At 39.5% G+C, this 72089-nt stretch overlaps 1 protein-coding gene and 2 long non-coding RNA genes across 4 annotated transcripts; all 3 read right to left on the bottom strand.

Moving 5' to 3' along the window:
* Positions 1–21794: 21794 nt before the first annotated feature.
* LOC135988863 (uncharacterized) lies at positions 21795–24344 on the bottom strand. The gene is made up of 3 exons (XR_010606241.1): positions 24275–24344; positions 22998–23148; positions 21795–21875 (listed from the first exon to the last, which is right to left on the bottom strand). It is a non-coding gene; the product is annotated as an uncharacterized LOC135988863 (long non-coding RNA).
* Positions 24345–30162: 5818 nt separating this feature from the next.
* LOC135988927 (uncharacterized) lies at positions 30163–35404 on the bottom strand. Its single transcript, XR_010606252.1, has 3 exons — positions 35320–35404; positions 33603–33643; positions 30163–30241 (listed from the first exon to the last, which is right to left on the bottom strand). It is a non-coding gene; the product is annotated as an uncharacterized LOC135988927 (long non-coding RNA).
* A 27360-nt stretch (positions 35405–62764) lies between these two features.
* Positions 62765–68824, bottom strand: SMIM38 (small integral membrane protein 38). Of its 2 annotated transcripts, none has more exons than XM_065636603.1 (4): positions 68752–68824; positions 68018–68112; positions 66646–66784; positions 62765–64735 (listed from the first exon to the last, which is right to left on the bottom strand). In XM_065636603.1, exon 4 carries the CDS (start codon positions 64163–64165, stop codon positions 64034–64036), a length of 132 nt encoding a protein of 43 aa, XP_065492675.1. In that variant the 5' UTR covers positions 64166–64735; positions 66646–66784; positions 68018–68112; positions 68752–68824; the 3' UTR covers positions 62765–64033. The 2 variants fall into 2 exon arrangements, with proteins under 2 accessions (XP_065492675.1, XP_065492674.1); XM_065636602.1 differs by having other exon boundaries at positions 64172–64735; positions 68752–68818.
* Positions 68825–72089: the final 3265 nt, after the last annotated feature.

The following is a 72089-nucleotide window of genomic DNA, read 5'->3' as shown; positions in this document are numbered from 1 at the left end:
GTTTCACCGCACAGCTCTTATCTCAGCACCAGATGACCATAAAAACTGAAGGGAAATACGAGCAGGGGAAGCGTTTCTTCGTGTTTTCGTGTGCCGCTTGTTGCTAGGAAAAATATTTCCTTAGTATCTCTATGGGCTCTGCAAGTCAGCATCAGTCGAACTCTGCTGGTTGCCAGAGAGTATAAAACAGCAAATGTCAGGAAAAAAATAGGAAGAAGAAGTAAAGCTTTAAGAATGTGCCCTGTAATGAACGTCTGTCCCCTCAGTACTGTCCCTCACACAGGCAGTCAAGAGACATACAAACCTTTTTTCTTTACTGGAACGAGTCTTGGGAGCTTCTTCCCAAGGCACTTTGTCTAAGCTATATTATTTTTCTGTCTTTTTTTTTTTTTTTTTAGAAGCTTAAAAGCAGTTATTTCTGTCCGGGCAGCACACGGTGGAGGAGAGCCCTTGTTCACCGGCCGCTCAGCGTTGGAAACGGGCAAACGCGAAATGGCGGGAAGGGGCGCGGAATGGCGGAGGGGCCGAGCAGCCTGTCCCCAGGCAGATCTGGACACCCAGTGCAGCTCTGAACCCCGTCTGTCATTTCAATCCTCAAGAGTTTTCGCATATCCACACAACTGAGACTGTGTTCCGACCTTTCCAGAGGCCAGACAATAACTGATTTCCTAGGCCAGCTATTCATTTGTCTTTCCACCAACAGCTGTGGCCAATGTTGATGATGAAGGGTTGGGGTTTAGAGAGTCTGAAAGCTGGTTGTTGCTGAATTTGCTTTATACCATCCCCAGAACAGTTCAGTGTATCTGCTTGAACTGGATATTTAACCCCCATTAAATGGTTTCCAGCCCCACTGATTGCCCCCCAAATTGTCCTGTGGCTGCTCCCATCGCTGACTGCTATTAAAGTTCTCACATGGTGCTCTTTGAATTTTCAGTTTTTCACAATGAAGTGGTCTTCCCTGGTCTCTTTGCATTGTTTTATAAGCCATTTGTTTTTAAGTAAGACTCTTTTTCCCACAAAAAGAAAGAGCAAGACTTTGAATACAAATCCCATGCCCAACAGTGCGCTGACATTTGTGCACAGAGATGTGCTTTCCAGTTTATTCTATTGTGCTTTACTTTTTTTTTTTTAATAGTTCAATGGAAAGTTTGTATGATTCCAGGCGAGTATCCTTTAACAACACCACCACAGAAATAGCCTCAAAAACCGGAAACACATCTCAGTCTTGCCAGAGGAATTATGGGTTGGCGGTTTCTTACTTTTTTTTTTTTTTAATGTAAGTGACCTCAAAAAAAAATATAGAAGACTTTCATGGCTGATAAGCGGAGATTAAACTCAGGTGCGGTGCCAGCTGCTCTGCTTTTCTCCACTTGTGTGTATTAACGCACGTGCGGGATTTCTGCTCTCCGAGGCACCTCTCTTTCTAGAACCCACCATCGGGGTGAGCAAGTGGCTCCTGTTGCAGCAGGTTCTGGTGTCCATCAAGGACCGTGGCCCCATTTGTAGCGGCACAATTCCAGCTACGAGCCTTTGCTGATGTCCAGGAGTGGCTTGGCACCTGGCAGGGTTTATGAAGCTGAATACATCCGTCAATGTACACTTCAGTTCCCACAGACAAACGAATTGCCAAGTTGTTACCTGACCAAACTGGGTTTGCCCCAGAACCTCCTCAGTAACAGGCTGGTGCATTAATCCACGGCGCCATCTGGCTCCTGCAAACAGAATATTTTCAATAGCTCTTTTCCCACATTGCTATGACTCAGGCCTTATCTAATATTTTGCACAGAAATGCAGAAGATGATAACAATGAGGAAAAATGAGTGTTATTGTTCTCACTTCTTGGCCTCCTGGGGGCCAAGAGAACTGGAGCATGGCAAATCATCTGGCAGGCCCTCCTGTACCTCTTGGTAGATCTTCTTTCCTTTCTCTAGGAATGACAAGTGGCTTGACCCAAACATGGGCAATAAAACATTTTAGGTACATAAGCTCTCCCCACCCTTTCTTCCCTCTGTCTCTGCAGCCTGTGGCACAGGTCTGGGCCACCTGGACCACCATTCTGCAAAGGACGATGGCCAGCACCAGGTATTTCAGAGGAACATACAAGAACACCGATGCTATGAAAGTGAAGGCAAACATCATCGCAACAGAGCTTTGATTTCCACTAATTATGTATAACACGTAGAGAATATGTAATATTTTTCTTTTTTTCAGGCTCATTTCATATAAGGAAACAAAATTTGAAGGCTGCCTATTTCTTCTGTCTGAATATCTTTCCCTCACCAGGCGCTGAGCCTGTGAGCCTATTTGCTAAATAGGAAGATCTCCAGGGCTTTCACTAAAAATTATAAGACGTGACGATCTGCTTGTAGACCCAAAGCAGACAGAACACAAGCTGAAAACACACAAGCCAGGAAATGCTTGAAAGCAGCGAGACAAAAACTGTATAATCACAGGTAATATGCAAGCGAAAGATCAAATTTAAAACTCCGACTCAAGCCTGCAGGACATTTGCCAACCTGTAAGTTAGGCTCCAGTGATGTATGGAATATATTTGCTCTGAGTCTACACTGTGCTGTATGCCAGAAGCTTTTAAACCATCTTTACAAATATGTTCCTATCTTTTGCCAAGTGAATATACAGTCTTTTTCCCTCACGTTGGTATCTACAGTTGTTCTTACTAACTTCATGATTTCTGAAGTTGTAATTACTCTTGAATATTCCCAAATATTTTTGTGACATACACCAAACTGAAATGTTTTATTCGCATATTTACTTCGCACATATGCTTTACAAAAAGACCAACAAAGTTGCTTAAAAATGCTTCGGTGATCAGTGGTATATTAGCTCTGCAGTTTGGCAGACTATTCTCTCTCCTGCATTTCCCTGCAATTAGTTGTTTCTCTGCTCTCCTCTGCCTCCACTCCATGGCCGGTGTGATCCCTTCTCCCCCCACATAGCTGCCGAGCTTTGTCTGTGTCTTTAATAGCAGTGACTTTCATAAGCCTGGCCCGTTCTCCCTGCTGCAACCATTTTAATGCTATACATCATTCCTTTACATTTTCCTAGGGCTTCCAAGACTTTTTTTTTTTTTTTTTTTTTTTTAAACCACTCTCCTGCAGACACAGACTTTCCCAGCTGTGGTTATTTCTCCATTTTGAGTTCTATACCCAAAATTACCCCGATAACCTGATGACGTGGCCAGGGCATGCGACCAGTATGAATCTGTGAGTCCCTCAACAAAGACAGCAACCCTAATGTTCTTTTGGTTTTCTTCCATGCCCTCAGCTCATTATTCCTCATCCTCTATATTACAAATGACCAGGTAAGGGTGAAATGCAGGCCCTCCTCTCTGGCTTTAATTAATGATGCTTGATGACACAGCTCAAGTCTCAAAGGAGATGAAGCAAGACCAGGTGTTGCTCAATTGCAGAATGGGAAATGACCTCAAGTTGCACCAGGGAAGGTTCAGATTGGATATTAGGAAACATTTCTTCACAGGAAGGGTTGTGAAGCACTGGAACAGGCTGCCCAGGGCAGTGGTGGAGTCACCATCCCTGGAGGGGTTTAAAAGACATATAGATGAGGCTCTTAGGCACAATGGTTTAGTGCTAGATTGAGGTTACGGTTGGACTTGATGATCTTGAGGGTCTCTTCCAACTAAAATGATTCTATGATTCTGTGTTGATTCCATGCAAAATCCCACACCCAAGAGGAACAGATAGGTAGGTCCCTGCAACTACTTCTGTTTATCCTATTTAGTCCAGTCAAGTACTGCCCTGGTGTTTGTTAACATTTAGGCTCAAGTGCTTGTCAAATATGAATAAAGAAGATTCCTCCTTTTCCAGGGTTCACAGCAGTACACAGAGTAAAAAGTAAAATTAAAAACAATGACTTTCACTAAGGAATGCAGGAAATGTTGTGATGTATTTTCACTGTGACCACTTGAAAGCAGGATTGCTGTGGAAATAAAACAACTCCAAACACACTGAACTTGCTGACTCAGTTAATCCAGAAGAAAAATTACAAGTCAGCAATTTCAAGCAACAGCAGTACCAAATGTACTGTATCTGCAGTACTGATGTAATGTGCATTGCGACATCAAACTTCCCTGAATACTGCACTTATGAGCCTGATGAGCCACAGCTTTTAGACAAAGCTTAGGATTTTCTGCAAATTACATAACAGAGTTTTCCTTTATAGCTTAGACTGTTAGATGTTGGACCCACCCAGCTCCTTCAGAAACAAGACATTTAAAGGGAGCAATTTCCTTCAACTTCCATCTGACCTTAATCTGAGGCACATATCAAATTAAAAATGAGTGCAGACCTAGCCAATTCTTCTGATGTATCCAGAATTATCAGCATTACAGCATTTTCTATTTGAAAAAGCTTATGCAAATCATTTTCTATTGCCATATGCAAATGATTGAATCCGTTTTTGCTATTTGGTAGCTTTTCATACAATTTCCTAATTTTTATGAGAAAAGTATTAAGATAAAATCCCAAAACTTCAAGACTTCTTTGTGGACTAATGAAGTTGGCCACTCTTGTAAAGCCTGGCCTTATTTTTTAGTGTCCTTTTCTCAGACAAATATTTCCCCGTAACATCAGAAAACCTCAACACCGCACTGCTACAAGAATAAGGCGAGTAGCAGCAATGTAATTCAACAAAGCAGAGAGCACACAGCATACTACCAGGATTGAAAAATGCTACAAAATATCAGAGTCCACTTCTTAGAAAAGCCGCACTTATGCTGGAATAGTCCCTCTAGCCTTTGTTTTCCAGAAAAATTGCCATGACCCTGTCACCAGCAGAATCCAATAGCTTGGTTACTCATATAGAAAGTTAGTTTCAATACTGGTGCTTATTCTCCCTGAAGAATATTTCTGGATACTAATAATATTTTGCTTTTCTACTGGCAGTCCAGAGCCACTCCAGCAGAGCCATGACTCTAACCAGCAAAATTGCACAGTGAGTTATTGCAATATATCACTCATGTGGGTTATTACAATATATCACTCATGTGGGTTATTGCAATATACCACTCATGAGCAGCTGGTAGACCAAGCGTGATGTGTGGCAGCTACGAGGCCACGCAATTGGATTGGGGACAGCTGCGGTCACTGCGAAGGGAAAGGAACGTTCATCAGAAAAGTAAGATGAAAATCAGCAGCAGAATTACTTGTGGCCGAGGAGTTCTCCAGCTCCAATGATTTACACGTTGTCCTTTATATGGCTTGGCTGGTCACTCCCCCTCACTTTTGCTGAAGAATGCCTCACTAAGCAAGTGGTTTTATGTAAAAATAATGGCTATTAGTATTTATACTGTTATTTTATTTCATTAGCTCAGGAATAACTGCATTCAAACTTGTTTCTTAAAACACTGAAAGCAAACTTGAAACATCCCATGCTTCTAATTCTTTGCATGACTGTGACCTTGTCTTCAAGCCCTGAAATACAAGGTGATTAAAGCTAGAAGTGGCTCCAAGAGAGAAATAAAGACTGAAACAAGAATACATTAATTCAAGTGACATTTAGGTCAGTACAATCTTTGCTTCACTCAGAAGAAGCCAACGTTAAGTCCAAGAAAGCAATAAACTTGAGTGGCAAAAGGCAGCTCCAAGCTAGCACTGTAAAAGGAAAGAGAGAACTCATCACACTCGAATCTTTGTTTCTTGTAATTTCAAGTAATGGAGGACAGAGAAGCTTGTAAAATTATTATTATTTATTTATTTCTCACACAATAGGTACCTTGATCTGGTGTTGCGGCATGGACCCTTAGCACATTTTTTTACCCCTGTTTTTATCCTTAAGTGGCCCAAGTGGAGTTATCTTCTGATACTGAGGGGTTACATTTAATTTACATGGATCACGACCTTGGGTCTGAAGGTTATTTTTACAGGCAAAAATCAGAAACCTGACAACTTGCATTTTTATTTGTTTCTCTGCAGCTTAATTTGCTTAGCTGGAGACACCTCACCCATCCTGATATGATACCTGCATGAATAGAAAGAAAGTAATGAAAGAATTCCTGTGGTTTGGGTCAGTAAATAAAACAGAAAGTCTTTTCTGGTGGTTGTGGTTTCTGCGCGTAACAATGTGCTGCTCATCCTTCCTATTGCAGCTCTTAGTTAAGTCTTATATAAACTAAACGCTGTTTCTCTAAGGTTTACATCAATACTCGCCCTTAGTTAAATGGCTGTGAAGATGGCAGCATTCACAGGACATTTTGGCATGTAACCAATACACATGGGAACGTGTCCACACCAGATCTAGTCAGGTACTGTGACTAGATCATGGATTTCAAGCTGCTACGCACAATTATTTCTGGCTGTGCTTTTGTTTAATATATACACCTGTAACTCTCTCCACTCTTACATGGGTGGAAGCATCCAGAAATTCCTCTGAGCATCAATTGTTCCTGAGAGATCTCCCGCTTCAAGAACAGGAGAATAGCATTAGCGTGAGCATGAAACAGCATTATAAGTACCCGTGTGTTGGATTCCTGGAACTGAACCCATGTTACTGTGAGTTCGAACCATTTCAGAGTTTAATTGTATTCATTTTACTGATTGTTTCCTAAGAATGACAGGTCAGTTTGATTTTCACTCCAGTCAATTATTCCCAGATGCTTTACATTTTATTCAAAATGGTAACTAAGCACACTAATATATACTCCTGTTTTTTCCTTGCAGTATCTGTCAATAGTCAGCCAAACAAGACACTGCGAACCCAATCATAAAGGGTACGTAAAATTCAAGCTTTGAAAAAATTGTCTTACTATAATGAAGAAAATTATCTTCTCAGTTTTCTTTGTGTGAGAATTATAATACAAAGAAGATAAGACCATGTCGAATAAAAAGTCTATGCAGGCTAATTTTGCAAAAGTAGGCATGAGCTATTTGAAAACAAAGGGATTCTCAGGAAAACTTTAAATTTGACGGCTGTGGTTATATATGTGCAATGGAATTTCTTTGAGAATAGATATTTGTACCTGTATGCTCCTCCATGCAAGTAGACTCAAGTGAAGAATGCAGCTATTTGAAGGTCTTCTGTGTCTAGAGGTACAGGAAAAAGAAACATCAGTAATGGAATTTTTATGGACTTTCAGAGTCCAGGAGAGCTTCAGCAAGCTACCAAATATTACGAAACTTCAGTGTTTGAAGAAGAGATATAATAGATCCTAACACCCACACACTTGTGGCATAATAGCAGCAGTAATTCCCACAGCCTCGTTTTATCAGGGAGAATGAAATTACATTTTGGTTCAAAGGAATTAAAACCCACCACTCTCAATCTGGGTGATTAGATTTAGCCTCTTCAATCCATCTTTAAGCACTTAAAAAGCAATAGTTTGCTTTATAAATTGCTGAGCCCCTACATCTACCACTGTCTCGGGCAGAACTGGAAGAAGCAAGACACTTTGAAAGTGAATTTGATGAGGGTGCTCAGATGCTGATCTAATTTTGAAAGTGTTTACCAAATTCCTACTTGTTGATCTCTGGGTAACAGAACGGACATAAAGAGAGGAAATCCAGGTTCCACTGAGACAGGGCTTGTATTTCACTATTGTAGTCACCAAATATCCTTCCAATGAATTAAAAGTTAATATGCTACAGATTATCGTTCAGTGAAAACTTTGTAAAGACAAACATTTTATTCTTTGGAAAACAAGTGATGAAAAAATGAAACTACCTTTGTTTTCAAAGCAAGAAAAATCAACTTGAATTTACATTTTTGAATGGGTCAGTTTGATCCAAGTGAAGGGGCAGTGACAGTCACTTAGAATATGAGACCATGACAATTAGCCAACAGGTTTTAGCCATAGGTAAGATTTGTAACCAAGAGTACATCATAAGTAATAAAATTAAAGTGCAAAATAATAAATCTGCAAAATACTCCTTCCACACTTGCTTTATGTTTTGCAAAAGTGAATCCTTAAGTGTCACTTCCACCTCTTTGCTTCAAATAGAGCACAAATGCCCTAAGCAGCAGTTGCTTGTTGCAATTCTGGAAACATGAAACAGGTTAAAATGTACAGAGCAGAACTGGAGGTGACCAGATAGCGCAAACTCTGAGGCCCAAATTCTGGAAAACATTGAAACCACGGGTGGCTTTATGCATGGGAAGATTAAGCGCATCCAGAAGTGCTTGGCAGGTGTAACTGCAACAATAAAATTCTTATGCACCTCGTGCACTGAAAGCCTGGTGCTGGTACACAGTGCTACCTGATCCAAGTACTTTTCCTTAAGGTATCATTTTGTTTCCCAGTTGTGCTGTTTTATAGCAACACTGGCAAATTTCAGAGAGTCAACCTATTCTGCTTAGAAAAGGAGATTTTTAAATCTCTGTAAGTTTTTGTCATTCCTGGGACTGAAGAAAGGAAAATTATCTACTTGTTCTTAAGCTAGATTTCCTTTCTCTTCTTAGTTGCAGCCACCTTCTGGAAGTTCTGCAGCTCGCCAACAAGAGCTGCAGAGGCGACAGGCTAACAACATTTGTTTACTGTGGATCTCCCTTTGAAGAGTGATTACAGCAACATCATTCTGCATACCCAGAGGCTGGATTTCTTATCTCCCTGAAGGAGAACGATCACATATTTGATAAGTTCAAACAAAAGCGCACACAATTATAGGAAGTGAAATGTTTGCTAAAAGAGGGCAGTTTATACAAAACCCATTTTTATAACCTCGTATATATTTATTTCACGACGGCTTTCAAGAGCAATGTTCTGTAGCTCTGCAGTATCTCTGCGCAGGAAATATTTTCCATTTGAAAATTGCCACCGAAGGGGAAATGCTCTGCAGAAAACGACCATTGCAATAACTTTGCTCAGTGGCTACTTTCATCCCCACCCACCTCGCACTCCAAGGCAATGAGTTGTAGGGAAGTCCACACCGGCTCCTTTTCCACCTGCTCACGTACACAGGGCATTGTATTCTAAATGTTGAGTCCTTTACGAAAGTCATCCACCGCTAAAAAAAATACCAACAGATGTAGATCTGTTTGACATATAAGTGACACTCACAGAATCAGTCGCAACGACTCATATCACACTAAATAAAAATATACAGCAGGAAAATGCTAGGAGTGCATGGGAGTGGTGACCTGAATGTGTTTGGATTATGAGGGAGAGAGGAATTTCTTCATGATGCAAGAAATGAGAAGAGGAGGAAGATTTTGATTCTGTCCGTACCCATTTCTAAAAAACACATAATACCCCGTGTTTCAGAAAGACTTTTTGTCTGTGTGTATTTTCAGCAAAAATGTATGAGCTTGTAACAAGGATTAAGCCGATATGTGGTCTAACACAGAATGCTTCCGATTTTATAGTGTTGAGGGTTTTTGAAGCAATTTTGGAACATCTTACTAGAAATATCACTCTTCTTTTTCTGCAAAAGTCAAAAAAGACCATTAGTGATCCAATCAAATTATATCAGAATATTCTCCGAGAGATCATCATCTGTAAAATTAGACTAATAATTTGTAAAGCTCTGATAACCTTAGAAATAAAGCAACACAACAGCAAAAACTAAGATCAGTCATTCACATACACGTGTCTGTTGTGTACCAGGAAAAAAGCACAGTGAGCCGTTAAAGCGCTACCAGCGAAGAAGGAGAGCTCGTATTTTCCTTGAAAGCTGGACGTAAAGTGCAGGACAACAGCAAAACAGACTGTGAGCAGATGCTTCACCAGTTTGCATCAGCACCCAAACTATCAAACATCAGAAAAAAGATCAAAATGGAGATCTCGGGCCACTGTGTTTTCAGAGGAGGTTGTTGTCATTTGCCATCTCTGGTCAGGTAAGTGAAGAAAAAGAGTCTCTACAAAAACATTTGAAAATGCTAAAGTAAGTTTGGTTTGGACATAGGGTAAAAACAAGCCCGCAAACACATGCAAAAAAAAGCTTCTTTTCTTTCTTCCCACAGTTTTCCCCTTATTCTTCCATCATGAACTATTCTCACTTTTGTTCTGTACTTGTCGCATCAGACGAAATCCTGAAAGAGGCTGCAAACTGTCCTCCCGCTGTCCTGGGTGGGAGGTTGGTGTGCAGGGATCCACGCGAGCCAGCTGGAAATAACAAGGTGAGGTTATTTTTAAGAGCAATTAATCCAGACCAGAACTGGGGCACTTTGATGAGGCTGAATAATGAAGCTTCTGCTGCCGTTCTCCACGTTGTTCCTGCTCTGCACAGCACAGAGCCCCACAATTCACCGATCAGTCCCCAAAGACAGTGTTCAGGTATCAGAATAAGAGGATCAGTATGAGAGATACAAGACAGGATTACAAATTTTACATGAGTGATCTCAGCAGGTATTGGTGAACTATGGTAGCTGAAAGCTAAATCAGTGAAAGACAGAGCCCTGTATTCTCTTCCATAGGCAAAATTAATAGATTACAATAGTTACCAAGTTCACTGGGAAATACAGAATAAAGCTGTAATACACTTTATTGTCCACACCATTCAAGAAATCAGTAAATATCTTAAATAGTTTCTACATAATGCTTCTATTGGAAAACTTCATAAAATACGATATACTCAATGAAATGTCATAGCGAGAGTCTTTAGAGCCTTTAAAATCCATTAAACCTCCTGCAAGTGTCAGCGTTTTATCTGGCATATATGAGCTAAATGAGACTTCTAATTCCATCATCTAAGTGTAAGAAAAACCTGCAAGTGTTCCAAATGAAAGAAAAAAAAAAAAGACACTTCCTACACAGTTTGCTTAAGGAAGACTTTGTTGGTATTATCTGTAGCGCTTTTTTTTTTTTTTTAAAGGCAACTCTCTAGCCTGAAAATCCAGATTCCAGGGGGAGTGAGAAAGGTTTTCAGGATGAGATTGTAGTGTTTATGTACAAAAGAATGCTAGTAAAGTTAAAGAGATAGGCATAATACCGTGCATCTCAGTATATTGTATTTATAACCACAGTTACAGTGGTATTAAGATGCTTTAGGCGTGTATAGATAAATCTAGTCAAAAGGGAAAACATTACACAGGGCTTATTTGGATCTGTATAACTTTAGATCTGCATTAATGCTGGCCCTGTGTTTAGCACTTGGAAAAGAACAAATGTTGATGACAGCAGTTGTTCGGCGCACACAAAAAGAATGTTACACCACAGACGATGTTCAGCCTTCGCTGCCGCTGCTCTTTTATTATTTACGAGAACCGTGGCCCTTTCAGCCCCAACAACAATCCCGCGTCCTGTCCACACGTTGTCACCGAGATCTGATGCTTTTGCACAGGAGATGGGGACGTTAACCTAAGGATCCTGCCCAGATTTTTTATTGGGAAATAGGTCTGCAATGGCGCTTCCAAGGGGTTCCCGACGTCTGACACCTCATTGTGTCATGTGGTGGCTGTCCCAAGAAAAACTGAATTTCTGTTTCAGGTAGTCTCATGTATTCAAGACTTTCGGGTCATTTATTATGAAAGACTATTACAATTGTATAAAAACATACATGTGCCCCACTAACAATATTACACTGCTTTAGAAGAACAGCTCAGAGAAACATTTTGTGGAGAAAAACTCCCATAAAGGCAATGGCAAAATTAGCGTACATTTAGACTAAACCTTCCAATCCTGTAAATGCAACCCTCTTAAAACCATATCTACATGTAGGTTCATCATGGTAAGTATGTGCTTATATTTCTGCGCGCACACAAGTGTTTGGAAGTTTGTAGATTAATGTTTCTGTAAATAGAAATAGGAATTGCCACATTCCTGCTTGGAATATTTAAGGCATTCATCGCAATCAGTGTATACCATTCCCAGTCTTGACCAGTTTATTACCTTAGTAATATTTCTTTAGCTGTAAATCTTCTATTTATCTTTTTGATGTAACACACAAGTGGCTGCTGTGGAAATGTAGTGCTGGCATTCAGTCATGATCCTACTGTGATAAAAGGCAAAATAATCTTTGACCTCCAGACAAGTAAGTTATTTTTCTGAACTCATCAGAAGATTCAAAAAGCGAAGATAAGTGTTGCATTTTAAGGCAAGTATGTTCATTTTCTTTAAAGCCATGTACATCTACCTGAAACAGAGACACCTTTCTTTACTAATTTATGCAGGGTAACTGGGAAAATATCTTCCTTCCTACACACTTACACGGATTCTTGTCCCTTAGCACACATAGATCCAAATAGTATTTTCACTTCCAAGTTTTTGAAGTTAATGATTTACTTTTGGTTTCCTGTGAATCTGAAAGGTGCTGCTGCCTTTCCCAGAAAGGATAAAGAATTCTCCCTTCACTTGCCTTTTGTTCTGCGACATTCTGCAATCCCCCTCTGCAGGAAAATGTAACATCCTCCTCTGCAAGGTATCATTGCATGGAGTGTGGAAGAGAATACAATCCAGTAAACTCACCCAGAGACTATATTTGCTTGTTTTTTCCTTCCTTAGACAAGGTTTCCACCAACAGGAGCCTTGGCATTTGAGAGGCTGTTAGAATAAATTAGGGGACAGAAGTGTCATCTGGTTAACACTCTTAAGTAAAAGCAAAAGCACAGTCATAGACATGAAAGAGATCACAGATCTCCGACTATTTATGATGTGATTGTAAAGTGTAAAGCATGCTACAATCTTACGGCAATACATGTGAATTACCCTCAGCAGATCTCTGATGTTATAAAAGTAATTGCTAAGATCTTTTCTGTATTGCTGATAACTATATCTATCACAGCTCAGTTTGTTTGTTTTAAATTGCATTCTTACAAGCAACAGGAACTCTCGACAATATAATTCAATGGAATTTTTTTTTTAAATTGGAACATATCCAACAAGCCCTTGGCTCTGTTCATCAAAAGAAGGCAGCAATATTGCTGGGGCAAAAGTCCACAAATATGTGCATTAGATTTGACCCTGTGCTACCAGCATGATGGCAAAGTTTCTCGCCTAAGCCTTCAGGAGAGCAAGAACAAGCCTACGGTCTATCATCAAGAGCACTCTAAGCCTAGAAAATATATAGACAAAAATTCAGGAGTATGGTTTCGGTGCTTATAAGCCAGTCGTAGCTGCACATGATTGGCTACGTACCTATAACAGTGAGGATAATCACTTGGGAAAGCCTGTATTCCAGACAGGCAGAAATTCATGCTGGGCTTCAGCTGTGCTTATTTACATGACCCCCAGAATTAGTTAATTACCCCAAAACACACCCTATTCCCCATGTCCTGACGAGTGGGTGAAAACTCCTCCCATCCCTGCAGGAGATCTAGTTTGGGAAAGGTTTGACCCGGTTTGGCTCAGATACAAAAGACTCCACACTTTTTTCCTAATATAACAAACACCTGAACATATGCAAAATAATATACAAACGCAATAATCTTATCATATTTTTCATAAAGCACTAGCAAATCTAGGTCGATAGGCTTCACTATTATGCAAACAAAGAATGGGTCAGGAAGAATGAAAATGGAGGCTTTGGAAAACAAGAGTTATTTAGAAAGTAAAATGAAGTATTCATTTTAAGGAAAAACTTCACTATTCATTGTTATCTATTAGTTAGCAAGTAAACCAGTGACTGCTACCCACCACCTATCAGGTAATCCTATAGCAAAGAAGAATTGCCTTTCTATTATTGCTGGGTCTGGGCAAAGGTATTTTGCGAATAAGCTGAATAACTTCTGAAAGGGACCTTTTTCCAGTAACTGATGGTTGTGACCTCATTAGATCCTACTTCCATGTGATTCAGAAAGGCAGGGGTAATAACAGAAATGGGTTTGTGAAATAGCCCCCCCTCAAAAAAAAATTTTTAAAAAAAGCATGTGTTGACATTGAGCCCATTGTTATATCCCTGTTAGACCAACAAAATGGCACAGAAGAAGGGTTATAATATCTTCAATGTTTCTCATGAAGAGCAAGGGGAAGCACATCAACTTGAATTATGTCACGGACAGGAATGCCACTGACTTATTCTGAGTTTAAACCTGTACAGCAAGGTCTTGCAAAGTATGGAACTATTCATTAGATAAGGAGCAAATATCGAAAGATCTTTGTCAGATGCAGGGCTACATAAATTCAAACCAAATACAAACCAAATATCTGCAATATCTGCTGAACTAAGATGAGTTTGTGGCAGCTCAGACAGTTCTGAAACTACTTAGGTGACCCAGTTTGAAACAAAATTTATGGGAACAAATCAAATGCTACATATTTCCAGTCCTGTCAGACAGAGAACCACATTCAAGAGGCAGGATTCCCCAAACCTTTCTGCACAGTCCTTCCACACAAGCGGTTCAGCTAACCAGAAAAGGACATCGCATTCTTCTTTGCACATGCAATTAAATTGTATGAATCTAAGGAGAGCATATTGCTTTTAAACAATGAAGTCAGCCAATAAATCTCAGCGTTGTCTAATTCTTCTAGGCCCGTAGCCTCAGCACATGCCTCTAAATAAATGAGGATGTTCATCGTGAACTCCTGAGATCAGAGCCAATAACAGTCCTTCTGCAGAGTGATTCCACTGATTTTAGCCATGTTACTCTTAGCTTATTCTGGCATGAGCGGAACACCCACCCCATAGACTATATATAACCATCAATGTGAATAGCAATCTGCTTATGGGCTTTAGAATACTTGCTGGCTGCCGGCCACAACCACAAGAAACAAGAGTTTCAGAAGTAATCACAGCTCCTCCTCTTCTGCCACTCAGCGCAACGGGAAGGAAATTACTTTTAACATATACATTTAAACAAGCTTAGTTGCATTAATTAGTTCTCCTATGATATTCACTTTAGTTCTTATTATTATTCCTTTTTAGAAGAGGATTTGCTGTAAATAACTCTGTGCTTTTCAGTGAATGAACCCATATGAGCACTTGGTTCTGTACTTTTTCTGTTTGTTAATAGCTGAGCCATTCAGTATGGGACTGCAGCACCCTCAGAATTCCTAAGAAAACTATGAGTCATCCCATCATCACTCACAGGAGGGCTGTGCAGCTGGGTATTACTGCCACCTAGTTTTCAAGCTTTATTATTATTATTATTACCTTAACTTTTGCATTCTCCATGCTCAAGTATATACATAAACACAAAAAATTTTTATTCTAGTCGTATATGATACGTATCCTGCGATATATTTAAAAAGGGCAAAATTGTGCAATGAAAAACTGAACAAATCTGCATGCATCTGGACACAATCTCGAAATACTTATTAGGGATACACAATTACCAATCCCAAATACAAACATACTGTGAAAATCCAGCTCGAGTTTGCTATGCAGGGTCAAAACGAGAGCCAAGTAGTTCATGACAATGTAGATCCACAGCTGACCTTTGCCAGCTGACACTGAATCTAAACTTTTACTTTAAATGGAATTTTTCATTGTAATTGACAAATAAAACCTTCCCACTTCTTGTAGGTGCTTTGCCAAAATCTTGCTGAAAGGCCTTGCTGTATAAGATACATAAGATAATAAGACAATATCATCTCAGTGAGATACCAGGCATCTTTCACTTTGAGAAGTATGAAAATAACCTTTATATTGGGATAGTCTTTTTAGACCAAGAGATGAACTAAAAGCTTTGCAATAAAACCTAGAGAAATGCAGAGAACAATTAAAACAATTTTTGAAGCCTCATATAAATTCTGTTTCGGGGTCTGAGAAAGGAACTGTTCAGATTCTCCATGCGGGTGACCTTTTTGCTTTTATGCTGGTTCTGTGGTTTCTGCCTCTGACTGGGAGGGCCTGTGGGAACCTGTGGAAGTTGAAGGTTAAAATCAGAACCAAGCTGAGCAACCTGTCACGAGATGGGAAATAATAGATATATTGCCCCAGGCAGATTCCAGTTTTCAAAAAAATTTTTTAAAATGCCAATAATTTACATTTCTTATAACTGTTAGAACTGGAGCTCCCAAGACAGACTAACATGTTTTATAATTTATTCAGTGCCATTCTATTCAACTAGATGAGGAAAAGTCTGCTCTTGGCTGCACTGAATTTTGTCCTTTATTTCAGCAAATAGCATGGCAAAAATTAGGCCATTTCATTGTGCCTGTGTGTAGTAAGCTCACCCAAAAGCTGCTCAATAAATCTCAGAAAGGAGCCTGAATTCTTCTTCATGGAAGTGAAGGATTTGTGTGCTGATTTTTCATGGCAGCGAGAGCAAGCGCTCATGTTGTTAGTCTTTATTTTTACCAAAAGAGCTGTGATGACTGAAAGTAAAACAAGATGTTTGTGAAAGGCAAATGTGATGCAATCCGAGGAATTTCGCATGCTGGATGGGTTGACAAGGCCTGATCCTGAAGGATGCTTTTTAAGACAAAACTGAGACATCTATATTAATGCAGGTTGAGAGGCCACAGATGTCTCCAAATGCTCTCCCCCCACCTTTTTCTTTTTTTTAAATTGTTATTGAAAGACGAAATTCTATTTGAACTCAGATCCTAGGCCCCTGGGCTTGAAAACCATATTGTGCGCCCCCCACGGTGCTCAGGTTAAGCTCATTCAGACTATTTTATGCAGCTACAGTACGGATCACACTCAGTTTTTCTTTTTTCCCTAACAGGTTTGTTTCTGGTCATAAATTCTCAATCAGTGGGCAAGCCACATTGTACAATTTAGTAAATAGTGTAGTTAAAACATGTTTAAAGTCAAAAGAAAAAGGATCTGACAATGGAGCATTGTCCTCTTTTGCAGAACTGAAGTGTACCTTCTTTGATTCGGTAACCTTGCTGCACTTTGGTATGAAATTGCCCTTTTTTCCATCAAACTTGCATTTAAAGTGCCTCATTAACATGTCTCACTGGATCAGTAGCGATTCTGCTAACCCAACACTCGTTTCAGCCAAGCCACCATGGTTTTTCTATCTGTTTAACATCTAAAACTCCTTGACAAAGTTCCTTTTAAAATTTACTCCTATTGTTTCTCCTTAGGTTTTCTGCAAAGATCTTTAAACTTCGATGTACTCCAAGATGACTCCTGAACAAAAATCATGTCTAGCCCAGCTAGTAAATCTAGCCTCCATTCAATGGGATTAAATAAGTGCTTCACGGCTATTGTAGAAGCCTCTAAAAAGGATCTTGCATCTTTAAGAGTTTCCTACAATAAATTAAACACATCTCACCCATTGTAAAAGGGAAGAAAAAAAGAGACTTGATCCAGCCCAGGGTAGCCACTGCAGACCCACAGGGATGCCATACTTGTAGTATTAAAACACCCACAGATCAGAGAGCTTAAATTAACAGCAACACACATTGCAAACAGAATTTTATTTCTTTAGGAATTCAGCCTCAGACGTCACATCAGTAAAACATGGCCAGCAAAATAAAATAAATATATAATGGACTGAAAAATCTGTAATTGTACGGGTTATTAAAAAGAAACAGGGCAGGATTTTAGGTTGAATTTGCAGGACCTCAGCCAGGAAATTCCTGTTTCTCTTCTAATATGTAAGATCTCAGCCTCAACATTCAAATTGAGTTGTGCTTAAGTACAGGTACAAGAGTAACCTACTGACATGGTTGTGACTGTTGCCCCCCTTAAAGTTAAGCTCAAATTTAAACTCAGAGCCAATACACTCATCCAAACCTCTAGATCTTTCTCCTCATTTCTGAACTAAAATAGAGATACCTTAAGCTCTTTTAACCAGAACACCATCTGTAAGGATAGAAGGAAAAAGAAAAATGAAAACTACTTTCTTGTTTCTTTGCTCCCTTTAAAAATTTGATCATTGCATAATCAAAATGGACACCTGCAGTAAGAATGCTCTTTTCCCCAGTTTATTTCACACATATCAAGTTGTAACAGCAGGCGCCCAAAAGAGATTCACGAATACTTACTGATTGGCAGCTGCATGTCAAGAGAAAGGCAGCCTACATATCAACTTCATTATTTCTAAAGCTAGTAGAAAACCCATTATTCAAGTACTAATTTACTCTAAACACCCAGCAGAAGCCTCAAAATATTTCAAAATTTCAAACACTGTATCAACTAACTGAAAGCAGCACAATATTAAAAGTACTCCATTTTCTGGATTGGTAGTATTTTAATTATTTAGCTCTCATGATTATTAATATTATGAATAGGTTAATACTAACACTGCTGGTACTATTTTTGCAATTATTAGATGTAAGACGGGGTAGGAAATACCAGAGTGGCTGTGGCTCTACCATAACACAGCCCCAACAAGCCAACTCGGTTGTTACTGCCATAGGAGGACACAGAATCATAGAATCATTTTAGTGGAAGAGACCCTCAAGATCACCAAGTCCAACCATAATCTAACTTTGGCGCTAATCCATGTCCCTAAGAACCTCATCTCCACATCTGTTAAACCCCTCCAGGGATGGTGACTCCACCACTGCCCTGGGCAGCCTGTTCCAGTGCTTCACAACCCTTTCCGTGCATAAATGTTTCCTAATATCCAATCTAAACATCCATCAACTTGAGGCCATTTCCTCTCGTCCTATCACTTGCTACTGATGAGTGTGTAGAGGGACCACTGTTTCATCCCAACACCGTCTGTCCCTGTCCCTCTGTCTCATACCCCGCTAACAACACATGAAAATGACCAACTCTTCAGCTTTCTCTGTGCTGGTAGGAAGCCACAAGACAAAGAGTATACATAAAACCAGCAAGCATAGCTTTCTTTTAGGGATGGACGGCATATGAAAATGACATTATCCTTCCAAAACAGTACGGAAAGTTACACCATTCATTGTAGACATCTTGGTCTGCATTGTCAAGCACATGGAAAAGGACGTGGGGCTCTGGAGTTTGCTGCTGCTCAGGTCCTGGAACCCAACAGAGCAGCCATAAGACTACACTTTTTAATGCAGTGAGTCCCCAGGTTGGTTCTTCTGCCTTCAAAGGGAAAAAATGTAACCCAACATGTTCAAATTTTTTCTTAACAACACAGTGCTAATTAACCATAGGATATTAGCTGGATACTTTTTATCCCAAGTGTAAATCCAATGTAAGTGGTGGAAGAATAGAAAGCAATTTCCTCCTTAGCAGTGATGAAAGAAGACTCAAAGTGCCTTGAGTCCACCAGCCAAGAAAGTGGGGAAGCACAGAAGGAAGTGCTTGTATAAACCAGACGGGAGAGAAGATCACTATCTCCCCTCCCCAGTCCCTCTCGCTTTAACCCACCAGAGTTTACTAATATTATCACCCAAGCATTAACGTAAACTTCTTTTGCTTTGTGCCTTCCTGGTGTATGCGGCATGATCCTGTTGTCCCTGAGGTCTGTCGAAGTTCCAGCTGAGCTGAAAGCAGAATCAGCCACAATCAGCCAGTTTTCCTGTTCTTCGGGCTGGACAGTTTGCAGAGCTGGTGATTACGGCAGAGATTTGTGACCCTTGCCCATGCCGCCACTCTTGTGAGGCGGGTCACCCAAATGTCCCTCTTGATATGAATATTAGTTATTCTTAACTTCCAGTAGTAACACTTGTACAGATTATCTGTTTTGATTTGACACGTATTACAAATCTGTAGTTCAGAAAATTTCACCAAGCATGGGAATTTTTGATGAAATAGATTTCCCGGCTAATCCCAAAGGTTCGAGTGTAATTTAAGGAAAGCAGTGGCCATGAGACCCCTCGCATAATTCTATTTTAGCACCCTTATTCAAAAGAATTCTCCATAAAGATAAAATTAATTTAATGATAGATAGGAAGAAAGTTTTCTTCCTAACCCTTGAAAGCATCTCTTATTCTAAAACACATTTAAAAGCTACCTTGCACTCAAGGATAAACAGGCCAATGTCTTGGAGAAGTAGGAGAGGGCATTCAGATGAAAATTAAGCAGCAGAAATCCCTTCTGAACAACCCGACAGATATTCTGAAGGGTTGTTATGAGCCCTGCAAAGGAATCATTCATAAAGCCTTCAAGTGTTCAAATCCAAACCCAACAGGCAGCTAGCTGTCAGATCCCCAGAAGAGAGAAAATAGGTGGAAATTTCATAAATTCATCTTAAAATAAATTATTCTCTGGTTCTGCAACAGCTCGTGGTCATCCACTGGCCAGGCTGGAGAGTCTTTAGAGCAGAGACCATCTTTTTGCTCTATTTTTAATTGCAGTCAGCACAAAGAAATCCTGCCCCTGCGTTCTGAAGTACTGCAATGCTGCACCGAAAATTGTAAAAACAAAGTATTGCTGTGCATAATTAACAAAGCATTTTATTCATAGCTAAATGTCAGTTCTCTATGTTTCACAGAGTAGGAAAAAGGGGGGAGAATTAAATATGTCTGATCAAGTTTTAACTACTGTAGACACTAGCCAAAAAGCTCAGACCTACTAGTTTTGTACTATCTGTAGATGATCAAGGGCAGAAGTGTTTCTAAGAAGAAATGTTCTATAATTCTATGATTCTATAATGCTGTGAGTCACAGTCATGACAAACAAGAAAGGACTATAAGTTTGCACCCAAAGCATTGAAGAGGATGGGTGGGCCAAACGCTTTAAATTGCGAATCTTTCAATTGTGAAATAGTCCTACAAGCCACGGAGCTTCTTTGGAACAGAGTGGGCTCCTCTTCATCCCGCTGCTCTCACCCACTTTTGGCACAGACCTCGCATCCCCTTCTGCAGTTAACCCCGCTCACAAGGTTACCTGTTACAAGTCACATTCTGCTCAGTCTCACTGTGCAGGAAACAAAAACTGTATTTTCTGTAGCATGGCAGGACACCGCAGTTTACCATCCTGACCTGAAGACAGACACTGTTCCTTCTGGCAACCTCCTACAGCAATTACCAACAGAACAAAGCAATAGGAAATGGTTTGCCTTTTTTATTTTTTTTTTCTTTATTCCACTGGGTATGTCAAGGACAAGCTTTCCTGCTCTTGCCTTTTTATAGCTGATAACTTATGTGGCCACAGCTTCTACAAAAGAGAAGGAAATGCAAAGCTGTTTGCCAAAAGAAAGCAAGCATTAATAAAATAAAATGAAAAATGATGCCTTGTAACAACAGAAGGCTGAAGACACTGGAAAATTCACAAGCTTTCCACTGTCCATCTTACACTGGCTTTAAGGGTCAAATATTTTGCACCACAGTAAATCAGCCAGTTCAGAAACAAATTACCACAAGTTACAGCTGGAACAAGGGAGAAAAGTGTTAAAACATGGCCATTTGCTTTTGGTTCCAAACCCCAAAAAAAGGTTAATCAAATCTCAGTTTCATTTCATCTGAATTTCTAAGTTTGATTTCTTCCAACCTCAGCCAGAAAAGCTTTCAAAGCAGTTTTTACAAAATTACAGCAGCCTCTTAGAGAAACTGAGCTTTCAAAAAGCATCATTTTCATGTTAGTTTAACATGGGAGACAGACAGGCTATCATGAGAGACCTCCAGAAACCCAGATCAGTTGCAAATTGATAGAAAACCGTTCCGCTTCAATTGTAACTTCTCTTTTTTCTGTGTACAGGAGGTGATAAAAATGAACTATAGTACCTTATTCCTCTCTCAACCTTAGTACAAGGAATCACATTTTCATCAAGACTCTTTAACAGAGGTCTGACTTTCTGAAAGTCTCAGAGTGTAAAAAGTTCATTAAATTAGTCATTCACCTTAAAAACAAGCACATACAAAAACAATTTGATAAATTAGGGTTACATTTTCTTTCTACTTTTTTCTACTGTCCCAAAAAGCCACCGCCTTTTTCTTACTTCAATCACTATTTCCACAATATTTATAAGAGTTGTTGAGTAATAATAATTATTGCTGCAAGAAAATCTTTCTGTTGTATCTGTGTGTGTATCTGAACGAATTAATCAAAGGAAATAATTGCTACGAAGTATTTCATCTCCATGTTTACCCTGCTATTTTTTTTCTCCACTTGCTAAATCACTCTTAAAGATCCTAAAAATTCATTCAAGCAGGGAAAAAGGCTTTGTATCAGGTCCATAGAGCACTTGTAATCATGTAGGTGCTGTAGGGGGAAAAAAAAAAAAAAAGACAATTGTATTTTCCTTATTTCAAGCCCACTTTGGAAATTATACACCAGAAAGAACAGGAAATCCTGTTCCTGAAATGCAGATGTTGCAGGGGTAGAATATAGCTCCTATAAACACAGGACAATGAACAACATTTTTAGACAAAAGTAAAGATCTGAACAATCAAGTAAAATACACAGAAGGATTAATTAGTAAGAAGAACTCATTAATAAAGCTGAAATTCAGAAGTGACACTAACTCCTGAGGAAAGATCAGCAATACAGGCACTGAATGCAAAGTATTTGTCTGATCCATGAGCAGAAAAATAAATTACTTATTAATTAGAAACACAAGTGTAAAACATACAAATTTGTCTTGCTCTTTTACTTTGACAGCTAATTATGAAGTCGACTAATAATTCAGGAGCTAGACTCTCTCTGTAGTGAAATATTAATTTTGATCCATATTATGCTTGATGACACCCCAATTCCACACCAGATATATGCACTCAATAAAAAAAGCTCAGTTATGTGTAGGTGAGAATTCTGTAGAAAAAGACCATTAAAACTATAGCTAAGCTTAAAGTTATACAAGTGTTATTATATATATAATATTTCATGATCCAATGGAAAAAAATATGTTGTAGCCTAAACCATTTTCCCTGAAGAAGCGGGTTGATGAGGTGACACCGTCTTCCAGTTTTAGGTCACGGATTTGAAGCAGCCTGCACCAGATTGTTGGTGACCAAATGTTGTTCCCAACTGACAGTCCTCCACTGATCTACTTGAAAAAGAAGTTGAAAGCCTCCATTTTCTTCCTAATGGACAGGTGTTGGCCTGACACAAAAAACTAACCCATCGTTACATTTGGTTGCTCACTGGAATCCTTATGGGTCATGTCAAAGGAGGACAATGGGTGGAAATGACCATGGAAAGTTAATGACTCTTTTAGCCCCACAGATGGTCACTCTAACTCATAACTCCGGGAAATTGTCTAAAACTCTCTTATTCAATTAGAACAACAACAACAAAAAAAATCTCTGTATGAGCAGTAAATTAGACATGAGTTTGCCACAGAATAAAGAGTAGAAAAAAGGACAAAGATTTTTTGATTCTTACCCTGGCAGGAAGAAGTTATTTTATCACGGCATGGCGCACGGATTTAATAACCACCACGGGGCTGTCATCCACTAACGTTTGAATTTTATATGCACCTTTTACACATTTCACCACCACCAAAGTCTTGTCTTACTGGAAACTGTTCAGAGAACTGCAATAAAAATTGTAATTGAGCTGATTTGATAGGAGAGGTCTCAATAACTGAATTTACATACTCTGATTCAGTACATTCCCAATTATTTACGTGTTTTTATGTATGATCATGATTGGACAGCCCATTCTCAGTTTAAAGAGAGAACGAAAAGCCCAGAATCACATTTACAAAGACTTTACAATACTGGGTACTTGGCTCTCGTTGATTTTAGTACATTAAAAACTACCAGGTCTACGTTTATAGGTGTTTGGATATCTGAAGTTATCAAGAAAGTCCTGAGTCCTAAATCCTATTATATTCAATGGGATCTAAGCACCTAAGTTGTTTAGATATTTCTGAAAATACTGGTAAATGCCCAACAAGTATTTCTGAAATATTTCATAATATTGGTACAGAGTTGTATAGGCAGGGTGAAGACCAGAAGACCTACTATTTTGAGATCAAGATATATAGGAAGAGGCGATTAATTTTTTACTGCTGTCAAGTTACACTCTTAAAAATAGAATGTGGACTTGGTGAGTTTGAAAGAAAAAAGAACTAGTTAATCAGACACAGTAGAGTTATTACTATATGAAGGGGGCAAGCTGAAGAAAAATCAGGTTAGTTCATCTATTTTCCAGAAGAAGGGATTTAAGTCACTTTTAGTAATGAATTTGAAAGATATGTCTGTTCATTAGACTTCAGCCATATTCCTCTGAGGTGTGTTTCCATCTTAGTTGCTAAAATCTGCTTCTCGAGAGACAGACTTAAATTTAAACTCAATACACTCGACACCCTTTTTATTTTCCATGGTGTCATTGGTTTTGTTCTGCACTGTAAGCTGCCTGACCTGAAATAACCAATTTATCATACTGTCCAGTTAAGAAAAAAGAGCGACTGTACAATGGAAAATGTTGCTGAGGGTCTACTTCTGCTGCCAAGACGTATCTAAAATCATTTCTTGATCAAGGTCCAGCCCATTTTATTTTTATCTCTTTCATAACAAAAGAGAAACAACTTGGCAGAAGTTTGCAAACTTTTGGTGTAAAGATAGAATAGCTACCGGGTACCAGAGTCTCTGGCAAGACATACAAGTGTTCCAAGACGTAACTACCACGAGCATGTAAATAAAAACATAACTTACAAATAGCACCACCACAGCCTTGAGTGCTTTTTAAATCCATCGCTGAAGCTGCGTCCATTTGTGTCCAGCTCAACTGCAGACAAATGAGAACAAAAGAACAATATTGCTCTTCGCTGGCAGGATACAGAACTGCAAGTCCCTCAGTTTGCAGGTTACAATAAGCATCATGACTAGAAGATGAAGGAAAAAGTTCTGAGTCACGGGAACACAGTAGATGGCAAAAGGCATAATCATAATCTCTCAAAATGTAATATCCTAAAAGCAAAATTAAGAACATTTCCCTTCACTATTCATGAGATCCAGACTTTTCCAGAGACTGAATACACACACAAAATGGCAAATGGTGATTTATGTCCACAGCTGACCTGTTAGACATGACTTACACCATCACAAGTTGAAGGTTTCCAGACATGAGTCCAAAAATGCACTAGAATTTTTCCTTCCCAAATTCAGGTTTCCAGCCCAGGGCTTTGGTTGACTTTCTACAATACTGTGAGCTACTCCCCGTAACCACCAGAACTGTGATCTAGATCCCTGTCAACATCCTTCTGCGTCCATTTGTTCATAGTGAACACAAAGCAGTAAAACTGGAACAGTTTCCCAATAGAGCCAGAGGCAGGGGGAGAGGAACAAAAATGAAAAAAACCCCACAAAACCAAAAACAAACAAACAAACAAAAACCCCACAACAAACAAACAACCTACAACTAAGAGAGAGAGGGAATGTGACAATATTTTTCACCTAAGATCTCTGAAGTTAAAGCATTCTCAACAGCAAACTTTTTTTCTGGCAGGTTCAAAAGGCCACAGGCCAATATATTTTATTGAGTAATTTTTCCTCTAGAGCCTAAGAAAGAGAAGTTATTTTAATATAACAATAGCTCAAGGTGTACAGTGTATGTTTTCTTATCATCACTTTGCACATTCCCTGTCTATCCAGACCTCTACTCCCCAACATTTCCCCTCAAGATTTGCTCTGCTTTGGCTTCTCCCGCATTCTCAGATTCTATACATTAATTTTGTTGTCAGTATTTAAGTGGAAACTCCTACATCGAAAGAGAAGCAGATATTTGACTCAGTCAGTAGTGACAGTATATTTAAGTGCCTTCACATACAAGAGTTGAAATATTTACCTAAATATTTGTATCCAGACACAAGACATCCCCAGTTACATTCACACAACATACACACTTCCTACACACGTGAATGAAAACCACACATCAGATTGAACAATCTTTGTCAATATTACTTCATTATGGTGTTTTACTATCTTTTCTATATTAAGTGAATTAATATGTACTATTTCAGAAGCAATGACGGTTTTAAAGTCCAGTATGGCACACTGTCTTCAAATTAGAAGAGGAAACTTCATTCTGGTGTATTTGGTGAAATACATGGGCTTTACTAAGAGATAATTTGGCATATTGAACAAATACCATGGCAAACAGATCGTACATCTTCCTACTTTTCCATAATTTGCAAATCAAGCTTGTGTTTAACTCCATTGCTTGCCAATACTTCGTAGAAATTAACATCCGACCTCTACGTCAGTACGTCTAAAATACAGCAGGAAAACTAGCCTTAAATGAACCCTTCCAACGAAAACCAAAGAAGCAGTTACCTGCATTAAACAGATAATGCCGAAATATAGAAAGTGAATTGCAGGTTACAAGTAGTCCAGGTAGGCATGTGCACTTGGTTTTTCACCTAACATAAATAGATCAGTCAGAGAAGGAAGTATTTCATTTCTGTTGACTCAATCTATTAATTAAAGTAAACATAAATATTTCAAGTCCCAGTGAAATCATCTATTTTTGGCCTAGAATGAGTAATTATCTTGTTTGTGACTAATCTCAGTGGGAAATTTATGAGGGGCAAGGGCCACTTCGGAAACACATGGTCTGATGTGAGTGCTCGAGACAGTACTAGAGGTATTTTTCTGCTTGCAAAGAGCAATTTACAATTATTAACCTTTTCCAACTAAAAAGAAATTGAAAGAATTCAGGCGTCTCAAATTATTTCTTTGTTTCTAGCCCTAAAGAGCCTTCGGATTATTTCATATCTCCCCCCTTTCTCTGTCACAACCTAATAATCACTTCACACACAAAGATTTACAAATCATACGTGTCAGCTTCAAGATAGGGAGAAAGCGAGAGGTAATTTTTCCTCTCAGTTTTTGGAAGGGTCCTAGTATTATCCTGCCCGAAGAAAATGCTTATTTTCAGCCTGACATCACATATATGGTTAGGTGCTGTGTGTACCACATGGAGACAAAGGTTTAAGAGCAATTTTATCTCCAGTACCAAAATTAAGGAGGTTGACCATCCTGCACTAAATGAGAAGATGAGACTTTCCATGGCACAGGTTCACATTGGTAACTTCACAGCGTATATTAACCAAATAGTTTCCAGAGACATAAATTTCAGGGAGCTTTCCGAGGATTCTGGGGGTGGAAAAATGTGTTCCATTTTGCACTAAATTCTGTCTGTGCCACAGCGCTTGCAGTAGCCGATACTTTTTATACACCTACGTATAGATCAAAGCATTCGTCTCCAACAAGCGACCCTGCACTCCGAAAGAAGAGGTGTCTGAACATTTTCCATAGAACACCTCCATACAGCAAAGCAGAACATTTAGCTCAGAAAAAAATCTTCTTTTCAACCAAGACAGCTCTTCTTACAGTATTGCCTACAAGGTCATCTTCACTAAGATGCAAAGTACATATAGAATAGCCAGAATTTTGCGAGCCTTTTCTGGAACGTACAGTAGTGCACCTGGGAGATTCGTGTGTCAGACATTCCCTGTTTGCACTGTCTGTGATCTCGATGGCTTTGATTCATGTATCGCAGGACTTGTACAAAATCCAGCTGTTGGAAACATAATGAAATTTATACCCTAAACCTACTCTGTGTGTTAAATTGTTCTCCAAAAATGTTATGGCAGCCCAGAAAAATGGACTGGCAGGAATTTGCCGGCTGTGTATTTGACTAAATTTCAGGGCTTTGTGTAAATGTGTGACGTGTTGTAAGGCTCACCAATGTCAACACATCTGCAGCCAGGAAAATACTCCCCTGTGCCCTCTGTCCTTGTTAGATACAGTTATAATTACCTGATAATAAGCATATCTCGGGTTTACCAAATGTATTAAGTCTTTATTCGGAATGCCTGACAGGGATCAGAGCATGATACATGTTAACTACTATTACTATGAATTATCCAAGAATGCTAAACAAGTAAAAATGAGATAAAATCCTGATTCTCTTAAAGACTAGGATCGGTTCCACTGGTTTTGATGGAGCTAAGATTTCAGTCTGGATCCCTGTCTTGAAAAACTAAATTAAAAAAAGAAAAAAATAGCACAATGCTGGAAGGTTGAGAAGAGATGATAGCAAATCCAGAGACAGAACTACATGGTTATGCAAACTTATTATGAAACATCACTTTGCCTTGTCAAAGCAAATAAAATAACGACCAAAAATAGGAGGACTAGAATAAAGTGCCAGTGACTGTATTATCCCATTTCATAAAAGGGAACACAAAGATTCACAGAGCTTTGCATCAATGCCTTGGTTTTATGAAAACCACGCTACTTTGCAGCCAAAGAAGGAATTTAAGAAGGAAATTTAGAAGCTGGATTCATGAGAAGGAATTTAATAAGGGTTAGGTAAGAATCTTGAAAATATAAACTATACCAACTTTTGCCCAAGGTCAGTTAGCAGAGCTGTTTGCCATGAGGGGGTTTGGATTTTGGTCTGTTGAGCTCTGACTCCCACTCCCACACTCAAAATAGTAGATTTCAAAATATTAGGTAATCTCTAGATGTTATCAGATAATTTACCCGCCCTGGTCATGTCCTTGTATAGGAAGGAGGAAATGGACTTCTGCATATCACTGATTTTTTAATTTTTTTTTCCTAAAGCAGAAAAGGAGAGGGGAGAATGCAAAGAAGCTTGGTGAGTATCACCAAACCCCAACACAGAATTGTTCATCAAGGTCTGAGCTTCCCTATTGTGGTTGCGCCAAGATTTATTAAAGCACAGCATGTGTTCACTTATTCTTATCCAAAATGAACTGAAAAGGCACTTTGCATCTGCCCTCAGGAAAAAAAAAAAAAAAAAGTAGTTTGCTTATTTGGCAAACTTTGTTTAAAAATCTGTTTATTCCAAGGTTTGTCGCTTTAGTACTTTTTGTTTGTTTGATTGGAGGTTTCGGGGCTTTTTTTGGTTTTGTACATGGGTGTGCAGCTTTCTTCCCCTCCTGTACCTCTCTTCCTCCATCTGTTGACCTCACTTTAGCACATAGTTTCCCATTTACTTTGCCAAAAATGTGTAAAACTTGGGGCGTCTGCTTCGATTTCTTTGTGACTTGTAACTGTATCATTAAACTAACATTTGCTCAGTTATAAAGAAATCCCTGTAACTTTAATTAGGCTCTTCTGCTCCATTTGCTCTTGCGCAGTTGCAAGTGTGAAGTAATGCTTCCACATGGAAATGATAGGGAATGGTCTTTATTATAAACGAGCTGTGTGAAAAGCCAGAAACCTCAAGTACTGAGTTTCTCACAGTACCTAGTACTGTACTTTCTGCATACAAGATGTTTCCCAATGCAAAATAATGGTTTCCTTACCTTGCATTTCCACCAAAGGCGCCTGCTCTCCCTCTACCACCCCTGAATTCTGCTCTTCTGTGAACAAGCATAATCCAAATCCCCCAGTGTCCCAGGAAAAAAGGCCATTCCTTGAAAATTCCATTTTCTAGCTATGGATATGGGCCACACAGCAGCTCACTAGTCCCCTCATATTCACAGTTAAATTTGGAGTGTCTAACGTTACTCTATTGCACATCGTGAGTTGGATTAATACCTTAAAAAAAGAAAGATTTCATCAACTAGATTATCCTGCACCAGAAGCACTAATACAGGTAGGCAATAATAATATTTACACGTGAAACAACACTACCTGATTAGTTTAGAAACAAGTTTCCATAAAGCCAAAAATGAAATTATACTGAAATAAGGAAATGTCACTAGTACCAGGATTAGAAAATATTTTTCTTATTAGAGTTGTTCTTTACTCGGTATAGTATGTTCAGGTAGACCCAGCAGATATAATATTTTCTACCACTGCACCTAATTCCCTATTATTGCAGCAGTTGCACACTAGAGATTACGCACCGTTTCAAGGAACATTAACTGAAATCAGATCCAGTTATTTTTGTCGATTTATATCTAAGTGAACATATCTTTAAGATATGTTTAAGAAAGGATGTTTACATGTTAGGCATTAGAATATGACATGGTTTTACCTTTTACATGGAATGAGGACAGTGGTGTTTCCTCTTCTACTTTGTGATCCCTTCTCATTACAACATTATTTCTTATTCCCATTTTTTCTTTACATGCATTCAGCTGTTGTTATTACTCTCCTGCAATAAAGCTATAATCATTACAAGGTGTCCCCTTCCATTGCCATATACTTAAGGACCATTTTAACCTACACGACCCACAATTCAAAAAATAGAAGCCAAATCTCCCAAATCCTAATACCTTGTTTTGATCATAGGGTTGGCGTATCTTTCAGTGTTGGCAGGTGGATTTTCCCAGTATTCCACTCAATTGCTTAAATGCAGTAGGAATCCAAAGGTATGCTCTCTGATGAGCTTATAGCCTGAAAGAACAGAAGACAGCATAAGAAAAAGCTCCATTTACAAATATGCTGGGCAGGCAATGACTTACCCCCAGCAATCCTGAGAACTTGCGCTTCATTAGAAACCTCCCAGGTAGCTTGAACGAAGGAGAGAGAACATTCCTGTGGCAAAACCAGAAAATCTGCCTCTAAATCCATTGTTTCTTGAACAGAAAACACCTCATTTTGCTGTTTGTTAGAGTGAAACGTGTCTCAATGGTGAAGTATCTAGAGACCACTCTGAAGCAACCTTTATTATAAGTACAGCCCCGTCGATGCAGAGATCTGTATCAAAAGCACATGAAAACCAACCATATAACATTTCTCCCCAAGACTAAATCCCACTGAAACATACGTTCCGCAAATTTGCTCGGTCACTGTGTTCAGAATCGTTTCGTGCAGACTCAGATGTGGTCTCCCAGTCCTAGGTAAATGGGGCTCCTGCAAACAAGTGGCTTTGGAGGTGAATCCCCAACCATGGTCCCTCCAGCTCCACGTGCTCCAAGGGTGACCCTGCTGGTGTCCAGCTTTACAGGCAGGAAATAAAGGAGTGAGCACAGAAGGTAAAAGAGACACTGTCATGCCAAAGATTTCTTCTGGACCCTGAAAAGGTTCTAGAAGCCATGGTCACCACTGTAAAACTCACAGAATCTAAGACAACTGTGACACCTTGAAGTCACTGAGCAAAGAGTCATGAAATTAATTTATTTTGCTCATTATTCAGTCATGAGTCTGGGTCACAAGGTATCTCCAGGTATCTCTTGTGTCCTCCCTAGAAACAGAGATCACTTATGAAAAATGGATAGGTGTTGCTTTCTCATTGACATATAGAAGCTGATTTTTTCAAAATAAAAATATGGACTCTTTAAATGAGTATAAAAAGTATATATTATCAAGCCACATGAACTTCCCTCTTAAGTCCTCACACACAAAAAAGGCGAAAACACAATAGGCTCATTCCTAAACAAAGGGTTGTGCATTTTCCCATTTTAAACTGTTCATAAAAACTAAAACCCAGTTAAACTATACTGAGAGAAACAAGGGCTTTCAATTCATCCATGCCCCTTCCTTCAAGCGTGCCTTTTACCAACTAAGAAAATCCCAAACAATAACAACAAACTAAAAAGCCCAAACTTTTGGCTAAGTTTCCAGCTGCTAATTTTGTCTGTCATGAGCTGCTATTGTCAGTCTGAGGGAGGGATTGTTCCCAACTTAAAAAAAAAAAAAGTAGAAGATGCAAAATATACTCAAAGTAACATCTGTGTTTTCTGATTTTATTAAAGCATTTTGTCTTTGTTATACAGAAATAACAAAACACTGAGCCCTTCCCATCAGTATTCATGACGTCTGCCTTTTCATACAAAACCCTCTGAAAGAAAATTCCCTCTGGAAAAAAAAAATACTTTCCTTATAAAAAAACAGATTGTGAGACAGATGATTGCATTGTTTAATCAAATTTCCATCTGAAAACTCTTTTCCTAGTTTTAGATTTAGCTCACCCAGTAAGGCACAGGCACTAGGAAACACGTGGAAGTATAAAGTAGCGGCTCCTCCATTTTATTATCTCCCTTGAGCTTTGCAATTGGCAAATGAAAAAGAAAGTGAGGAACAAAAGTAGGGGACATAAATTAAGCCCTGCTTTTTAAAGTTCAAACTGAATTTTTTTTAGTTTTCTACAGCTGTCAGATAAGCAGGGTAAAACCACTAACGCATGTTTAATATATAAAAAACTCATAATGTTCGGTAGTACGACCTCCATTGGAGACATTAGTTCAGGCCAGTGAACTTGGAGTAAGCCGAGTGTGGAAATGTGGAATTGGGCCAGCGACCCCCACCAGTGCCTGTCATATCTGCTGAAAGCAAACTTGTCAAATGTAGAAGGGGCAGAAGGAGGACAAGAGTATCCTTAAACCAGGGAGCAGCAACAAAGCAAAGATGCCCATCATCTATTCACAGTTGTCTGTTGCTCAGTAATGGCTCTGGTCGTCTCAGGAACAAAAAGTCTGGTTATAGCCTCAACCTTTCAACCTTGGCCGGTCTGGAGGCCTTTCATTTCACAGGCTCCCCAAAGCTGATGAGTGATCGTAAAGCTATGATACGCTCCATGCTGTTATCATCTCTTCAAATGTACTTGGTACCACGCAGAAGAGGAACAGAGCATTCCCAGGACTGCAGTAATAAAAGAGCCACTGTTCTTCCCCTTCAGCTACGAAAACAATCTTTAAAAACAGTTGATCGGTTGCATTAATTGTATTTCCTTCTAATTTTGGTTTTTATAAATCCAATCATTTTAAATATCCACCTTACGTCCCAACGCTAGTTTTAATTTACCCATTGTATATTTGTCCTTGAGCTTTGGCTGTAGCCTGCTTGCTTTCTACCCCCCCAGTTTCATATATTCACTTTTCTTCCTCAGAAAAACAAGATGCAACTGCAGGGAAAAATCCACCATGACCACGGGATTTCACAGACAGGGAACCAGTTAAACCCCCGTCATTGTCAACAGGAGACAGAGAACCTACACTGACATCGTAAAAAGACCAAGAAATGTCTAGGATGTGTTAACTTCTCATATCAGCAAGCGTTGAAGACCTCACAAATTAATCACGTTGCTGTGACTAAGAAGAAAAAGTGACACTTCTGCCTGGTTGGCAGCACCCTGCCTCTGTTCGGTGTGAGGATTCCAGCTTTCGACAAGCGCAAAGTCCTGCATTTTTTCCTGGGATCAGGTGCCACCATCCTTGGACAATACTGCACTGCAGCATCTCATCTCTTCATTAGAGAAGTCTTGGAAAGCACAATAAATAATATCCCCATATTTCTCCCCTTCACATCATCACATCCTTACATTCCCCCAAGATTACTCTTCAGTGTTTATTTCCCCTTTTCAATATATTGCTTTTGTGACTCTTCTTCCGTATTTCTAATTCTCCTTTTGAATAAACATGCTGCAAGCAATATGTGGCAAGTGAGTTACCTGGGATTCCCTCTTCAGCAACACGTCAGTTATTGCTCTTCTGTGACAGCAGATCCCTGGGGGCTGTTTTCACCTCTAACTCCTGATAGTTACTTGTCCTACTGATCTAATCACATACCAGCAACTTTATCAGCTGTGAATGTGGAATACTGTAGTTCCGCTTTAACACAAGAGAGTCTGCTGGTGCTTACTGTTTCCAGCTCCAAAATGTCAAAATGTATTTTCTGTTCTGGGGTGGTCTATGCAAAATAAAGTTTGATTGCAAAAGAGTAGACATAATTTTATCCTCTTCAGTATTAATTCCTGCAGATCAGATGAGAAGCCTGTTGTTTGTTGCTTTACAAAGCCCTCTTTGAATATGTCCCAAGTATCTTACACCATCCTGTGCGGACACCTTACACGTTTGGTTTTGATCACATTTCCTTATCCTAAAGATAAGGTTATACTGTAACGATTTTCAGGCTTCTCGTGTCATGTAACTACTTAGAGCAGCCATTTCCAGGTTAGGTATTTTTTATGAGAAAGATTAAAGATTTTCATTTAATTTCTCATTTTTGTTTATTCTATTGCATGAGAACTCGAGATAAGTAAACTTCAGTGTTCTGAATGAACTCTACCAAAACACATATGTACAGTATTTACAAACACAAACTTGAACAAAATACATACTTCCATGTGTGTAACTTCTGGCTTCAGTCCCAGAAAGGTAGCTGAGGAAAAAAAAACAAAAGAGGGGGAAAAAAAAAGTCAGGTTAGTGTACTTAAGAATAGATTATCAATGAAGATTTCTAAGTAAATTATCTGTATGTGAATGACCCCTCTTGAGTGAACTTCACACACTTGAGTGTAGCTGAAGTTCTGCATCTGTGCTGAACCCTCCTGCTGGGATATCTGAGGGCAGATGCTCAATTCTGCAGTAAACTGAGCTCCTCTATATCTACTGTGTCATTTAAGTGGTGTTACCTTTTCAGTAAAATGTGTAGCCAAACACAAAAAAACACTGCTATGACTGTAAATCCATCATTACCAGAGCAAGATTTTTGTACTACAAAAATGGAGAGAAGTAATTTCATAGGTGCACAAGTGATATATTCCATATACTACATTATTTCCCCGCAGTAACCAAGTCTACTGAATGACAAAGAGGAAATAACAGGTCAGCCCAACTAATGAATATAATCTGTATTTTTAGGAAAATTCTGGGAATGTAATTATTGACAACCATTTTCCAAACACATGCTTTCAGGCAGGTCTGGTAACACTATTAGGAGGCTTAGTTTATTATTTTTTATTATTATTGTTATGTATATCATAGAACGGTTTGGGTTGGAAGGGACCTTAAAGATCAAGTAGTTCCAACCCTCCTGCCATGGTCAGGGCCATCTTTACCCAGACCCGGTTGCTCAGAGCCTCGTCCAACCGGTCTTGGACACTTCCAGGGATGGGGCATCCACGATTTCTCTGGTCAGCCTGTTCCACTGCCTCGCCACCCTCATGGGGAAGAATTTCTCCTTTATGCCCAATATAAATCTACCATCTTTCAGTTAAAGCTGTTACTTGTGTTTATTCTGAAGCTTACACACAGTACTGAAAACATTTAGAGGATCCCGGGACAGAAGACAACTCTTTGGAGAAGGGGCATGTGAAGCTGGAGAGCAGACAAAGCCAGATTTGGCCCTCAACTCAAACACAGCACCTGCAACTAACTGTCTGCATGAATTTTTGGGGTACTAGCGTGCCAGACACGAATACAAACTGAGAGTATAAACAGAGATGTGAAGACTGAGCTATCATATGGGCACAGGACTCAGCCCAAGGAGACTCTATTGAAACATATCTAGGGTGATACGCGGGAGTTGAGAACTGACAGGACTGGAACAGATTGGAGAACATGGGCCAAAAGAGAAGTTGCAAGATGGACAACCAGGAAATCAGCCCGACGACTGTAATGCAGTTCCCACCACAGCCAAGCTTGGAGGCTCCAGGCTGTTGAGAATTAAATACCTCCAAACCTGTTCCATGTCTGTGTGCACGTGCTACAATTTGCTGTTATGACCAGAATCTCTGCTGCTTGACTAGTCTATATGTTGCATTTAAAATTTCAAGCCACGTTGGTGAACCTGTGGCTGCCTCAGAGGACAACAGGTGGAAGTTTTGATTACGTATATAGTTTGCTTTATTCAATGGAGGAGTTTACAAACTATCTCATGGAAATCTCTAAATACAGAGGTGTTAAAAAGATGGCAAGATCAGGTTCTCAGAATTCAGAAAGACTGAAAAGTCAGAATTAAGGTTGACCACACAACCTTAACTGAACTCTCTGTATGAATGGATCTGAAAATCACCTACCCCCTGAAAATCTCTAGCCCCCTCATTTATTCCTCACCTTCCAGCTGGTCAGGATGCGATCCTGGGTCTTCAGTGCTTAGGCCAAGCTCATTCCTGAGCGGGCCTTGTCTTGTCAACAGCCCCGTAGAAAAACCATGCAAGATCATGCCATTAAAGACTACATTATATTACCTCTACACAAGTGGAGACAATTTGTGTTCAATAGACAACCGAACTCAAGCCTGGAATTTCCTAAAGCTGGCAAGTTTGGGCCTGACGTGTTATAGTTAAGACTGGATTTGTGTGTATAGCAGCATAAATGCATATTCCACAGCTCTGTCAAGCTGTAAGAGGCATCTTTTTGGAGGGAGAGGATTCTTTGGCCACACAAGCTCCTGTCACACAGCTGGGTACTGTGGACTACTTGGCTCAATTTCACGAACTGTATGTGCGTGTGCCCTTGTTCTCCTCCTTTTTTTTTTCCTGGGACAGTGCAATTTGGAAGGTTCAGTGGCATTCTTTTAGCAGATCACATTCCCCCACAATCTACCTCCCTTTCGATTTCTTTTCAGTTTGTTTTCTGCTTGTTATTTTTGGGCAATAAGGTCAAAAGTGCTTATTTGTTTGTGAAGGGTTTGGCTAGGTTGGTTGCATGCTTGACTCATTTCCCATTACCCTGATATTAAACATTCCTATAAACCTTAATGCCTTTTCCTATTATATTCCTAGCTCATCGACTCCACATTTTTACTCTAGAAACCACTTCCTTTCTGTGCTACCTGTTTATCCTAAGTGGAGATTTCATCAGTTTTTCTAGATGATCCTGTAGACAGGCATTTAAAGTACAGGAAAAAATATCATAAATTCTCAGGGTTTCAACAAAATAAATGAAATTTGAAAGGCTTCTGACAGTGTCATTTTGTAAAAACTCATATCTCAAAAGGGCTGCAATACTTGATTCACCATTGTCCCTAGCAAGAGTTACATAGTTCTTTTTTTTCCTGCAAAGATATCTTTCTTGATTATTTTTAAGGTTTGGTTCTATATCTGGTTCAACTACAGTAATTCAAATATACTACTTTTTTATTTTAAGACATTTATAGCTCCATTTCAGTGTCAAATTTTCAAGACCTTTGCTTGCACATTGGTTTATCTTTGACGTTATATATTAACAAAAGGTAGCCAAACTTATCTAATAAGATCAATAACATTTATCTGCAGTGCAGATGGGTTTGTATGGTCAGAGTTCCTCCACATATCATGACCAAGTCTTTGCTCTACCTGTTAATGTGTCAGCACTGGTCTGTGGTGGTTGTTAAGAAAACACCTACGCCTTAGGTGGAATTAGACCAGGGTGCTCAAAGCCCTGTCCAGCCTGGCCTTGGACACTTCCAGGGATGGGGCATCCACAGCTTCTCTGGGCAACCTGTGCCAGGGCCTCACCATCCTCACAACAAGGAATCTCCTTATTTTGCATCTCTCTGCTTCTCCCTTGTACCGCAAACCTGTATTTCATTAGACTACATAACATCCCTGTTTAATTACCCTTAGCAGACTAAAATTTGCCAGTTTCCATATGGCTGATCTGTTCGATCTGCCAGATTTTTCATGATTTATTCAGTGGAAAAAAAATGGCAATTTACAATAACAAATTCTTTGTTTCCTCACAGAAAGACTAGTTTCTATTCTCTGGGCCAAAAAAAAAAAACAACAACCAACCCTAGAACCAAACAATATGCACAACAGAAGCAGATGTAGCTATTATAGTGCAGCCCGATGCTTTGAGAAAAGGGACAGCATGAGTAAAACTAATGCATTAAAACATTTATTCAATGCATTTAATCTTTTTTACTTAGCATCACTCACGTTATTCTGTTGAGTGTAAAAAAATTTAAACTTCTTCACCCCGGTTTCCTGGTCTGCCGTCCCACCACCAGAACCCAGCATTATTATGTGTATAAAAAGGAAAATACTGGAAGTGCACATTTCTAAACATAATCAGCGGGAGCTTTCAGGTCATAAGCAAGAATCTCTTGTTGTTGTTGAATTCAGCATTAAACCAATGGATCTATTTTGTATCAATACACTGTAATTGGTTTTCTGGATGACATCTCTACAGAATAATGCTGGGATCAGTAGTGAGTACCGGGGCTGTATTAGCAGAGCAAACATTGAGTTATTATGTCCCTTTCAGAGAGCACAAAAGTTACTCTAGCTTGAAGCCATATGGCCGAGAAGCATGTTGACATATCTCGGCAATAAAGGGTTATGTTACAGAAGGGCCCATGTCGAGAAGATCAGAAAAGCTGGATCGGCTACTTGACCAGTGTCACATCACTGAACCCGGCCTAAAGAGCTGGAACAAAAATGACATGAACTCATCTGCGCCCACTGTCTAGGAGCGGAGACCTTTAACAATGGCAGCACCTGCCAGATCGCCGTCCTCCTCCCCAATAAAGTCACCAACAGCCCCCTCGCTGCTCCGTCATGTGCCTGGCACAAGGCCCCTATTGTTACCAGCCACTCTCACTCCAATAATTTCTCCTCTAAATGACACTGCACCACCACAGGTCATTTCAAGGGGGCTGAAAAGAAAGATTTTGCATCTGTTTTGAGTTGTAGGCAGCAAGGGGGAGGGGGCTCGAAACCCCTTGATAGCTGGCAAATGGTAATAGCAAAATGTCTCTATTGTTTGTGTCTGAACAAACAACCATACTACATGAGAGTTTTTATTGTCCTCAAGGCAATCTGCCACGAATGCTCCCCTTTGCCCATAGTCTACAAAGAGAGAGGCGAAAAAAAAAAAAATCACCACAATAGTCACAGTTAGGAAACCTTAGTGAGAGTTTAATGACCAGCTACCAACTAATGGATGGTGAGTAACATATGGCAGAGCTTGGCCTCTTCACATATTGATTAAAAATAATTTAAAATTTAAAGCCAAGTTTGTTTGACAAGGTTCCAGCTTCTCAGCAGCCACTTAACAATCTGAATAAATCTGAAGGGGAAAAGCTTAAATTCTAACTCAAGGCAAAGCAGAACAAATTCATTGTCACGTTACATAATTGAATCTGTTACATTCACCCAAAACCAACAGCCAACACTTGATGATTTTCTCCCTCTACCTAAAATATTTGCGGATGTAAACAGCAAAGCAATTCTTTGTAATACTTGGTACCTTTTTTAGAGTGCCTTTATTAGACTCCCTTTATTAAACACAAACATTAACCATAATCAAGGCCTGTTTAGTCACATTTTAACTACCTAATATTATTTAATGCAGAAGAATGATTCTTTTCTCATGTCCTCAAAGCACCACTCGAGTTGAACAGTCATATTTTTATACAGGTCTTTGTGTCCTTTTCTAGAGTGATGAATGTCAGAAACTGCAGCACTTGAGATAATTGTTCCTACTGAATGGATTTAAATAAAGTCTAACTGGATTACTTTTTATTCGCTTTCAAAACCAGCTACACACACTAGGAAATAGATCAGATAGCAGCGTAGAAATTACCTGTCTCTACCAAGAATCAGACGTGCAGCTAAGAAGATTCCAAGCAAATGAAAGCAACCAAAAAAATCCTGGCACTGGTTTTTAAACGGTGATTATTTGGAAAAAGAAAAAGGGAAATGTCCACTGTAGCCCAGCTATACACTACAGTAAGGATCTGGATAAAGACTTTGGATGTTTGGCAACTGGCATAACTTGGAGGCTGAAGCAACCAAGTTTGTGTCGGGATGTCTGTAACCTGCTCCCGATTCAGGCGCTGAACTGCTCCATAAGCTTGGCCATGTCACTTCGTCTCTGGCTTCTCTCCTGCTCCTTTTGCAGTGACTGCTGCAAAATATTCTGATCTTTGCCAAGGCTCTACCTGTTAATTCAACACCGAAGAGTTACCATAAAGAGGGTTCAGAGCTGAGACTTTCACTGGTCTTCGGTCCCACTATGAACATTTCCCTTATGTGACAAAGGCAAATGGCAGGCTTTAAAAATCTAAGAAAATGTCTTTTGGGGAATGTTACAGCCCAAGTATCCAGAGAATGCCATGGCCTACCTAAAGGAGGGGTGAGACCAAGTATCTGCAGGATTTCCACAAGTTACTGTGGATCAACTGAACTGACATGGACTGCAGTGTGTAGGGAGCAGAAATACTGAGAGTAGCACAGGTCTATTACGCCAGCACATTAGTCCGTGACAGAACTTTGAAAGCAATTAAGGTATATCCTGATGGAGATAGAAATAGAGTTCCTAAGCTGCCGCAGGAGTTAAGACCTAACTTGTTTAATGCTTATAAAAGAACAACAAAAACCCACTATCTTCAGTACTTATGCATGTGTCAAAATCCATCTATTAATAGTAGCCATGTATTATTAACTGCAGAGTGCTCCTCAGAGATAACAAAAATGATTGTTGCATTTTACTGGTCGCAAATCGGAATGCAGCGAGAGATTTTTCCAAGGCCACACAGGAAAATTGTGTCAACATCAGGATTACAAGTGAGATCATCTGGCTTCCAGCTCCATAAAATCATCCTTTCTCTCAAAAAAAAAATTGCTTTTCTAATAATAAAAGCCACTACAGGAAGGGGTGGTCTTCTTGTTTTTTCTTTTAACTTCAGAAATATAAGGACTGATCAGCTCTGGTCCTCCCTGCATTTGGACTTCCAAGATGCTTCCTGAACACAGCCACCGCACTCTGAACACAGGAAAGAAGTTAACAGCTTCATTCTCATCACATTCCTTCCCTTCGTGCTCCCAAACAGCAAGCAACATAAATTAGGATGTGAATCAATCTAATCCTTGGCACACCCACTTCTCTTTTAGGTATCTTTGTGGAATCTGACCACATCTCAGTCTTTAGTGTATTTTTCAAATCTACAAGGCAAGAAGTACCGCTCTACATCAACAGATGGGGAAAAAAGGTATAGTCTAGTAACTTGCTAAAAATCAAACATGAAGGTAAGTTTTTGGAAGAAGTTTCCTAAATCAGGACTAGTGCTTTGCCTGTTGGATCCGTCTTCATCTCAAAATACTGAAGGAGGTAAATAGGACTCCATGGGGATGTCAGGATCATCTTGTATTAACCCGTATCAGCCAAGCGGAAAACACCAAATGTATACAAATTTAGACTATTATAAATTAATTTTGGTATTTATGGTATATTTGATACATAATATGATATGATTTTAATATTTATGACAACAGAAGTGTGCCACATTGCCATAAACACATACAACTACAGGACCGCGGCTGCCGTGGGAGCTTTCTAGCAAACCATGGGTATTGACTAAATGTCTACTGAAATTATTTTCGTGACACTGTCATCCCAAACATGTCATAAACCTGGGATTTTTACAACAGAATAAAACCGAAGAGCTTGTAGAATGTACATAAATGTCTTCCACAAAAAATATGCTTACAGCATCAAGTGTGCCATCATTTCTCCCCATGTAATTGTATACTGCCCATAAACACCAGAGTTTGTGTGTGCACAAACGAACTCTGAACTATTTTGCATTAAAGTTAATTAAAATCTCCTGTCTGAAGAGAAAAATAATTCAACCTGGGAGTGCATTTGGAAGCCATTATGGACAGTCCTTGTGCTCTGTGGTAGGGCACGCTGCAGCTGAAATAACCACGTATTAGCACAAATGCGGAGGAGCAGAGAAATGCAAGACACTGAAGAAGGGCAAGGGAAGGCGGAGGACAAGGGCTGTAGACCTTGCGTCTTTCTGCCGAACACTGGGATGCTATTTACATCACGGCAAATATTCTCTAAGAGGAAAGAAAACACGGATTAAGGAATCCTCAGTGAAGAGGTCCAATCCTGCAGGAAGGAAAAAATAGAGCTCAGCACTTTCCAGAGAAAGTCAGGGAAGCACAGGCATTTGCATGACATTTGTAAAAACTGCTTCTGCCGCAGATATTTCAGGGCCACGGAGGATTTCCTCCTCCCTTCCTTGCTCCCTTTCTCCCAGCAGGTCAAGCAGGAGTCTGCTGCCCTGAGCAATCTTTCTTAGCAATCTGATTAACATATGGACACACTCTGGCTTACTAAAAACAGGAAATCAATTTGAAAGGCAAGACAAATATTATTTGCTTTCTTCCCATCTGCTGTGATATGTGAACACGTCTGCTTTCAGCAGTGATACGGTGTTATTGATTTAGGATATTTATAGTGTATCTGCCCTTATCAGGCCAGCTATCAAAGGGCTGTAAGGAAAGGCTGTTTGACCCTACGGGCTATTTAAATACGTAGTTGCTTGAAAAAAAGTCAGATTTTCTTATTCGAGTTGACAGCAATACTATTTCATGTCATGCCTAAAGATACCATTTCCTGCTCTGCCATCTACTTCTGTTTGATTGCAAGTCAAATTATATGTAATTGTTCGAGGTCTCTCCCGTCTGCATGGTGACCCCGATGCATTTCCAGGCTACTGCTTTGACCCTCTGGGTCTGCAAAAAGCTGGTTTTCAGAGCACTATTGCCTTTTTAACCATAATCAGGCTGAGTCACTTTGCTAGATGGAGCACAGAAAGCCAGAGGACCCTTTCCCATAAGCACAGGCTGTCTTTTAAACAGATGAGTTTTAAGAAGCCTATATATAAGTAAGCAAACTCAATCATTCTGGAGTGGCCACAGATAACTATCTAAAAAGAGCACGGTGTGCACCCACTGGTAGCCTGGGCCAAAATGCGAAATATTGGATTGCTGCTGAGAGTATATAAGCAATATCTTTCATAATAATATTGCATTCAATCCATAATCACTTTTCAACGTTGCTCAAGCCTTACTAAAAAGCCCCCAAGTTGAAGGGAGGGCTTGTTTTACAATCAAAACCAAATTAATGAGAGCTCGTGCTGATAAAGGGCTCCATATAGCAACGTGAGGCTCTGCCGAGGGACATGGTTCACACCCATCATAGTGTCTCCCACAACTATAAGCTAAAATGTGCTCTAACTTAAGCAAGGACTATGCCCATCTGGTCAAGAAGCAAACATATAATGTTAAATATATATCCCATAAACGCAGATCAGCTTTAGGACACTCCATGCTTATAAGGAAATCCTTCCAGACCAGGCCATATTTTCCAAAACTTTTGCAAGCAGGAATTCACATCCAGGAGAACGAAATTTTCCTAATTTGCTGACCCTTCACGTCTCTCACACGGTTAATGGTTCATACCATATATTTTACAAGATGCAGGTGAAACTCTCTATACTCCCCCTTTCTTAACTCTTTCCACGAACTGTCAAGTGTTGCCATTTAATTTGTCTTCATCAAGTCAGAATTATTGTTTCAGACTCTTTGTAAATTCGAGCAGACATCCACACTTTGGTTTCCTTCACATCGAAAACTTCTTGCCTTTCACCTAGCAAGGCATCTCGCTGTCCCCTCATGCACAAGAGGGCGTGAAGGATTTCGGTCTTTTCTAATAATAACCATAATTTACAACAAAAGTCGCAGAATTAATTTCAGGGTCAGGCAACCCTCATGTTTCAAAGGCTCTAATATTATCATGGGAACTGCTTCTCCTGACCGGAAGAAAGATATAATAGGAAATCCTGACATCTGGAAGAGCACATCTGGCAACCATAATGTTTCCAAACTTGCTAAGAGTCCTTGTCAGCCTTTTACACCAAATTATTACCAACTTCCTTCTGTTGTGTGCTTTCTTTACAAGGTGTGCTTATATCACGTTCATCCCATTGGGCAGCATCAATTAAATAGTAATCACCTGCTTATCTGTAAGCACAGTGAAACTTTTAAGATATTCCTGGTGCTGGTGAAAAGTCAAGAAGTTTACAGTGAGTTGCTTCTCAGTTGTTCTGAATTATATAGCCATTGAAAATATCCAGTCCAAGCTAATAAAAAGAGTGCAGGAAGGAGCATAAAATCTTCCGATTCAAGCCTTGTGCACAGCAACAAAACATATTGTTATTGCTCCAAACATTTACCAAAATGGGCCAAACTATAATGCTTTGTTGGACTCATTTAATCAAGCTTTCTGTTAAGCCAAATATGAAGTAGCACCTGAGACTGGATGTCCCCATGTCTGGTCCAACACTTTTTTTTCCTAGATGGACTTAGTTGAGAGGAAAGGAGTCATATTTACATTATTCTGTGCGTCAACTAAAATTGCAAGAACTGTGTGGATGCTGACTGTTGATTCACAGAGCCCCGAACTGACTAAATGTTTGGTTTTCACTTTGCAATCCCAGGTAATTCTCCTCACACGTTACCTTCAAGTATCCGCACATTGACATTCCAAGAAATACCAAAGATACTTTCCCCAGCTCGATGTGTGTTCCCTGCACAGACAGAGGGCATTTCACAGGAGTCGGTGGAACAGAAACATAAATAAACCCCGGTGCCCCGGTGAGGCCTCTGGCCAGGAATGCCAAACACCTCCCTCTGCTCTCTGTCACCGATACCTCCATCCCCATGGGTCACTGCTGGTGGCCACAGCTTTTAATCACATGCTGGGCCTCCAATGATTTATCACCCCTTAATAGTTTTTGTGTTGAAGATTCCCAGTTGGCAGCTCAGCTCCCCTTCTCCCCCCACCATGTACCATTACCCAAGAGCATCAAAACCAAAGCAGGAATATAGACTGTCCATGTGGGAGCAGAGTTAACCCTGTTTAAGAAAACTATCTGTTACTGACAGGTGCTTTTAGCAAATAATTAGTGACACGATAAAAGATATTCAGAATTATGCAAAGGTTATAAAGTTAAAGACTTGAAACCTAGCCCGGTGTTTCCAACAGACTGCATGGCTCTCTGGTGTTCTAGCATAATGCATTTAAAATCACAGTCAGTCTTGTTACGATAAATTCTTACTATGAGGTTGAGTTTAGTTTTCAGCCCCAAGTTGCTTCAGTGGAACTTCCAGCTTACAGTGAACAGAAACACTGTGCACAGGAAAAATTCCAGCACTTATAGAGCACCAGTACATAACCAAGATTTGCCTCGTAGGAAACACCGATACACCATTTTTTATCCACAGGTCTCAAAAGTTTCTTGCACTTAGCCCCACTTCAAAGCTGAGCTGCCTTTCCAATTCACAGAGCGGGATGCTGCCCGAACCAGGGTTAAAGCCAAGCTTCCTTAATCCCAGTTTAAAAGCACTCTGACAGACCTAGACAGCTCTCAGAAATACACTTTTTCCACTTGATCAGACTCATTGGGAAATAATGGTTATGATTCCACTTCGAACAAAGAATAAACAACTTCAGTCCATACCAAGGGATTCTTCTCAGTCAGGTGGCAATAATCTCTGCAGGTGGTGGTGCTGGCAGTGATGAGGATAACGCTGGTCCATCTCCTCCTCTGTTGGATCCAAACAATCCACCTAAGCTCATTTTTCCCTAAAATGAAGTATACACACTTTACTTGTTCTGAACACAGTTAACACACACATAGTACACAGGAGCCACGTTATTTTAGCCATTGAGCAGAGGAGTTTAACCATTTATTAGGATTTGTTCCAGTGGAAAAAAGATAAGCCCTTTATACGAATCAGTCATATTTCACTGCCGCCTCTCTTCCTTACATATTTAACAGTATTCAGTGGTCTAATCAAAGATAAATAATACTAATAATAGAAGAATAAGGTTGAAAAACTAATAAAGTAATAAATTTCAGTGGCAAGCTTACACTCAGAAAAGCTGCCAATAAATACCAAAAGGCAAAGAAATCCAATGTGTCAGTCAAGTATCTTGGAGGGGAATTATCAGTCCTCAGAAAATGGGGATGGAGACCTGTTCAGATCTCATCCCAGCATGGAGCTGTGATGGAACTGGGGACACATACTCATGTTAAGAGCTGAGAAATACGCGCAGATGCTACATTTTAGGTATAGCTTCACCACCTGCCAACATTTTTAAGGTTCTTTACTTGTGTGTAGCAATTGTTATGCAGATAAGATGTATTCTTGATACATTTAAAGATAATATCCGTGGGTTTAGTTTCAATGACACTGAGCATCCATAGTCACAAACAAAATCATGCTACTCTTGATGATGATAATCTCTAAAAAAAGACTCTTTGTTATGTGTAATGTTATTATCTGTAAAACAACAGTTCAGCATGTATCTAAAGACGTCTAAATACAATCATGATTTAATTCATAAAAACAACCTGCAATGCTACCTTACAAACACCAGTGCCTATACACGACATATGGCTTACCCAGGGAAAAAGGTAATCCACCTCTAAAACAGGATGACAATACAGGCGGCCTTCTCACAGCCAGCATTTCTCATCACTGGTACATCGATTTACAGAGGCAGGGAAGGAGAATAACTCAAGATCCAAATTCATGGCTAGCACACAATATATAAATTGCATTTTTGCATTATGTCATACAACTGCCATTGCCCTACATGGTAACAGGTCCTTAATAAATAGGTGTATGTGAGAATGAAGGCAGACCAGAGCCCTTATAAAGCAAACTGCTGCTTTCTTACAGTTTTACCACTTGCTATAGCCTATGATAAAAGTGCTAAAAATCTAAAGCTAATACACAGGAGGTTTGTTTATTGCGTTGTATGGACCAAAGGAGAATTTCCTGCATATGACACTGAAGGCTGAGTGTACAAAAATTCCTCCAAAGTCTGCAGAGAGCGTTGAACAGACCCTCCTCTGTATTAGTCTTTTTCTCGCATGTCTGTGTTTCAAATTTCAACACAGCTGTGAAAGAAAAAAAAAAAAGGCAACACCAATAATCTTGCCAACTGGGCATTCAAAGGTCAGAGACAAAGGACAGTTTGGTCAGGAGATGAGTTTGCTGTGGGCAAATGACTGTGTCAGACGGCTGACGACATCGCTCCCCGTGCTGTCTCCATCACGGTTTTCCAGAACAGGATTACGGTGATGACAGATTCCATTCCAAAACTCCCAGGCAGCTCTTTACATAGATGTTAGCAGAACAAAAGCATTACACGAGATTTCCTCCCTCCGTCAAGCAGCATTTGATGTTCTCTAATCCTCACCTTGGGAAAAGCACTCAAGAACCATGCGGACGTGCTGAAATCGCACGGGATGTCCTGTCTCGGAGCTAAAACTCATGAGTTAAGGAACCTCTGTGGGGTGGAGAGGGCAGAGAAAGTAGGTTGTGTCTTTTATTTCCAAGAAGAGGGCAGGGATACCACCCAAAGCTGTGCACATCACCATCAAGTGGAATTGCTACACTCCCCATAGAACACTATTCTGTAGGATTCACGGGGCATATTGGAGTAGAAAAACACAAAAAGCATCAACATTATCTGCTGCATTAGACAATTCTTCAGTAGCCAGAGTGATGAAAAAAAAAATCAAAAATTTCTTCTACTTTCGTCTTTTAAAAATTCGGTCCTCCACTTGTACAGAATTTGGATCATAGCTGGTTGACTCTGGAAGTGTAGGAAGTCACAGCGCTCAACATTTGCATGGAAGCTTTTATTTAAAATTAATAACCAACATTTTCATGCATTTTCACCAAATCTGACCCAGTAGTTAAGAAATTATGTGTTCAATTCATCCAGTTCCTTTTTCTAACTCAATTATTTATTGACTTTTAGCATTGGCTATAAGCTATTCAGTTATTATTTTTACTTTAATGGAAACTCAATCTTATTTGTAGCTATTGCAAATAATATCATCTTAAATAACACCAGCTGCATCAATTGTCTGTAATCTGCTGTGTCACCCCTGACCTGAGTCGAAGTTTTTTTTCTCTTTCAGAGAATGATGTCCAACGAGCAAAGGAGCGGTTTAAGTCACATTTTCAAAATTTGATGCATGCAACTGTGCACATAACATTTATCCCATTTTCATGCTCTGTATATTAGAAGAATGATCAGAAGCTAAAAGCAAATAAAAACAGCACACATTCTTGTAGAGATACTGTGTTTTAAAACTATACTTAAAATGTTGTAGCCCCATCTCTTTCTCAGCCTTCCATACTCATATACCTCTCCAACAATATTCAGTTAATGGAAAATCAAAGTAAGTTTAACAAGTGTTATTGTAAAGAAGCCTTAACACTTGAGACAACTACTTCATGGTCATTATCTAAGTATGTCTTGCAGTTTGGAGCCACACTTGAAAGTTTAGATTTCTTACGTTACCCACATGTTTCAGATATGAACTCACATGAAAGCACCTCCTAATTCAGAACTAGCAATTGATCCAGGCCCACCTCTGTTTGTTGTATAGCTTTTCTTTTGTCCCCTGTTGTATTCTGGGTGTATTCTGGTACTTCTGCAGTGTGACAAAATTAATTCCCTGCAGCTACTGTCATGCTGCCCACCCCAAGTGTCTCAGGCACCTTCTGCTTTGTTACAGTGACCCCCCCAAGTCCCCAGGATTTATCTGTGCAGACAACACAATCATAATTCATCAAAAATTGCAAGGACCGACTGGTGTATCAGAAAATATTTTACTTTTAACTGCAAGCAAAGGGTTGTAGAAAGAAAGTATTACACTACCTGGCGTTAACAGGCATGTCACTGCAAGCAAAAACAGTTTCACGTCTTGGGTAGTTTGAGAAGCAGACAAATTCCATGACTGTCTTTTTCTTCTTGATGCCCTTGTATAATTCATCTTGAGCTAGGAACTTTGCATTCCAGCAGAAGCCTGGATTGAAAACCTAGACCAACAAGAGTCCGACATCAATCTTGAGGCTGTCTATCCTATCTGCAACCATTTGTATCAGCCATTAGCGATTTAGTAAATCTAAGTCTCAGGTAGAGAGATCATCTTTCAAAGAGAATAAATGCTCAGTGCATATCCCCATTCATTCCTCCTATTCTTTTGCTAATTCCTATCTATTACTCCCTCAGCACTTGCAGTGAAATCTCATGCCCATTGCTTCAGTCATATTTATACACATTACTAAGCATCGGAAAAGAACTAATTGTTTTCTTTTTCCAGATACAATTTCCTACCAAAATTTGTGTGAATTTTCCAAAAATATTACAGATCAGAATGCAACAATTAATAACACCTTCAGTGCATACCTGTAACTACTTGCTTTTCAGTTATATCGATTTCTCCTCAACAGTATTCCTGAAGTGCAATGTGCACCAGGGACAGCAGCATTAAATACAGTCTCACTAAAAGGGATCTTTCTCACTACCAAAGGAGTGTAAAATGAGAGGTTAGTTAATATTAAAGGCCTTGAATTCAAAAAGGTACCTCTGCATAAGATCCTCTTCTCTTCTTCAGAAACGTCCAAGTTGTTTTTTCTCTGTCTGAAAATGCTATAATTGCAAATACGTATATTTTACTAAGAAAACATTTCAAATTTGTATTGAAATTCTCTTTCTGCTATACGCTAGTTCTCAAAATATTCCATTCTGTAACCCCTTTTATCATCACAGACTACCTCTCCCAAAAAGGCAGTGTCTCTGCACACACACAACCCATAACATTAAAAAAAGCAAAATGCTCTTAGGCACCAAGAGCTTCTACCGAGGCAGCCATGCCAGTTGCATCTTCATCTGAATTACAGGAGTCTCAGGTTTACAACACGGGTGGTGGGACCCTGGCCCAGGTTGCCCAGAGAGGTGGTGGATGCCCCATCCCTGGAGACATCCCAGGCCAGGCTGGACGGGGCTCTGAGCAACCTGAGCTGGTGCAGATGTCCCTGCTCATGGCATAGGTCACACTGGATGAGCTTTGAAGGTCCCTTCCAACCCAAACTATTCTGTGATGATTCTATGATTGCTGGGTCTTTCCATTACCCCCCGCCTCTCCTCAGGCACCTCCCTGCTTTATCTAATGTCAAAAGCAGCCCCATCAACCAAGTTTCTGGCTGTGGTTGAGACAGAATTGCAAAACTCAGCCTGGATTTCTGTTCTTCCATCAGTACAAACAGAGGAAAGATCCTATTACTCTTTCCTGTGCTGAGATGGACTTCTTCAAGTCAACTGGTCATGAGCGCATCATACAATGCATGTGTTGAGAACATCAACACATGGTGTACATGGCCTGCTGTATTTCCAAAATATATTAGTCAAGCTAAACATCTTAATTGTTTAGGTAAGAATTTCCAATTGTTAGCACTCCTCTGGGGTTTTCCCCTCGGAATTCTTGTTCCTAAAGAGCAACAATAGACTAAAGGAACTTGCTTTACTTTGGGACTGAGAACTAACTTTGTCACATTGTTTTTTCTTTCTTTTCAGATAATGATAACAGGATCTAAAAGGTTATTTCTTTTTTCAAGTACAATAAATTGGAAAACTTCATAATTTTCAGAGAATACACAACATCTATTTTAAATTGCTTATGTTTTTTCACTTAGGGCAATTGTTGAACAATTCCTCTAAATGCACCCCAGAAGGCACCAGCAGTGCCGGGGATGGTACCCGGCTCTCTTACACACTCCCTTGCCGTTCTGATTGCATCTTCTTTGCTCACAAGAGCAGAGATACCCAACTACACACGCTCTGACAGGCACAACACCCCTGACTTCATCCTGCAATTCAGTTAACTGAGGCACAGACCAATAATAAATCAAAATGCCTGAAGTTAATCACATCACAGTCAGACCTCTAACTACATTTCTAAGGCATCAGGTTCACAACATTTTCTGTTAAAGCTAACAGATTACTTGAAATTGATTTCAATTTATGAAAAGTTAAAAAGCATCTCTTGATCGAGCCCATGAGAGATGCAGTTTTCAAAGGCAAGGGAAATATCTAACATCTAATCATATCAAGAGTCAAAGCTTACAGACCGCTATTTAAATTCCTAATCTACGCAGTCATATTCTTCACCAGCAACAGTAACACCGGAGAAAAAAGTTATAAGGTTTTTTAAGTTATTTCTAATATAATAAAGCTTTTTTTTTAATATAAGCAGCACACATTTTCTGGCTAACTTTACTTTAAAAGCATTTTGTATGCACAATTAAGACCTTAAGCGCAGGTCCAACTACGTCGTTAGGAATTTAAGTGTGCTAGTACTGACAAATCATTGGCGCTTAACAGTTCTGCCTTTAAAATCATCATAACTTGACTTCAGAGCAGCGCGAAAAACTAAAGAAAGATTTTTAAGAGCTGGAAAATGACTTTTCTTTCCAAACTGGTCAGAGTACTGTACATTCATTGTACTTTTGAAAGCAATGTGACTTGTGAAACTGGCAACTTTCCCATCCATAGCGTCTTAGGGATGTTTATAGCACATGGTATTTTAATTGCCCGATGACAAAACTATTTGGAAATCTATCAGTTTCACAAAGCATTTGCTTCAGATTTTGAACCAAAACCTAAGAGGTTTGAATAACACTAGTGTTTGGACATAAGCCCAACAAAACAACAGAAACATTAGGGAAAAGTGTCCATAATCCATCACCCCAATGCATCCATGAACCATTCGTGAACTCAGGTGTTGCTGGGGATTCGAACTGGCCCAGAACTGCCCAGGTGCTATAGACAGGCATCAGGGGTGAAATCCATGGTCCCTCATTATGGTTTGAAGTCTATTCCAGGCTACGTCTTCTCAAAGGTGGTGCTCTTAATGGAGCAGTGGCTGCCAGAGACCAGCATTTCTCTTTTTTTCTGCCGAACAAAACCCCAGTAACTTCTAAACAACTACTGAGTTTAAAATATGGAGCTACTGAACAAAGACGACAGAGTTACTCCAGAAATGTATCCAGTTCAATTGCAATACTATAGTCTGACCTGCATAGGCTGGGCCACAGAATTTCACACCGTGTGGAGGAATGCTTATTCAGTAGACTCTCTCCCTAAACCCACAGGACATTGATAATATCTGAATGGGGTGTCTCCTGCCTTCTGAGTGAAGTTTGCCATCTTTGTTTCCATGTACAAAACCCTAAAATGGCTTTGAATACGCCTACTTACGCGACCGACCTTGTTGCCTTCAAAAATCTGGAGTCTTCTGCTTTATAGAAACACTAATAGACATGAATGTGTACACCAGCTCCTGCAGTTTCGGAATTCACGCCTCGCTTTCTATAAGCACATACATAGAGAGAATCTGATCTGTTAACACCACCCCAGCACCACCCCCCCCAATTTCCTCTTAATATCCCACCTTTTAACAGATAGTCAGGAAATTTGCCTAGCTTGCTGAGTACCTTCAACACAGAGCGGGTAAAAAGGGAGAAAATGTGTTAGTGATTACATTTTGTTGCAGCTTTTTAATTGGGAAGCTCCTTCAATTTCCTAAGTTTCTGTTTGTTTTGCTTTACTTTTTAATTATCTTACCAGGTCCTGTAGGTAACCTTACAAGACGAATCGAAGTTAAAAATAAGCAATAAACTTTCTTCAATACAGAGCACAATTTAGACTCTTGAAACTGTTTATACATTATCTTGTGTGTGCAAAGGCTAAAATCATGAGCTAATGGACTTTTTTTTGTTTTTATTTTACGAAGCCCATGTATCGTACACTGTAGTTAATACACACACAGATCAAGACATCTGATCAAGGTCCTATTAACTGCACTTGACAATTAGCAAATGTAGGTCCTGATGAAAGCAAATCCTCTTATGAGTGTGAACCTCATTTACAGCAGGTGAAGATCTAACCTGTAGATGAGTCTCTTATAATTATGTGCATATAGAAAAAACACAGACTCCGCTCCTAAACTGGGATTTTACTGGAATGCTGTTGTGGAAAAGGAGGTCTGTGGCCTTGTTTATCAGTTCAGTAGCGCTTGTAAGAAAAAAATGCACATATATTCTACCACGTACGTCACATCCTTACAAGGAACGAGGGCAGTCAGACACTCTGAAATATGGAATGTGCATTAGCAAGCATGGTCCATAAAATTTCAAAGCCTGAGATCTTTTCACAGCCTGATTTTTCCCATCTAGATTTCCACATTCCTGGTGTAACCCAATACAGGCACTGCAGTCTGAATGACAAACAGAGGCTCTTTCAGGAAACCTTGAGAAAGTGGAGCCTCGGAATATTACAATTTGCTCTAACTATTCCACAGGTGACTGTTAAGGCTGCATAGCCGATTTCTTCAACTCAGTAGAACACAGGCAGAAAAAGTGAGAATGCAACAGAACAAGCAACTAAAATGTCTGTTAATGAACTATCACTATCCTCGAACACCATTTTTTATGGAAAATAAAAATACTTCAGTACACTCAAATCCTGGAAGAAATGTTTTGGTAGATACATAATTTATAATAATATTGCTTTTGCATTCGGTGCACCGGTAAAATTTATTGTAAAATGTGGTTAGTAATACCTGCAAACCATGAGAAGCGTGAAAGCATATTTCTACTCCTGGACTCCTATTTCTTCTATTTACCAGCTGAGTGCTTGCCAGCTATAGCTTATATGTATATACATTGCAGCCCCAGCCACTAGCAATGTGCATACAACAAGTACAAGCACTCAGAAAACAAGAATCTCACCAGAGCAAGGCTCTCGGCAGCACTGAAACTGCACAAAAAGAGCCTAAAAAGATTGTAGCCAAGGCAAGTGACACCCTACTGGGGCTCTCCAGACCATGAGATTGGCGATTCTCCAGGTCAAACCTGAGCGTAGAGCAGAGCATCTTCAGAGTTTTTCTGCTTTGCATCAGCTGTCGGTGGTGTAAAGAGCGGCTACAGTTTTCAGGCATCATTGGGATGTTTACATCATACTCCCTAGTTTATAGCTTTGCATCCTATGTAGGGTAGGAACTCGTACGGCAGAGTGACAGCAAAATATTACTTTGCCGATAGACTGTCGTTCACGGTGCAGATCCAGTAGACCAGTGCAAACTAACTACAGCACAGCCAAGAACCAGGGCCAGGATGACCAACAATGACCTCCCGAGCGGCCACAGTCCAAACAAAGGATTTTCAAACAAAATAATACATAATATCCCACAGCCACCATGTAGTGCCCATATCAGAGCTGGGAAAGCAAACTTCAGCTGGTAATGTTTTCAATAGCTGTTGTGATCAAAAGAGGGAGTACGCAGCTCCCTATTTTACAAAACCTGTTGCGCCTTTTATTCAAAATTATCTGTTAAAAAGTACGTGCAACCACATTTCTGACCATGGATTTGGGCAAAACACTGAACCGGATCATGCTGTTATCAGCCGTTATTCTTGTTTATGACGGGGCAGCCAAATCAGACAGTATTGCCTCTGTTCCCTCACCACGCAACTACGTGACACAAACAGGAAAGATTTCAAGATGTCGGCTGAACAGTATTTTCCAGGCTGGATCTTTAGGCAGCCACAATCTGCAGATTATTTTTAAGATTTCGCTGATCTTTGTGGTGAAAAAATGTTTGCAGGGTTTAGATTGAAATGTTCTGAGTGTTATTTAGAAACAAACAAACAAACAAAAAACCTGTCATGCTTTCTTTAGCATTCATTTAATTTTTACTTGCACACAAATGGAGAAAACAGGTTCATTAATTATTTGACACCATATACAGCTTCAAATTCTTGACATACCCAAACAACTGAGGTCAAAATGCTAAATGGCTTACCCAAAATTTTGATATTTAGTACAAACCATAGGTATGTTACTGTTTGATTTAATCTGGGAAATTAGATCCTCTGTACTATAAAAATTTGAATACGATAAAGGAATATCTCATCCCTCCTAGGTATGTTGTTTCCTGTTCTGGATCAGAAGTAATTCCACCACCGTCAGCAACACAACACTGTTATGAGAGGTTATTCATCTCTGGTGCATGTAACTGCCTAAAATACAGCCTGTGTTATATTATGATTTCCACTGATGGAAGTTAATATCAGGAAGTAAATGAAAATTCAGAAGATATTTTTCAGTGATTTTGCTCCCACAAGGAATGCAATGAGCTATTATTTGCATGAGAATTGGCAGGATTTCCAGCTCTGCTCTAAATGACATCAGTGTAATCTGAAGACAAGGAAACAAAAAATATTCAAGGGAGGTTCCACCCTTTCCATACACAACACTAGAGCACAGCATTAATCCCAGCTTGTGAGGCATCTCCTGGAGATACACTTCCCATGCAGCTGAGGGAGAACTTGGCAGGAACCAGCACCCCAGTTCTGCTGAAGGAAGGTTAATATTTAAAAGAAAACCACAAAAATTATCCTTTTACTCCACATAAAAACATCTTTCCCGCTTTTATCTAGAGGCAGAGTTTAGCATAGCTAAAAATTCGTAAGATTCACATGGGAAAATGTCAATCTCACATTTTAGCAAGATGGAGCAGAGATTTGGACTTGGTCTGCCAAATGCTAGGTGGCTGTGTGAAGGAGCATTAACCATTCCAGAGCCCCGAGGCACAGTTGTCCCTCTTGTTTTAAACCTAAATTTCAGGTTGGGATGAAATAAATTTTCCCCCCCAAAAAAAAAATTTATCAGACCTTTTCCACCTTTTGCATTTGACAAGTTAGCCTCCTCCTTTTTGAAAGCCTCTGGTGTCCAGAGACACAAAAATTCATGTTTTCAGGCGTCCTTTCAAAATGCAACTCGCTGCCCCAGTCACTTACCTCCCGATTTGATTTGCAAAGACACAACTTGTTTCCTGCTCACAGAGCTGCTGGTCCTGAGCTTTGCTGCCACAGAATGGCAAAGCTCGAAGGAAAGGAAGGCATTGCTTTATTTTCTACCTCTCCTCTCTTGGTAATTACCCAGATGAGTCCTGTGAAAGGCCATTGGAAAAGATAGTATAAAATTCATACAATTCATTAGCAAAGAGCAGAGAAACACTGACTCCTTTGTAGTACTCTTTGGAGGCTCTAAACTTCAGCATCACAGCAGGTCATACAAGAGAATCTAATGTTTTCAGAACGCGAGGTATTAAAACAGAAATACTATCAAATGCATGGTTCGGCATAGAGGATCACCAGTCTGAATCACATCAGCATTTCTGGCACATAAATTATCATCGTTGTATTTAAGAGAGATCTCAGAACTCCTAACACTGATCTTTGAAAAATTTTTTGAAGTAATAGAAAGAAATATGATCACGGGCTGTCCAACCTGTGCCACAGCCTGTAAATGCTAAATATGTATTTGTACATACAATTATATCAAAAGGTTATACATTTTAGAGTCATTATATACTGCCAAACTTATCTTCTTGTTGATAATATTACAGTAACACTTATATAACAGAAACTGAATTCGTCACCAATACTCATGCACTATTTTACACCAAAAGTAAGTTCAGCTGTCTTTATGGTGGAGAACTACACTTTCAATAACTCTACACTTTTGGAATCCAGCCCAAAACCTCAAAAATTTTCTCAAATGAAACTATGTTAATACAAATCCCAAACTCATCAGCACAGTTTCACATACTCTTAGCTAGAGAAAAACATAATGAGTAGAATTTAGGGGAGATATATTCCCCCAAACACACCAGAAAAGTAGTAAGCACCTTTATTTTCACATTCAGCAAATCTTTTGCTGTCTTACTGGAGAATGATGATCATCTTTACGTGATTGAAATAAATCTGAAGTAGCATTTTTTGAAGTAATCCACTACTTGAACTTTCCAAGCAATTCACGTGAGCCATGAAAATGCCTCACGTAACATCAGAATTTTAAAATCATCCGTGGCCACAGAAGCTGCCCAAACTACCATGTGCACACACAAACTCCACCAGCAGCTGAAGATCAAGCTGCAGGACAGGTGATACCACCATGTGGAGCCTTGACTGCTAAACGAGGTCAACTGACAGGCATTATTCTGAATTAGGAGGACAAAACGGAAAGAAGAGCCAAGGTTGGAGGAGAAGCTTTAGGAGGCTGAACAGCAGCATCATGGGCAAACTCCTTTTGTGCTTGAAACAAAGAATTTGACAGCTGACCTCTCCCAGGAGAAACCCAAGCATCATCTCCAAAGTAGGCAGTGAAGCATGGAAGTGCACTATACACACAAGAAACAGACAAACTACTGCAAAGTGGAAACACAGATGAACAACTGGACAACTTTGAGAAACCCTAAAAGATCCGTGCTATGAGAAACATTACTTATAGAACATATAAGAAGATCTGAAATACCACTGATACTGCTCCTATACCCCTCAATTTCAGAGCTCTGTCTTGCATCTTTGTACAATTTCTTGACCTGCTTCTCCATAAGACTGAGCTACAAGCCTGATTCTTCTATCAGGCAACGTTAATGTTCCCCTCTCCTGTTTATCCAGGTGGGTAGCACTTTCTACTGTGCCCACGTGTGGCCAAACAGGCCATTTATAAGATCATTTAGAATCATAGAATCATTTTCATTGGAAAAAACCTTTAAGGCCATCAAGTCCAACCATCATATTTTAAAAGAGCATTTAATGAGCATTATTTCCCATTATTGTGGTTGATAAAGGCCAAAGACTAGAAGCAAAGATGGAAGCATTCATTGCAGGCAAACCCATTGCAAGGAATGAATCTCAATTCATCAAGCTTAATCCAGAACGACTGTTTACTCAAGCTAAGCCCAGTAAACCAGGCAGGTTTCCTTACAAACAGACAAGTCCCCAAGTAGCTACTTTTTGTTCAGCAGATTTGCGTAGTAGGGAGCGTTTGCTTGTGCTGAAATGGTTACAACCATATCGCTACAAGCGTCCTTCAATGTTGTGTATGTCCTATTTTAACCTTCATCCATTGAGTGCAAGTTGAGCATCTTTAGCTCTGAAAACCAGCTTGGGTACTTGAATTCTGAAACAAACAGTATTTGAAGACCTGGATGCCTGCCTAAGTGAACGTATCAAGTCAATAAAATAATCTGAGCAGAATTCCAAGTTGGTTCTAAGGTCCTGCCTTTGGCCCAGGAGGCCAGCAAAGAGCAAACAACAAAACTCCATTACCTTGGGCTCTGATAAAGCAGAATTCAAAACGGAAAACTTTGGAAAGTGACTGGATTTCCCGCGCCAATATTTTCAGTCGTGGCTTCTTCTGTCAATTATATATGACTGAGTGGAAGGTGGATGGAAAAGACCTAACTGACCTGAGGCTTCTAGCAATGAATCCTGTCACACAGATTGTACATTAAAATTTATCTTCACTGCACTGTAAATGCTCACATGCAGACTGAGGAGAGGTAAGAAGGCTTTTTTTCCTTTTTCAAGTACAGTTGGCAGCAGATCCGACTCATGGTCCGTTGCTTGGCAACAAAACAAGTTTCTCTGGCTACAAAATAAATATTCCACATCTGAAATATTTGAGAAAACACTGTTTTTCCTAACTACATTCCATAGTACTTGGGCCATGGGGTTTCCCAGAATAGTCTAAAATGTTAACAGGGTTACACAAAGGACGACCTCCAATTAGAGACAGATACAGATATGTCCCCCTACACAACACCATTCACATATGCTTAAAATAGTATATTAAACCTACTCCATGATCGCGTAAAGTAGTTTAACTGCCTAGGAACAAATTAGCAAACTGGATCCTGCGCCCTTTTAAATGTAGGCGTGGTGGGAGACATTTTGCAAGGATTAAAAACCTGGAAGTCGCTATATTCAGTCTGAGATGCATGCCAAAAAAAGCAGGTCTAAAGAAAGAGCCAGCAAGCGCAGACATAAAATCAGATATCTCATCAACTACCTGAGGCGCAGAGGTGTGCGACTGGAAGTACCTGCTCTGGGATTGGTATAGAAAGGGTTAAATTAAAGTCATATGTCTTCAGGTAGCTCATCATCCTCACTGCTGTCTTTCTCTTCATCCTTTCGGTACAACATCGCTTTGCTGGGGGTACTTCCAACCCGCTATAAGCATTTGTCCCACTGACCAGTTCTAAATAACGTAAAGGACAGATTCGTATTTTTCAGATGCAAAGACACAGTGTTCTGGGCGTGTAGAGAAGAGCCCTGCAGAACTAGTGAACTCTGCACCATGTCCCATCATGATCAACAGTAGATGTCTAAGAAGAGACTAAGAATAGGGCAAGCGCACATTTATACTTCTTGAATATCCTCTTCAGATTTCAGCATTCTGTGGCACAAGGACTTCCTGCATTCAATAGCCCTTGATGAATCCTTCTTCCATGAAATTGTCTTAATACAAACACAGGGGGAATTTGGAGAATTATTAATATATAAGGAAGGCTAAAAAACAGTAGTAATCATTTGGGGTTTTTTTATAACCTAGTGGCAAATAAAAAAGTATTCTTGAAAGAAGAAAAGAGAGACTATCCACCTCATGAGTATCAGTTAGAAATTCTAACGAAGAGTTTTAAGGCTGCCAGTTCTCAAAGGGGAGGCGGTCTGGAAAACGGTCTCTTAAGTCACATAGGCCAGTCCTAAGTTCAAGCACTCCTTTAAATACGGGACCTGGGCTCCAAACTCACCTGGGCCTGGGATTTAGACACGTACTACTGATATGCAGTCTAGGAATCTAAGACCAACATGCAAACCTCAAACTCTCCCTAAATGCTATGGATGTCTCTACTCTACATCAAGTTTCCCTTTTTTTTTTTTTCTTTTGCTTACACCCAGAGCACTTGCATCCCCATGCTGGAAGTTCCACATCTATCACACACTCAAGTTTGAACTGGATCTAGAAACTAAGTGGTACTAGATATAGCTGGCCACTCGTCTCAGGAGGAAAAGCTACTTCCCCTCCATTTTGTTATGCTCATTTGCCATGTAGATGGTATTTTTTTTCCAAGGTGTTCCAGCCATACTCAGCAGACAGGATGGATAGTGCTTGCTTAATGAGTTGTCATGTTTTCTTCATCATCAGTGCTTGGTCCCTTGTGCAAGAATAATTAATTTCCTCCTGAATGTCCTTTAATGTTTATGTGTTTTGCAGATGTGGATTAACATTTGTTATATACACGTTATCTCATTTTGCAATAAGAAACCAAAGTGCAGAAGACATACTCTTTTTGTATCTGCTTATTTTAGACATCTCGATTCAGATTCTCAGAATTTGAATTCTCAGTGCACCAGTTTATTTGTTAAACTGGTACTAGTTTATTTGTTAAACTGACAATCTGCAGCCGCTAGTGCTTGGCTCATAGGCAAATTAGACCCAGGATCTCCAGGTAAGAGGCCAAAAAGCAAAGAAAACAAACTGCTAAGTGTTTTCATTTAGAACTTAATGACAGGCAGAGACAGAATTAATTTCCTCATCACTGCACTCAAAACTTCAGTCTTCATAAAGCTCTGTCTTTCATACTCCATCTTTCCATTTCTGGAACATTGAAAGCCTTGTTCCCGCAAGCTTCAATCCCAGAGCATTTCATCCTGTGTAATAATTCAGCAAAAGAACCTGTGGAAAAGCGCAGTTTAAGACTGTATCATAATACTCCGGGAGCAGAACAAAAGCTGCACATAAATTTCACTGTCTTAATCTCAAGAGCTCAAATTCATCACATCCTATGAATATGGCCCTGTATATGCTCAGCATACAATGCTACGCTGGCACTTCTGTGTTTCACCTACAAAACCAGAGGGTACGGATCCAGAGCACTTTATGCTGGAGGATGAGTGGTAGATGGATGGAAGAATTTTTGACAGTTAAGTTTCACAGCAATTTGCTCATACGCAAAACCCAATGAAGCTTGAGTCCCAGGACTTACATCAACATTTTAAAAATGAAAGAGGTCCAGCAGACATTTTATCCCTTTGACAGTTCCCTGGAGTTCTTGTCCCAGGTGAAACCACTTTGCTCAATAACCCTTAGCCTCCCAGCTTCAGCCTTATCATGCATTTCAGACTCCACTTTTGCCCTGTCTGTTGGTCCACACTATCCTAATCAGGATATCAGGCATGTCAGACAGGATGTCAGACAGAAATTACATTTGCAGATGACAGGATATTTACAATCAATTGAGCTTTTACAGCTCAGAAAGATTTTGAGCCCTGTGGGGAAAAAAAAAAAAAAATTTATATATATATATATATATATATATATAAGTTGTAGAACTTGAAAATGGCTATTTGATTTGGGAGCAAATTTGGTTATACTGGTAGCACTGGTCCGAGGAAAAGAGTCACCATAAATTAACACAGTCCTAACACATCAATGTAAATGACATTTTGCAATTTCTGTTACTTAAGCAGCTAAATGCATAATTTTTCTTTCAGAACTACACAACGTTGAGCAGCTTAAAGTGGGAAAGGCTGCTATCATATTCAAATATTAACATTCCTATATGAAGATATAGGTGCGCACACGTGCCTGTACACACATCCACACACATACCTGTACGTACTTAACTGCCGAGTGTGCATAGACAAAGTTCGTAAACTGTCTACAACATTTATAAATTGATCTTAATATCACCTGTAAGGCAAAACTTCATTATAAAACCAGTCTTATGGAAGAGGAAATTCAGACATGGAAAGTTACTATAACCTTCCTAATGTCGTCACAAAATAAGGAATAGTACTTACATACTGACTCCTATACTTTTGTTCGAGTTGCTGGCTAAAACCAAAACAAAGCATAATCCTATAAATGTATAAAACACACAGTTACACTATCACAGTAACAGTTCTGCATCCATACATCATTCAGTTCTATTTTTATTTTATACGTATAAACATAAATGTGTTTTTTAAATATAAACACACTAACAGATAAGCAAAAAAAAAAAATCGATACATCATTTCATACAAAGGAAAATTTCTATAAGTAACAGTGGAATATTAGAGAGGTGGTTTTTTAACGGCACTACAAGTGGCTTATAAGCTTCCGTAACTACACATGTTTTTAATAGTGCCTCAACAGGTCAGTGTTAGTTGTTGGGGACAGTGGTACTGCGGTATCAAACACAGTGCGAGACAAAAATCTGTAGTTAAGTCTGTTGGCAGAGTCACAAAAAGTTGATTTTCCAAATATAAATCAGAACAGTCTCTAATTCCACTTCAGAGCTTCTTTGGGATAGCATCTTAAAGCAAAAAATAGTTTTTCTTCCTAATAGATTCCATGGTAATTTTGGTCACTGTTTAGCATATTAATGAGAGAAATTAATAAATGCATAAAGAATATATTTATATGTAATCGATGTTAATCTGTGTATATAAAACATAATTAATTATACATTTAAAAGGATTTTAATATCACATTATTTAGCTATTATTTTTCTATTGCTTTACATATACCTTTGTTTCATGTCTTGTAAGGGGACTCCACACTGCAGATCTTCATTCATGCTCTCCACAGCTCAAAATTGTCATTAAACACATGCTTATTTTTAAATACATCCTTAAACACAAACAAAAATCAGTGAGGCATAAGTACCTTTTTAAATACCTAAATGAAAGGGAATAAATTTTAAAATACTTTGAAGCGATTTCCAGTCAAGCCCATTCAAATCCCATTGAAATATGGGCTTCAAGATGGATCTTAAATAAGGTACAACTCCTTGACACGAAACACTTATTCGCCAATATTTTTTTTTCTGCTGCACTCCGTCCAGTAAACAGAAAGTAACTTGTAAGCACAGGCACAATTTTTTACGGTTGAAAAAACAAAATAAATTACATTTTTAAATATTATCTCTAGATTGTATTTTCTCGAAGGAAAAAATATGGTTAAATTAGAGTATAACAAGATAAAACCAATTCATCTGTGACAAAATTCCTAATAAGCATAAAGATACCAGGGGCTTTCAGATGCCAGCAGAGTTCTGCAAGGATACTTCAGAAAGCACAAGGCAGGGCCAAACTCGCCTTTTGCAGTGAAAATTAACTTTGACCTTCATTGTGGTTATTTCGGGCAGAAGGTGGGTCAGAAACTGATTCCAGACGAGGTCCCTCTAAATCAACAGAACAGTCTGAGTTTGAATTCTGACTCTACACACCAACTCTTGGGAATAATAGAATGCTACCTGAGATATGAACCCACAGAAATTAACCAAGATGCTATTAAAATTACTTCGAATTAGTAGGCAACAAGATCCAAATGAATTATTTAGTCTATATATACATATATATATTTATTAAATTAATTAAATAATTCTCAAAACTTGGATGTTTTAATAAACTCCTTAGGGTTCCAGTCGGTTTTACCTGTATAAGATGCAAAGCGATATTATGCCATGCGTTGGCCGGGACATTTTACAATCCATGTGAAATTCATATAACTCACTTAAGGTCCAAATCAAATGATTTAAACAGACAAATACCAACAGAACCAGCCCACGGACAGACTGTTGCCCATATCTGCAAATGTTAAAGGAGTTAACCTACGACTTCACCTGCACTATTTCTCATTACATCCACATTTTTAAACAAATTATATGAAAATGACAGTCAAATACAATTTACATATAATTGAAATAAAGCATTAGAAGATTTTTTCCTAAAGGTACTATCAACTTATCTGCAAGCTTTGTTTTGCATACAACAGCTAAGAATAGTGATGAGTAATTGAAAGAAAATAAATGGTTCGCTGTGTCTATTTTTCCATTTACTTATTATCAAAAGTACGTCTGCACATCTAGTAGACATTTCACTTTCTCTTTGTGGTCTGCTGGAGTTGCCAGGCAAAAAATAGGACAGAATCATCATTAAAATTAAGAACCACCGTTAAAATTAAGAACCACAGAACTGGACAAGCAGGTTAGTTGCATCCACATTTATTTTATTGTCATCTGGCTAGATCTCAAGTCAATAGCACGCATGTTTAGGCATTGTAGACTATTTTGTAGGTTGGTCGCCCACCACAAATAAAATCTGAGGCTGAAATAAATTGACTTGACATTTACCCTGCTCCACCACATAAACACATATCACCTCTCATGGCTTCAAAAGACAAAATGATAAGGGCTGATTAACAGCTATTAATGAGACAAACCTGTAGGAGTGTGCAAGTCATGAATGGGCCAGAAATTCTTTATGGGAATGCTGTTGGTTTTTACCTAGGCTAAACTCTAATATCACCATGTGAGCTAGCAAGAGACATAGAAGCAAGTTTACGAAGTGGCAACTTTTTCTTTTTTTTTTTAAAAAAAAAGGTGACTGGGCCAAGGACACTGCATTTCTCAGGCAAGGCCACGCAATTTTCCCACTTTTACTGTAGAAAAACTGAGTTCTTAAAAGCAGATGTTAAATTGAGTTGTATAAGCAGTAAGATTTTTGGATGTTTGACTTAGTATGATGTTCATTTGAAAGCAGACAGCTCACTTGGAACCCCTTATGTCCTTTTGCAAGATGAGTTAACCAAAAAATTCAATGTCACTATGACCTTGATGTCCTTCAGTGTCCTAGTAAGTTCCTTATCAAAGGCTAGAAATAAAGGGCTTTGGAGCCCAAACTCACCGCAGGTCAGTTAAAATCATTCAGTCAGTTCCATATCCAACTGACCAGGAGGAACCACAAGGAATTTGGTAACAAATGAGCCAATCGGGTAAAAAAATCTGCTCCTGCGAGTCCAGAGCACGGCACACGGATGCTGAGCTGGGCCAGGGATTTTCAGCTTCACTGGGACGCGGTCAGTTGTTGCATCCGGGCAGCTGAGATCTTCGCGTGCAGACCAGAGCCAGTCCAGTGGGCAGCACGCCGTCCCGTTCCATACACCAAGGCTGGCCCACGGGCAGGTCTGGACTGCCCAGCAACAGGATTCCTTCCAGCTTGTCCAGATCATTCAATTGGCAAAAGTCCACAAGTCTCTTTCCAACAACAAATCCATGCCCCAAGCTTGATAGGAAGTCATACGACTCAATCAGTTGTCATTTTTTTCCCCCCCATTCTGTCAACACGAGGCTTTCTGAAGAATCTTCGCTCAGTTGCAGCCTCAGCAGGTCATTTCTCTCTCATCAGATCTCAAGGTAAAATCTGCTCTAGCTCCGTTTACCTTTTCCAGTTCTCCCCATTGTCAATTCAAATCTGAGCAAGCCTTTTGAAGTCTCTTAGTCCTCTTTTATTGCATCAGGAAACCTTCGGGACAGTTTATAATCTATATAAGCACTAAGACAGGACCATAAAATGAATCGTATTAATATAATTACAACCAGCAAACCCATCAAAAGGGCTGATTCCATATTTAAGCTAGAATAATGAGGTAATGCGAAAAAAATACTCTGGGAGATCTAATTATATAATGCAGCATTCAGTTCTGCACGACCAGCCCAGCAATTCCTGTAACATTCCAATCAAAGTGATCTCACTAGCATGTGAGAGAAGAGTCCAGCTGACAGATTTGGGACATGTAACGTACTATTTAGTCAAGAGGCCCCATGTGCTATTCATAAAGAATTAACAACTCTTATATCGACAATGACAGTATTGTCAGAAGAACTTTGGGAGGGGGGGAAAAAAACTCCATAAACTCCGTCTCTGTGAAGTTGGACTTTTTTTTTTTTTTTTTTTGCCCCTTTTTTCCAATGCTGATGTAATCTCCAAACATCTCCAGCAGCAGCTGCTCGGCGAAACCAGGCACCTTCTCCCTAGTCCCTTTTCAGCAGCACACGCAGCACTTTCCAGCTCCCTCAAGACAATCGGGGCCTTTCTTTCACCAATTAGCTATCACTTCAAGAGCCCCGCGCTGTCCAACGAGCTCTTAAGAATGGTCTTTGCAGGAAAAAACACTGGAGGAGCTTTTTTTTTTTTTCCTAGACAAATTAAAAGGGGAAGAAGGGGCGGGGGGAGGAGAGGGAAAAGCACAACAAAAATCAGAACACAGAAGCTGCCCAAAATGCATCGCTCATTTAGTACATTGACAAATGCAGAAATGTCCTCAAGAGCCAACGCTAGAGCAAGGCACACACACACACACAAAAAACCCAACGCTCCGGCTTTCTTTAGGAGATAGTTTGTTTAGTCGAATATGTTAAACAGGTTTTATAGAAAGAAGGGCTCTTGTTGCAGCAATTCTCTGAGCTACACGAACTAAAAGGGAAAGAAACTCTCCTGGAAGATTATGCTCTATTTCCTTATTTGGCTCTCCAAAGGTAAAGCAGCATTATTTGAAGTAGACACTATAGGAAAGAACTGGGTTTAGCTCACTTTAAATATAGAAGGATTGATGAAATGAGTAATTACTGGAACTGCTAAGATCCTTTTGAACTTACTCAACTAGCAAGCTCCTTTGCCCAGAAACCACACTTTCCATCTAAAAAGAAATCAAAGCCTGATTCAGAGACATAAAGCTCTGGGAATTTTACATTCTTTTTCCTTTAGAATCAGGGAATAGGTGCAGTAATACCTTGACATCCCCGTTGATGCCAAGGCCCTGTTAGAACACGTACAAACCCTAGGACCCAGTTCAAGAAGAAAACAAGGAACTTTTACGGGTGTTTAAGTAATACCTGGACTGAGCCTGGACTTCAGCAACTGGACCTGGACAAATGGAGTTGTGAAGGCAAAACCATGAGGGATCAGCAGTAGATGGAACAACTTAGACAAGGTCCAACCAATAGCACTGTGTCAGAACCGCTTCCCTGATTTCCAAAACTCTGCATTAAACTAAATGCCATACCAAACTATTGTTAGTATTCTCTTACAGTACCACTTTCTTGTCATATTTGTCCCGATTGGGGTAACACTGTGAGAGTCAACATGTTGCCTTCTACAAGGACAACACAAATACATTTACATTACAATTTAAAAAAATAGTCTATTCCCTTTTATTGACAGCATATCAGGAGCAAAGCGCCAGGCTTTGTAAACAGTTAAATGGCAAAGCAAATACTTTAAGGGGTTTCAGGAGTTTGTTCACGCTAATGGGTGCTCTTAACTACTACAGGGATTTTTTTTTAAATGGAGTTGGAAAGTGTCAGACCTGATCAGGTTGCTTTAAAGGACAGAAAGTCTGATGTATTACTATGTGTATTTATGAAGGAATGTGCATCAACTCAAACTCCTCTGCACAGGAAGGCCCAACCAAGGGATGAGTACACACAATCAGGATTAAGAAAGAATTTTTGCAGAGGCGCACCAAACAATGAGTGTCTTTTCATACCTACAGACTTCAAAAGGTGCTGAGTTTAAAGGGACTACTCCTTTCAACTAGCAAAGATATTGCTGAAGAAAGTGCAGCAGGCTGGAGAGAACAAATGCATATATGTATATATGTTACTAGGGCCATCTCCAGTTATAGGAAAGAGGATGCAAGCGACCCAAAAGATCTACCAGCTACCCTGAAGCAAGATCAGCTATGCCATTCCCGAGAGCTGTTTCTCTAACCTGTTGGGTTTTTTTCAAGAGACCTGCATCCACACAAATGAGAAGAAAGAAAATCCCCGTCTCATCTGAAAGGCATTTAAGCAGGAAAAAGGGTTTGACACATTGTTCAGCGGCTCTATCTGCTACAATACAACCACCGTAAGCCCACGGCCAGGGGCTCTGCATTTCGTACTCAGGCAACCAGCTCATTTTGTGGCTGTAAAGTAATTTATTGGTTGAAGCAATGATATCTGCCCTTTTTTCCAGAAAAGCACATATCTGTATATCTGTCTCCTCTGGATGGATGCAATTGTTATACCCAAAATCGTTATCTTTTGTGACACCCATCTGCCCTTACCCTGGTGCAATCCCACTGTCCATCCTCTACCGGGATTGCTGAAAACGCCCAGCAGGATTTTACCGATGTCAGGAGCAGCTGATGGGACCGTCACGTCATCCAGCACATCCTGCGCCTTGGCCACCAGCTCCGGTTCAACCTGTCAGTGCCGAGAAGCCCCGTGGTTATTCAAGGCCCCATGAGGAACGAGTCGGTGGTTCATTCCCACGCCAAGTGAACAGGTGCCTCCTCACAAGTGGTTTCCCAGCGATGCCGTCTCCGGCGTTCCCCGAGAGGTGTCAACGCCGGAACAGAAACCGCAACGACCCTGGCGCTGGGCTCAGCTTGGGACAAGCTGCCACAAAGCCGGGTCAGATCCCACCACGGCCGCCTGGTCAATGGAGGTTCTATGGCCCCACATGCCACGGCTGTCAACTTGGCACTCCTCGTCGGGACTGCGGTTATTCCCACAAAGGAATATTGCGTTTCAGTTCCTGAAGAGGGAAGGATGGTGCTTCCCTGCTTAGATTTCACTTCTTAGGAGAGATTTCCTCCCGCGGAAAATTAATGGCACAGCATAAGCAGGGCGAACCTACGTGCCAGATAAAAAAATTGTGTGGCTCTATTATAGAAGATGCAGTATAATATACATAGCTGTTCTTCCCTCCTTTGTAAAGTATTTTGAGACTGAGTTAAAGCACCATGTAAAGCCTCTATATTGATAATTATTATTTAGGTTTTTCCTAAATATGCTTTTTCACACAACAGATGTTCCTCGTGCCTGGCACCATTTTTAATGATCTGCCTTTTCAAAGAATGCGTGCTGTATCACACAGGAAAACATCCTCTCTGTTCAGAGTTTATTTTATTAAAATCTTTTTTCAACTAATCATCTCTCTAGAGAACAAGGGCATGATAGAACAGTATTTCTGACGGGTGATATTTTATTACTAACACGTTTTCATCACATAACCAGCATAATTAGCCTCTCGTGGTATAAATATTTATTAAAATCCTCTAATTTGAATTGATTTCCAAGACAAATTCCATCTTTTTTCTTTTAAATTATCACATAATCAATTGTCCTGGTAATCAGTGCCCCTCGAAGGGTAGCTTAGCAAAAAAAGGCAAAAAACCCAACATATTATGCATACTTGTTGACCTTTAAAAAGTAAGGCAACAGATTTCACATCTTATTTTCTAGTTCCAATCATAAAGCACTCTATCTCTTAAGATGTCACTACATTCCTAAAATTTTTAAAATAAAGTGAATTTACAAGCAACAAAGCAGACAATACAACAATAATCATAAAACATCCAATCTCATCGTCAGTTTGAAATATATCCCAAAACACAAGTAAATTAAAATTTTAAAATAGGATATTTGACTTACTGTATTTGCAACACATTCAGAAGTCAGGATACCTACAAAAGAAAACAGCAAAGCGTCGCAGATGTTGGAATGGCTAACAAGAAGTTCCCAGTTCACTGTTAAGCAAAAAAAAGAAAAATTCAAGACCAGCACTTATCTCTCAGCATCACGTGCCTTCTGTAGTTATCAGAGTCAAAAAGGCACCTTGTTCCAGTTTACACACATGAAATCTCCTGAACAAGCATTCTACACACACTGAAAACAAAATACCCCTTAAAAAGAGCCAGATCAAGGTGCTCGTAGCTTTAGAGGACAAAAATGTGACATTCAAAGTCGATTCCTGCTTCAAATAACTGGTGATAACGTGCACGTATCAAGATCCTTCAATGTTGCATTGAGTCAAAGGAAAGCAAACACCTGCCCCACTGGTTTTCCACTGGAAAATCCCCAGCAAACATACTCCTCCCACAACAGTCCCTTCGATATGCCCATTTCCAACATCAAAAAAAACCAAGGACAGAAACAAGATACTTCATTTATTACATATTTCTTCTCTAAGAGAAACTTCAGTGTCCATAAAACCAGAAAAAAGTTTGTAAAATTCGAGCTCATCCTCAAAGGCTTCACAGTCAAAACTGATATTTAAAAAACAAAAAAAAGAGCACAGATCGTAAGCAAAACAATAACAGAAATGAGAGAAAAGCACTGGAAGGAAATGGAACAAAACCTTATAAATCATTCTTAAAAGCAATTACCTGAAGAGATCTGCATTTTTAAGACGACGAGACCCTCGGTTATCACCTCCATATGCCCAGCAGTAAACATCTTATTTCACTTTCGTTTATAGGAATTTCCTATTAGGAGTGATCAGAACATGATCTAGAAGCAGCAGACTAGACCACGCATATGCCATGATATTTAATCACATCAATTGTTTCAAAGATTAGTAATATCCAAAACATCCACCTCATGGCAAAAGAACATAAAAATACAATAATATTTAGTTACTCAAAGGGAACATTCCTCACGTAAATATTTAGAATTTATGTTACAATGTTCAGAATAGCTTGTTAACAAGCAACTACGTCCATTTCCCTCTTTGGTTGTCAGAGACTCTACACAAATTGTTAAGTCTTAACACTCAGTTGCATAATTTTTTGCTTGGAAAGAACCTCTGGATTTTTACTGATGAAATTAAGGAATTATCACTGAATTTAATTGGACATAATGGATCTCTCACCCTAAACCATCATTTCTCAGTGTTCTCCTTTCATCAGTGATTTTTTTTTCCCCACTGAATTCACAGAATTCACATCAGTCTAGTAGAGGATTTTATTATGATTATTTCTGACTAAAGAGCGTTTCAATCGCAATGCCAATTTTTCAAATCCAGAAATCTGGCAAAGCATGCTCCTGCTTTAATGGAATATTTGTCAAGAGCTGCTTTTCAGATCAATAAAGTTCAGGATCAGAAGAAAACAAAAAGACAGATAATGGTCTTCATAATGTTATACAGTCAAGACAAGTGCTGTGGTCACCGAACTTTGGGCTATTCCTGAGTCTCTCGTGACTTATAAACCTTGTTTTCTTCTCGCTGTGTACAAAACCAGACTGTTATCCTTTATAAGTGATGGGAGGTAAATATTTCACATGCCACACTGGCACAGCTCCGAATCGTATTTTTCTATTTTAAAATACCATTACAATATCTGAAAGGTATATTTGAAATATTTCTTATAAAGGTTTACTTGGAAATTAACAGGATTTTGGAAACTTTAGAGATAGATGATCAAAAACATGACTGCATTCAAAAAGGTCCTTACTAAACCCATGTGTAACTAGAAAAAAAACTTCAGGTTTATTTAAATCCATGTGAGTAATAGTAAATTATCAGACCTACCATAGCATACTAAATTACAAAAAAAAAAAAAAATAAAATGGTGTGGGATGGCACAGCTTAGGCTTTATGCTTTGGCTCTGTCTCCATAATGGTTTGCTTTCTTACGTCTCATTTGTTGTAGCCACACAACACTCGATTTTCAATAAACACAGGCTGATCTGCCTATCTATTATTTTGGAATTTTCCATATTCCTGTCTGAACTTTGCATCAGAGGCTTTGTGGCCAGACCCAAATCAGGGATTCAGCGAGCTATATTGTCTTTAGAACAAGTTTTTCATTCTACTAACAGGTTATCCTGCTCATTTTTGAAGTCTCTTTGCACACAAAAAGAAGGGGAGCTGGGGCAAAGAAGGAAAGAAAAGAGTCCATTTGAAAAAATTACACTGCTAGATTACAAGAGTTGAAAGCTGGTATGTAACTTTGCTCTGGGTGATCAAACTGCTAATCAGGAATGCTGTCAGGAACAGAATGGAATTCCAAATAAATTAGCCATGTCCGAGAAGCCAATACAACACAGGATTAAGGCTCACAAAGAAAACAAATTTATTCAGCCTACTTTATCAGAATTCTTAATAACATGGACGAGTTTTTCTCATCGCAGTCTGAGCTTCCACTGGAACAGTGTGGAGAAGGAAAAATGAGTCACACTTCATAAATCTCCAACTTGTACAGACACCTAAAAATGTTACATAGAGCAAGGCACACAATCCCATTAGATATAAATACATATGCACATCACCGTCACAGTAGAAACGTACGTATTTATTTCTCTAAATTTATTTCCAAGGCTTCTGACCAAAGAAAAGACACTATACACTTCTGTGAAAATGTACAAAGCTGAAGAAAAAGGTTAGAACTGCATTGATCTCCACACCAAAATGAACTTCAATACCGTAGTATATCAACTGCTGAGTTAAATAGCCAATCGTGAAAATAAATCTCTCTTCTGCTTGTCCATGCCATGCGTCACATTTTTTTATCAAGTATAAAAAGAAAAATTCTTATGTCCACACATTGCAGTGAGGAACGCTGTGGTTGAGGTACCGTCTGCAACTCAAATGCATATTCTATTTTTGCTTCTGACAGCATCCCAGAGAAACTTTTCAGGGTAGTTTATGCCAAAATCGTAGGAACACTAAAATGCGTGGTTAAGTTTTGGCATTTTCTTGAACTGGGATTTTAATCTTTATCAGACTGATTTTCCTCCATCTATGAAACAGAGATGGTAATAGGCTCTTATCTGTGCAGTCGATAGAAGACAGAATTACGTTTTTTGAAGCATTTTTGTAAAAGTAAAAAACCAGGAGATTAAGTACTCACCACAAGTACTTCAAGCAAAATCGAGGCATGTCCAGCAAAATTGTCCTGCGAGAGAAGTGCAAGTATCATCTTGGCTTCTGAAAAAAAACGTAAGCATATTCTAACTTCAAACCATCGTCTAGTACACTTATTGATTGGAAAATACGACACTGCATATGGGACTGCTTGCATTTCCATGACTTTGCCATGCTACCTCGAGAATCCGTGCACAGATTTCCTGTAACAAAATCCATCAGCAAACCACAAGTTGAGTGTGAGTGTTAAGAGATTCATAGGTCTGGTGGTTCCCAGACTTGGCGTTGCCCTGCTCTCCAGAGCACCCAGCACCACCAATTTGATCAACATGGGTAGCATTAGGTATTTTCTAAAGATTTTCTAAAAAGTTTTGTCCCAGACAACTGAGACTCCCTCTAAGACACAATTTGTGTCCCCTCTCGTTCCCGTAATGAAACAAATCAAACGCTATTTATTATTATCGTTGTATCCGGTATCTTATCCAAGCACAAAAGCACATATTTCTACCAACTGTGACTTCATATAAGATTTTTTTGTCAAGTGTTTTTTCCTCCCTGTACGAAGATATTTGCACAAATATGGAAAGAAAAGCATATGTCCCCAAATCACCTTCTCTGGAAAGGCATCTCCGGAGGGTGAGGGTTAAATGATACAAACCATTGCTGAACCATCAAGACACGGGACTGAATGGTTTCGTCCTCACCCTGATGCCTCCATTAGAGGCACATAAATAACCATTTCTTTTGAGCAAAATATTTTAGAGGAAATACAAGCTATGATGTTTTCCTCAGGAAAATAAACCAAGAAAGCAAAAAGCACAACCAGAACTTTCCATAAAGACCGAGGAAAAGTGTTGA

This window comes from Caloenas nicobarica, chromosome 5 (genome assembly GCF_036013445.1).
Source record: "Caloenas nicobarica isolate bCalNic1 chromosome 5, bCalNic1.hap1, whole genome shotgun sequence".
In the NCBI taxonomy this organism is placed as follows: Eukaryota; Metazoa; Chordata; class Aves; order Columbiformes; family Columbidae; genus Caloenas; species Caloenas nicobarica.
This window is presented reverse-complemented; position numbering and strand designations above follow the sequence as displayed.

Bases quoted from the DNA above. Each gene is read 5' to 3' on its own strand.
- SMIM38 (XM_065636602.1), bottom strand. From the start codon at position 68,803: ATGGAGGTGATAACCGAGGGTCTCGTCGTCTTAAAAATGCAGATCTCT. The intron at 68,113-68,751 runs GTAATTGCTTTT...TTTGCTTAACAG, and splicing joins AAAAATGCAGATCTCTTCAG to TGAACTGGGAACTTCTTGTT. The intron at 64,736-66,645 runs GTAAGGGCAGAT...TAATTTGTCTAG, and splicing joins GACAGTGGGATTGCACCAGG to GAAAAAAAAAAAAAGCTCCT.